Source organism: Lycium barbarum, chromosome 5, assembly GCF_019175385.1.
Source record: "Lycium barbarum isolate Lr01 chromosome 5, ASM1917538v2, whole genome shotgun sequence".
NCBI classification, from domain to species: domain Eukaryota; kingdom Viridiplantae; phylum Streptophyta; class Magnoliopsida; order Solanales; family Solanaceae; genus Lycium; species Lycium barbarum.
Window position 1 is genome coordinate 41,703,191 of NC_083341.1, and position 72,089 is coordinate 41,775,279.

Below are 72,089 nucleotides of genomic sequence, written 5' to 3' on the forward strand. Positions count from 1 at the left end.
ATGAGAAGAAGGATGGTCATTTTCCTAAATGCCCTGTAGCCTCTTGTTTATTAGCGTGGCGCGCAACACACCATAAACAAGACTCTACTAGACACGGCTCGTAGACACTTCCTAGGGCGAACTGCTCTGATACCACTTCTGTCACGACCCGACTAGGGGCCGCGACGGGTACCCGGAGCTAGTTACCGAGCACCGCTCACTCTAATACTTATCTTGCTCATTTAATACTCTTTTATCAATTTTACATACCAATTGTAGGAAAATCATATTTAATCAAAACATAAATACTTTATATACATTTGCCTCTCGGCCATCAAAATAATATACATACATATGAAAACATCTTGTGAGACCATCTAACCCACACTGCGTATCTACGAGCCTCTACTAACATAATGAATACATGGACGGAACAAGACTCCGTCATGCCCAAAATATGCATATATGAATGTACATCAAAAGAATAGTCATAAGCACCTCCGAACAATGGAGTGCCATCTATCAGCTGACAGCTACTGAGGACCTGGGCCAAGCTCTCCTCCCTGTCTACCTGTCGGCATGAACACAGCGTCCGAAGAAAGGACGTCAGTACGAACATTATACCGAGTATGAGAGGCGTACATAATGAAAGGAAACATCAGTAATATGGGAATAACATCAACATGAGACATATGGATCTGACTGATAATCATAAATGAAGCAATGCATGTTATCTTACTCATACTCATCATCATAACATGTATGCATCATATGCAAGCTGCCCGTCCATGTCGGACCGGTATGATAATCAATAATATTAGCCGGCGTCCAGGCCTCCCGCGTCCGGGGTACCATCTCATGCCGCCCACTAGTGGTGTCTGCCCACACCCGTAGGTCGTGGTGTATCCGTATCGCCGCCCGCCGAAGCGGTGTCTTCCCGGCCAACTAGGCCCGGTGTGAAATGCTCATGACATGCTCAATATAAATGCTCATAGTAATATGCTTATCATAAAATACTTATCTTACCATAATGCGTATATAAGACTCATGATCAATTTTACTCTATCGGGGTGACGTAAGGTCGTGATCCCCCGATTACATTATGGAACCATCATGGACATTCCGCCTCACCTTGAAAGAACTAGTACATAAGGTGAGTGTAGGCAAGGAATAACATCATCATCATTCTAATGTCATCATATCGCATAACTCATCTCATATAGACATTCGTAGGTATAAGCTTTTAACTTCTTAGAATGTAAGAACTCATGAAAGGAATAGGGATTCTGTCACGACCCGACTAGGGCCGTGACGAGTACCCGATACTTGTACCGAGCACCCCTTATCTGTCATATTACCTTTACCTCTTAGCCAGCCGTGTAACAGAGCCACATTTTTTTTTTTGAACATTAACATTAGCAGCGTCATTCAGAACATAGGCTAATAAACTTTGTTAGCACTTTATACAGCAACATTAACATGCCAAAACACCATATATCTAACTATACTTGACTGACTGTACATATCTGCCTACGAGCCTCTAGACATAGTACACTTATACATAGAAAGGGCCGAGTACTATCGTGCCCGAGATTATATATACACAAAATAGTACCACTGAAATAAGGCTCCGGAACGACTAGAGCGCTGTAGATTACTGCTCGCAGAGCTCCTAAGGATCAAGTCCACCTGTCTGCTGACCTGCGCGACATGGAACGCAGCGTCCACAAGAAGGGACGTCAGTACGAATAGTGTACCGAGTATGTAAGGCATAGAAAATAATACAAGCAGTAACATAGAGTACGATTAATAATATCATGGAGTCACAGGGCATATAACGAGGCGAGAAAGTAACCTGTGCATAGGAAGGCCCCTTTTCAGGTCGGCTGTCATGTACGCTTGTCCTTTCGTCTTTGAAACGTTTCTTTTCATAAGCATAGGAATTAACATTTATATATTACTTATTCTCGTGTACAGAAAACAGTACATTTCAGTGAACAGTATCTTTGATTCACATTTACAGACGCCGAATACATCGGCTCTCCCAAGCCCCCTCCCCAACGGTGTCCCAACACATTACATCATATATAGGTAGCATGCATTATATATATACAGACGCCGCGTACGGCTCTCCCATATCCCGCGTCCAGGATGGAATCCAGCTGAATCAGGTGGTGATATAACAGTGACCCTTCCCCTTTCCCCATACACATACACATATACATATACATTTGCCACAACTATACATCAAGTATACACGGCCACATACACACCACACACTACACGGCCATATCCTGAACACACAACTACATTCTATCCAAATTCATTCAACTTCCATTTTCCACATATCATTTACAACCATAACAACCAAACACTAATTAAAATAATTGAATCATGACTCCTACACACATATATATATATATGCACGGCCATATACTATATTTCTCTCCTTCATGAATTGCATCCATTTTAGCATACTACAACACATATAAACTATATATAACACATAAAACAAGATTAAAACTCACCTTTCTTCTTCAGCTTCTCACTTGGCTACAACTTGGCAACTTGTATGATTGTGAGTTTTTCTTGCTCCAACAACAACTCCACCTTGTTAAGCAACCTTCACTTGGTAGGAATTGATTTTTAAGAGAATTTTTGCAATTTTTCCCTAGGAAATCCTCTATGGCCGAATGGCCCCTTGGATTTTCTCCTTCTTTTCTTTCTTTTGTTTTCTTGAAATTTCTAGACAATTCTATGATAAAGATGACTTAGTCATCTATTTAATACCATGAATTAATTCCCCACATGGGCCTAGCCCATGCATGGCCGGTTGGGCCTCTCTTTTACTTAAAAAATATATTTCAAGCCCACTTTGTATTCTTGGCTAGTTCTAATAATTTATGAAACATTTTTCCAACTTCCAAATTTGCCCTTCGTATTCTTCCATATTCCCACGAGTCATATTGCAACTTCCCTTTTATGCCCTTAACCTTTCTCATTATTTCCACTTCAAAATTTTCATAACAACTCATATGCCAAGCAAAGTAAAAATATGGCCTTGGTTACTGTCTTCCCGCGATTGTCTTGAATTATCCGATTGCATAAAATGCGGGATATAACATCCTCCCCCCCTTTAGAACATTCGTCCTCGAATGTTAAACTTGCCTCATAGCGTAGTATAATATTTCGGGGAGGTCTCCTTTGTAAATACCTCATGTCGCTTAGCATATTCATCTTAGAAGCTTAGGTTGCCCTTTTTACGATCTTTACGGTTGAAATTCCTTCTTCGTGGCGTCCGCTGTGTCTATCCCCTCACTAGACATGTTCCCGTATATCGTCATATCAGGGATTTCTTGCCTTAGCTAGTGTGGACTCAATATCGGTCTCACCCTGTGACACCTGTACTTTTCTCCTTCATCCTCAAAGCTTTCTATTGTTATAGCTTCCCTTTTTCTGTTAGTTTAGTCCGTCTCGGCCTATATGACTCGTGTGGGGTTTCTAACCGCTTTCCACACCCCAATTTACTCTGGGCTGCCTAATTTTACACTCGTCTCTTATTTCCGCATTTACGAAATTTTCAGGATATTTCCTAGGGGGTCACCTATCATGGAATTACTCCCACCTGAGCACGCTTAACCTTGAAACTCTAATGCATTTCAGTGTCTCGGTGTTAGTATTTTTACCTCCGCTTCCCCGTACTACCTATATCACATAATGTGGGGCAAGTTGGGGTCTCGTCAATGTTCGAACGCGCTCATAGCACATATTTCTCTTTTAATGACTATTTTAGCCTTCGTGGTCACTACTATTCACCCTTTTTCTTGTGTGCACGGCTACCCTTATCCTAAATTTTCCCGCATTTCTTATATGTTCCGCAACACACGGGACGGTGCAAGATAAAGTAAAATCCAGCTCAATTTAACATCCATATATTATAGAAAGGATGCCGGAAGTGTACCTGTGGCCGCGTCGGCGGAAGGTTCAGGGTCCTGTCGTCCTGTCAGTGCATATAAGCGGTGCGGAGGACCGGCTGAACTAGGTGCCCCTCCTCTACCTCGGCCGCGGCCCGCTGGAGCCTGGGAAGTCTGTCCACGAGGGCGCACGGTCGACGATGAACCGATTGCTGATCCGGCTGGCTGAGTTCGGCCTCCTTCATCCTTTAGTGGGCAGTCACGTACAAAATGGTCAGTTCGACCACAGGCAAAACAACCACCGGTGTCTAGGTAGCACTGCCCAGAGTGGGGCCTGCCACACCGAGCACATCGTGGTGGGGGCAGCCCCGTCCTGCTAAAATCAGCTCTGTACTGGGATCCTGAAGCTCTAGTACCCTGATCTGGTCCCGAATAGGCGGAGCGGTCAAATCTTCTATCTGCAAATCGAGGTGGTCCACTGGCCACTGATTGGCCTAAATACCTAGACTGCTCTTGTGCCTGCCCCCCTCTATACTCGCTTCTAGCCCCAGAAGATCTGCCCCTTTTTCTGGGTCCCCTATCTGGATAACGCTCCTCTCTCCGTGACTGGTACTGTTCTTCCAGATTTTGGGTGTGGGCCTGGATGCGGGTAATAGTCATCCCGTCCTGGAGTGAAGCCGTCAAGCATTCCTTAACCAAATGTGGCCCTAGCCCACTCACATATCGGTGCACATGATCTCCCCTATCAGCTATCATGGCTGGGGCATACCTGGCTAACGAGTTAAAATGGAGGTTGTATTCTCGGACGCTCATATGTCACGACCCAACCCCGTAGGCCGTGACTAGTGCCCGATCTGGGCACCCAAACACATCTATCAAATGCTATCTCAAATTTTATCAAACGCATTCAAGTATATAGCAGAAGCCGACAAGGCTATGTTTCAAATTTAGATAATTTCCAGAAAAATTTCGGCAGAGTTTCCTTTGTTTTACAGACTATCCAAATCAACCCTGCGCACAGAAAATACCAACAAAGGCCACACAGGGCCAACAAAGCAACATGTAAACATATGCGGACCGGCCGCCGCGGCGAATGGGATCGCCCAAACACAACATATACACGCATCCGTACAGAAAGACCCTAACCCACAAACATGTCCACAGACCTCTAAACAGACCGACAGAACCATATGACGGGACAGGGCCCCGCCATACCCATGAACGAATATATATATATATACATGCACTAACAAATATATACCAAAGATATAAGCTCCGGAATGAGAGGAGCACTCCGAATAGCAGAAGGGGGTGTCCTAAACGGGTGTATCACCAGGTTGTGCGTCTGTACCTGCGGGCATGAAACGCAACCCCCGGAGAAGGGGGTCAGTACGAAATATGTACTGAGTATGCAAAGCAGAAGGTACAGAAATAAATCTGAGGCATAAACGAAACAGAAGTACAGAAAATAAGTACAAGTTCAAAATATCAAAATGTTTACTTCCAAAGTATAAATTATGCATAGGGCACAGGAAAATATGGTCGCCCGCCTGTCGATGGCGCCATAACACAGCATAACACCAGAAAGTTTCAAATCTCCAAATCTCCGGCACACATCACAACACAGCATAACGCCAACCACATCATAACGCCAAACATAAGTGGAACCCGGCCCTCGAGCGAGGAGCTCGGTGAACCATAAACACAGCATAACACCGGAATGTATCATAATGCGCACGACAACCGAACCGGCCCGGGAACCGGCGAACGATATCATAGGGCACGAGCGGAGTAGTGAGGAATCATATGCATAAAATCATTATCATAAATCCAAAAGATAAGTAAAATAGTCATATTCGAAATCGGAACAATGATTACAACATTTTCTTCCCAAAGTTACCGAAATTACATAAAAGGGCGTCGCGGGACCCATGGACGAGTATAGACCCGAACTGAGCCCGCCTATGAAAAACATACTCATTTTATATCATACAAACTCCTATGAAAATTTCAAAGAAATCCGAGCTTTTCTGAGGAAGTTATGGGCGTTTGAAGTTTTGGAATCGCTAAAGAATGAACTTTAAAACAAAAATCAGCTTTCATGTAATCTTTACAAATTATGGATTCCAAGAACATAAGGATCAATGTTTTTCCATGACAAGGCAAGGATGCCAAAGAACAAATGCGATTCATAAACATGCTCGGATTGTGAGAATAGAGTTTCCTCGAGGCTTATATCATAGCCTATTTTAACTAAGGCATGCCGAAGAAGGAAGATTACTTTACATACCTCAAACGCTCTCCAATACGTTCCAAACTCAAGCTAAATCCAACCTATGATTCGGGCTGCCCACGATCTATAAACAAGCCATAAAATGCCAAACATTAGCTAAAGACTTTTTGGGCATTAAATTCCAATTTCGCCCTTAATTCTACAGAAATTTGGGCAGCATTTCCCCTGTAAATAGGCTACCCCGAGAATTTAACTCGGCCATATCAATCAACGACAACAACAACAACCAACCTAACAACATTAATAATCAATCTGAAAGGTAATACAACAATAATAGCTCTCTTTTCCATCATTCATCAATTTGAGTCAATAAACTTTCATTTCCAACATAGAATTCATGGCGACGACGGCTAAACAATAAGCGATACTAATTCAATTCTTGGCACATAAGGTGACCCATTTTCGGCTAGCACACTACCATACCCACATGGATGATTCTCAAAAGTTCTTCACCTTACAATGGTCATAATATACTAATTAGGCATTAATTCATAGTTTCAATATCACATAACACACACACCCATCACACGCCCAACCCTCATACATATGGCCTCAACTTCAACATACTTTATTTCATGATATTCATCCAATTTAACATACCACAACATGAATATAACCTTCATAACACAAAAACAAGATCAAATCTTACCTTTTTCTCTTCAACTTCCAATAGGCTAGGGTTTTCCAAAAGATGAAAAATTAATAGGTTGATCGCTCCAATAATGCTTCCACTCTACTTAGGGACCCTAAAACAATGGGTTTACATCAATGAAATAATTTTGGAAGAGATAAAAAGAGGGGATGATTTATTTTTATTTTTGGCTGCTAGCCGAGAGCCTCTCCATGGGGTTTTCAGCTTTATTTTGTTTTAGTCAAGTGTTGAATGAGCTAAAGATGACTAGCAAGTCATCTTTTAATCCCCCTTTGAGTTGTACAAAAATATTGGCCCACACAATGAATTGGATCACTTAAAAGATGACACAAAATTGTGTGGGCACCACAATCCCCTCACACAACCCACATGGAATTTGTGGGTGATTTTCCACTTCCAATTATATCACTTTTGGTCCCAAATTTTTCCTAATTGTTCCATACCAATAAATTCATGCACAACCTATATCTCAAAATAAAAATCAAAGGTCAAGAATCCCGACTTTGTATCCCGAAATAGTGTTGTCCTTAGCTTATCATAAATAAATCCGGTTTATTCTACTGTGCAAAAATACGGGTTCTAACATCATATTTCCCTGTCTCAGGTTCAAGAACATATCGGCTCGAGCCCGTCGAACCTCTGGCGGTAGGAAATGTCGCAGGAACGCCTCAGTGAACTCCTGCCAAACCGGAGGGGGTGCATTTGCTCCCCTCGATGATATCCAGCTACTGTACCACAGAACTGCCACATCCCGCAGCCTGTATGAAGCCAACTCTATGGATTCGGTATCTGAAGCATGTATAATCCTCAGAGTCCTCAGCATCTCATCTATAAAGCTCTGCGGGTCTTCCTCTGGTTTTGACCCATAAAACTCTAGCGGCTTCAGGGTAATAAAGTCACGGGCTCTTGCACTTACCGCCCTATCTCCCAGGTCTACATCTTTCCGCTGAGCCTGTGCGGCAATTAACTGAGTCAATAACTGGATGGCCTCTGCCATCTGCTGGCCCGGAACTGCTGGCGGTGGAACTGGGGGTGCGGGGGCTGGAGCTGGAGCTCTTCCCTGCTCTGCCGGTGTAGGGGGAGCAGGAACAGTCTGAGGGGGAGCCTCATTATGAGATTCTTCTTCTTCTAGCTCCCGTTCAACTCTGCTGGCCGCCACCTTCTTGGCTTTCTCGGCCATCGTAGCCTTTCTCTTCGGCGGCATTACTGAAACCATAACATAGGTTTAGGAAAAGGAATATGGAAGCCTGGCAACTTAGCTCTATCGCACGATTTCAGAATGCAAAGAAGGTCACATTTCCTAAATGCCCTGTAGCCTCCTGTTTATAAGTGTGGCGCGCTACACACTCATAAACAAGACTCTACTGGACACGGCTCGTAGACAAACCCCTAGGACCGAACTGCTCTGATACCACTTCTGTCACGACCCGACTAGGGCCGTGACGAGTACCCGATACTTGTACCGAGCACCCCTTATCTGTCATATTACCTTTACCTCTTAGCAAGCCGTGTAACAGAGCCACATTTTTTTTTTGAACATTAACATTAGCAGCGTCATTCTGAACATAGGCTAATAAACTTCGTTAGCACTTTATACAACAACATTAACATGCCAAAACACCATATATCTAACTATACTTGACTGACTGTACATATCTGCCTACGAGCCTCTAGACATAGTACACTAATACATAGAAAGGGCCGAGTACTATCGTGCCCGAGATTATATATACACAAAATAGTACCACTGAAATAAGGCTCCGGAACGACTGGAGCGCTGTAGAGTACTGCTGGCAGAGCTCCTAAGGATCAAGTCCACCTGTCTGCTGACCTGCGCAGCATGGAACGCAGCGTCCATAAGAAGGGACGTCAGTATGAATAGTGTACCGAGTATGTAAGGCATAGAAAATAATACAAGCAGTAACATAGAGTACGATTAATAATATCATGGAGTCACAGGGCATATAACGAGGCGAGAAAGTAACCTGTGCATAGGAAGGCCCCTTTTCAGGCCGACTGTCATGTAGGCTTGTCCTTTCGTCTTTGAAACGTTTCTTTTCATAAGCATAGGAATTAACATTTATATATTACTTATTCTCGTGTACAGAAAACAGTAAATTTTAGTGAACAGTATCTTTGATTCACATTTACAGACGCCGAATACATCGGCTCTCCCAAGCCCCCTCCCCAACGGTGTCCCAACACATTACATCATATATAGGTAGCATGCATTATATATATATATATACATACGCCGCGTACGGCTCTCCCATATCCCGCGTCCGGGCATCCCGCGTCCAGGATGGAATCCAGCTGAATCAGGTGGTGATATAACAGTGACCCTTCCCCTTTCCCCATACACATATACATATACATTTGCTTATATATTATACATATACACGTCTCATATACAATTACTTATCTTATTTATATATACATATCCATACACATATACCTATTTTATATACATATATCATATAAGCACACAAGAGCCAAGGAAAATCATGTATCCATCGGAGTGACGTAAGGTCGGTGACCTCCGATTACGTTATGGAATGCTAGTTATAGCTTTGTCTCACCTTGAAGGAACAAGTATTTTAAGGCGAGACTATCAACGGAGAATAGTATTACAGTAACCGTCGAATGAAATCGTGGGCATCATAGATGACCGTCATAGGCTTTGGAGTCAGAGAAAATAAAGATATAACTAGGAAATATAAATACGATTCAAAAATTAGTGTATCACTTTCATGTTTACATAAGATACTTAGCTTAGTCATCTTAGTCATAGAGTCGTTCCGGTCGTACTTATCAAAGGTACATTCTCTTGTCTAACATTGTCATTATCATGATCCTCATAGAAACATTCTCGTTAGAGTAGTCATAGTACTTATCATTCAGTAACGAGATTGGGATCAAAAGTCCCCTTTGGATTTACTTCAAGTAAGTCAGCCACGACTATAGGAAAATCCGAGAGTAACGGGCCCACCTCGGGCCGGATGAGGTAGCGTATACGATTTACGTATGTTACGTGTCATAGCGTTACTTGTGAGGGTCTTAGGGTAATCGGGTCCCATTTATACAAGTTCTAAGGGCGTAGGAGGTTTTTCCAACAATTGGCACACTTTCTAGTTCAATTCTATTGAACAAAAAGTGGAAAACTTTAGGTGCGGATTCCGGGGAACCGAGTTGTCCCCGAGGCTCGTACCCAACTTATTACAACTAAGACATGCCATAGAAAGAAGGGTGAAGCCTTACATACCTCTTCCGCTCCTTTTTGCTATTCCAAATTCACGTCGCAATCTCGTCGAAATCTGCAAATTGGTCATTTTTACCCAAAACTCTCATTAGTATACTTAGAGTTGAAATCTTAAGGTAATACTTGGCTACCGAAATTTCGGCAGCACCTCCTCTGTAAATATACCATCCTCGACATTCAATTTAGTCAAATTCTCATCAAACACAATCCGGGAATTCAAACCCGGCCAAACTATCAACATGAATTCAACAATCACACTAGCGATCCATACATTACTTTCTTCCACATTTATGGACTTCACTATCATTCTACACATTCACAACATCATTCATGCAAATATAAGAATTTACTCTAACGTCAAATTAACTTCTTCGACGCTTCCACAACGATTACAACTTCGTTTTCATTATGGAACGCATAACGACAACAATCAAAACACTACATAAAATCAACCTGATTGTCCCACACAACATCACCATATTCGGCCACCATGATCAACAACACAACAACTAGAATATTAATTACAACTCGCCCATTATTCTTTCACAACTCACCAATATACACAACTATACATCAAGTATACACGGCCACAAACACACCACACACTACACGGCCATATCCTGAACACACAACTACATTCTATCCAAATTCATTCAACTTCCATTTTCCACATATCATTTACAACCATAACAACCAAACACTAATTAAAATAATTGAATCATGACTCCTACACATATATCTATATATATGCACGGCCATATACTATATTTCTCTCCTTCATGAATTTCATCCATTTTAGCATACTACAACACATATAAACCATATATAACACATAAAACAAGATTAAAACTCACCTTTCTTCTTCAACTTCTCACTTGGCTACAACTTGGCAACTTGTATGATTGTGAGTTTTTCTTGCTCCAACAACAACTCCACCTTGTTAAGCACCCTTCACTTGGTAGGAATTGATTTTTAAGAGAATTTTTGCAATTTTTCCCTAGGAAATCCTCTATGGCCGAATGGCCCCTTGGATTTTCTCCTTCTTTTCTTTCTTTTGTTTTCTTGAAATTTCTAGACAATTATATGATAAAGATGACTTAGTCATCTATTTAATACCATGAATTAATTCCCCACATGGGCCTAGCCCATGCATGGCCGGTTGGGCCTCTCTTTTACTTAAAAAAAATATTTCAAGCCCACTTTGTATTCTTGGCTAGTTCTAATAATTTATGAAACATTTTTCCAACTTCCAAATTTGCCCTTCGTATTCTTCCATATTCCCACGAGTCATATTGCAACTTCCCTTTTATTCCCTTAACCTTTCTCATTATTTCCACTTCAAAATTTTCATAACAACTCATATGCCAAGCAAAGTAAAAATATGGTCTTGGTTACTGTCTTCCCGCGATTGTCTTGAATTATCCGATTGCATAAAATGCGGGATATAACAGATTCAAACTAAAATATTCATGCCATTAGAAAGAAGGACTAGCCTCACATACCTTGGTCGTTTAGCTAAGATATCGCTCACTTGTTCTCCGTCGATATCACTTCGTTACCTTCATAAGAGAATTCGTATCACCATTAGTAAACTAACTATAAGAACGCGTCGCAAATTCTAGGAGAAGTTGGACAACGCTTCCTTCGCTCATGCCACTTTTCTTACGTTCTATATCAACTCCCAATATTCATAATATTATTCGCAATATCATGATCGACAATCGTCATTTACGTACATTTGGCAAAATCCACCATTTTCCTCCAATTTTCCTTTATTTCTACTTCTAGCTCATCCTTGCGTTTTCATGCATTTAATGCTTGTTTCATGATAAAAAATCATTTATAACGTATCAGTACTCACAACACTTCAATATTCATAGTTCGATTCCACTATCATTCATTCATGCCACTATTCACTCAATAATGACCCATTTCTATGTTCTTCTACATTTCAAGTGTCTAAGCTTTCCAATACTTCAAACTACATGGAATAATCATAAAACTTACCTTGGATGATGGTTGAACAATCCTTAAGTGGAAATACTTCAATTATCCAAAACCCTAGTTCCACCTTCTTGGGAATTTCTTGACTTAGAAGATCCTTTGATGTGTTCTTACACTTATTTTAATGAATTTAGTGGTGATGATCTTGACATTCCCTTTGATTCTCTTGAATTCTTGTGGAGGAATTATTTAGAGAGTTCTAGAATGTTCTTGAGTTGAATGGATGAATAATGAAATGAATTGAAGTCCAAGTCCCTTTTAATAATCACAAAAACTGATCTTTAATGAATTCTTGTCGGGGTGAACAGTGGTCGTAAACCACCATATACGGACCGTATTTTGATTTACGGTCCGTCCACTGTGGTCGTTTTTAAGCATTCCAAAAATAGAAAGTTTGGCTGGGGATTATGTCGATTTACGACTGCGGTTTCCGTAAACCAGTTTACGGGCCGTCCTCCAAGTCGTGTTTAACCATTTCAAAGACAGAAAGTTTTGGCTGATGGACATGGTAGTTTACGACCTGGTTTACGGTCCGTAAACTGGGTCGTATTTGACCATATTCAACATTTACAGAAAGTTGAGATTTTTGACAAGCTGGAGGACGACTGCACTATACGGTCTGTAAATCACTTTACGGGCCGTATAGTGCCATATACGACAACTGGACAGAAAATTTTCCGCGACTTTCTTATTTTCCAAAAATTCTTAATTAGCCATTCCCGACTTAATAAAACATCATTCACTCAATTTTCATCAGTCCACTCATCATACAAGTACGGAGAAATTTCTGAGGTGCAACACTCTAATTTCCCCTTAGGCCACTCCAGCTTCTCATTTGTCTTTTATGTCTAAATCTTTAGGATTTCTTGCATACCTCCCAGGGGGTCACCCATCCCAAAATTTCTCCCACCTTAGCACGCTTAACCTCGAAACTTCGATGGAATCCGGTGCCTTAATGCTGATATAATCGCGTCCACTTCCTCACATGACATTTATTACATGATCTAGAGCAAATTAAGGTCTTACAGATTCCGAGTCATTTTCGTAACACGTCTTTTCTTTTATAATTACTATTTTACCCTTTTCAATTTCCAGTGTTCGCTTTTTCACTTATATATATAACTATTCTTCGTCATAGATTCCTAGATTCCCGATGATAGCAAATGTACCTTCATCGCCGTTACTTGTGAATACTTCAGGCATCAGCCTGTTCGGATTTGTTTTCACTCATCATTCTTACATAATAGTCTCCAGCAAAACTAATTGTCGACTTCCTCTGAATTCTTCAGCAGACCTTATTCTTTCTAAACCTCGAATATTATCCATCTTAATCCTTTGGACTGCTAGTCATCATTCTCGCCATCGTTCTTCATGTCATGCCAGTTCATAACCTTTCTGAAACAATGTATCTCGCTTATTGTCTATGTACGACATTTCCTCTCCACACTTTTTCCCGTTAGGCGTACTTGACTAAATGACCTGATTTTTGAACAATTCTGGCTGAATCTTCTTTTTACAGTTCTTACTATTCAGAATCCACACAGCAAATACCAATAATGCCTCATAGGGCATACAGTCATACGACATATCCCAGTCACCCCGAGCTTCTAATTTCCAGATAACAGAACAAATACATCAAGGCTTACTTCTATAACTTTCCGTATCATTACTTACCTCCTTCCGACGTATGTAAGGCTTATATAAGGAATTCTATTTTCCTATGACTTGGTCCTATTGCACGATCTGAGACAGAAAGAAGGTCAACAATCCCTAGATGCCCTGTAGCCTCCTATTTATAAATGTGGCCGGCTTCACACCCATAAACAGGACCCTACTGGACACGACTTTGCAGACAACCCCTAGGACAAACCTGCTCTGATACCACTTTGTCACACCCTAATCTCCCTAGGGTGTGATGGGCACCCGACCCTTACTTAGGGTCGAGCGAACCCTCTGACTCTCAGTGCATACAGAATCTTTTTAGGACTTTTAAATCAAATAAAGATGAAGTACATAGTACAGTGGTTCTGAAATATTCTATTTTCATCGTTATTTTCAAATCAAACAAAATCTGAATCATGTAGAATCTATTACATAACACAGAATGACATATCGGCTGATGGAGCCGCTTACAAAACTAACATTCTATACCCACGACTCTGTCTGCAAAGTCTCTAACTTCAAACAAAACATCATAGCACATATACCTGACTCGGCAGCACTCCAGGAGCAAGTGGAGTTGCCCATCCAGCTGAAGCATCTTCCAGCAATGTCCTTTACTCATCTGGGTGTACCTGCGTGGCATGAAACACAGCCCCCGAAGAAAAGGGGGTCAGTACGGAATATGTACTGAGTATGTAAAGCATGGAATACAGAAAACAGAACCATAATCGAAACAAACAGTGCAAAAGTAAGTACATTTTCAGAATACTCAAAACACTTGTTTTCAGAATGTAAATCGTGTATACCGATGTCATGAGTCAGAAGGAGTACAAAAAATAAGTAGATCATCTAGAGTGCCAAAATGCGTACTTTCCAAACACAGACTGTGCATGCCAACAGCGTATGTCATCATATACATTTACACATAACTGATTTATATGTAGCATAATAGTGCCGAGGAACGTATGGCCCGATCCACATATATAACATATTAGTTTCGAGGAACGTTCGGCCCGATCCCCAAATGTATTTGCTGCGGAACGTGCAGCCCGATCCATATACACATATTATATTGTTGTGGCACGTGCAGAAGGTTAATACAGACGTTAAGCACGATATGCAGAATCATAAAAAAAACTTACTGGAAACACGAATCATGCATGCCAAGAATGGTATCCGGCCCCTTACGGGACCCGGGGAACGTGGCGCCACCCTGCCTTTGGCGCCACACACATCATACTCCAGAAGTTTTGCTCCGTAATCTCCGTCACACATCATAATATCACATCATAAGATCAGAATATACATATACACAAATGTGGTTCGGCGAACCATGAACACATCATAACACCGTAACACATCATACTCCGGAATACATATATGGCACCTGGCCCTCAAGCAAGGGACCCGACGAACCATGCGCACGATATATACCGGCCCAGGACTCGGCGAAGAGATCACAACACATGCACGAGCATAGTAGTGAGAAACTATATGCACATAAATAAATAACATTCAAGACTCGATGGACAAATATATTTACCGATATCTGAAGACCCAGAAACAAGTTTCGGATCAATCGGAACTAGTAAACGAAAGTTATGAGCTTTTGAAGTATAGAACCTTCTAAAAGCGTTTCAGAAGTTTTTTTTTTTTTTTTTTTGGAAATCAAAGCAATAACCATATCAAGTATCTTTCGGATATAGTTATGGATCAAGTCTAATATACCTTTGGAACCATATGTACATATCAGAATATATCCAAGACTCAATGGAACAACCGAACATGCTAGCATTTAAGGATCAAACTTTAGTCATATCACTCATCTTCCAAAGCCATTTAGAAACATATCAAACAGGACTTGGACATCATAGATACGCATCAGAACCATATGAAACAGTTTATGGAAGTCAAGAATGTTAGCCATCCTAGTGGCTCTAAGAATAGAAGTTTCTTTGGGATCATATACATACCGTATGCTTGTTTCACAAGATCATGCCAAAAGGAAGAAAAGGGTAAGCCTTATATACCTGCTCCACGTCCTATTAGCTACGCTTATTTATCCAAGCTTGCTAGTCTACATACAAAAGAATTCACATAATTATTAGATTCATTATCATTCACTTGCCTTAGTCTTTCAAATGAATTCACTTATATTCTACCGAAATTTCGGCAGCATTTCCCCTGTAAATACACCATCCCCGAGATTCCAACTCGGCCAATTCCATCAACAACAATCCGAGAATTTAACTCGGCCAAAATATCAACAACAATACCAACAATTATTCTAACAATATCCACAACAACAATTCCAATAATCATGCCAACAACATCAATAATCAATTCAAGACACATTCTAACATTAACAACCCTCATCACACAATCCAACGACATTTCGTTTATCCAATTTAATCACATATATTCAAGCTAACACCAATGACCCCACATTCAAGTATTAATCCGAAATTTTTCTAACATGATTCAAGAATGCTTCTAACAATTAGCATGACATTCCAACAACCCAATCAACATTTTTTTACTTTACCCAAAACCTTCCAAATGCGACACAACAACTACAATACCTTCTCTTCTTCCAAATTCATGAACTATACCAACAATTCTCACACTAACAACATTATTTTCCATAAGTGTAAGAACACTATATTCAATTCACATTAACTTCTAAAACAATTTTCCAACAATTACAACTTGAACTAGAATTATTAAACTTCCATTTCTCATCATAGATTCCATTACAACAACAACCAAAATACTAGATAAAATTAGCTCATCATCCCTACACGCTACAACACATATACACGGCCACACACACCCTACACATACACGGCCACCACACAACTTCCATATTTTTACAAATTTCATTTCTACATACTACAACATACCCAAACCACTCATAACATATAAAAGAAAATTAATTCTTACCTTTTTCCCTTGATTTCTCTTTTGTCTAGAATTATGAACTTGCAACAAAGAGGGGATTTCTTGCTCCAACAATTGTACCGCGTTAAAGATGACCTTAAAATTAGTAGGAATACTAGAAGAAAATAATTTTTTTTGGATCAAAATTGAAGGCTCAATTTTTCCGTGGTCATGGCCGAATAGGCCCTTATTTTTGCTCTTCTTTGAGGTTCTTGAAAGTTCTAAGGGTGGTGAATGGAAAATAAGCTCTAATTCTCATCCTTTATTTATCAAAGTTGGGCTTTCCATGTGGGCCTTGGACCACTCCATGTGGCCGGCCACTTCTTGGGCTTTTTTTTTCTTTTTTTTTCCAAGCCCACTTACTTATGTCTAATATTTGTAATTCATGAAACCATTTTCTAAATTTTCGATTTTGCCCTTAGCCTTCCTCGATATTTCCGCATCAATATTTTCCACGAGCAACGTATATATTAAATAAAATGAAAATATTGTCTTATCTCTTACTAGTCACAATTATCTCAAATTATCCGAATGTGCAAAATTACGGGATATAACAGTAAGTAGACTTGAGCCCCGGAGAATTTTGATCATAATCAAGTCCGCAAATAAAGAGCTCGTTATATAAGAAGATGAAGTCCAGAAAGGATTTAAGACTTGAAAGTGGGACGACGGTGATTGAGATAATATTTTTGTGTGTGTTAAAAGAGGTTACGGACAAGTACCCTATTGCATGATCATGATAATGAGTCTATGAAGTGTGTCAAAAATGATTTGTTATTTAAGTGAATTGAGATCAAGAAGTTAATTATGGGTGTAATTGATTAAATATTGGATGGTAGTGAAAGATAAGATATTAATTAAGAGTATTGGATAAATATTATGTGGACAAATTCATATGGGTCATTGACAAGTGGCAACTTTAACAAAAAGGTGGCATTAAATTAGTCATTAATGAATGGGGTGAGTGGCACACTTATGCCATAGGGCATCATGAAGGAAAATAACTGGTGACTAAGCATTCACATGTATTTTTGTGGCACTATATAGTGGGACTCAATTCTTATGGAAATATCTCATATATAAGTGGACCCCAATAATTGTAGGGAATGATAAGAAGGTACCTTATTAGTTGAAAATATTTCAGAATCATTGTATGGGCAGTAACCTCTTCGTGAGAAATGGATGCAATATGCCACAATTCAATTTGTTGTATTTTTCTTAATATGATATGTGCACTGCAAGAATTTCTATGAGCACCAACGTGGTTATATATGCAGCAACCATATTTTGCTGAGCAAAGGGATCAATGTGATCTATTCCTTAGTAACAACAAGGTGTAAATTTTATCAAGAACAACATACGGGTTTTGCGCACCGCTTCGATCTCATTGTTCCGTTTTTATTGCGCACCGTTGAATCCGGGCTTTCTTTGAAGTGAAGTAAGGAGGATGAAGAATATTTCTTATCATATAAGGTAAGAATTTTTGTCTCCTAGGTATATTTAAATTCATCGAGCTCATAGCTAAATTGTGAGATGAGAATTATAAAATTAAAGGGCGGGAAATCGTATAAGTTGTTGTTGTTGTGTGGACTGATTTGGAGTGTATTCTTGAGTTGTTGTGGCTGAAATTCTTTTAATATAGCTTGTGTATGTTATTGTTGATGTTGTGGTTCTTGATGTTAAGTTGATGAAGTGATAAAAGTAGGGGAGATGCTGCCCAATTCTTTATAGAAACGAGCTATCATTTGATATACATCATATACTAGTGTTCTCTAAGTTGATGGGCGTATTATCATTGTTATAGGTTGAAGTGCAAATTGAGGCGAATTCGTTTTTGAGCGCGTATTGACAATAAGAGGTATGTTAAGGCGAACTCTTCTTTCTCTTGGCATGTCCTAAAATGTTTTGAGATGCAGACGGACGTTGTTTCAAAGAACTCCACTCTTAGTAGTGAAGGATATTCATATTGTTCATCTCCGTCTGGTGTTGTTCGAGCATGATATATATATATATATATATGATTCTAAGTCTTGTATAGTTCATGGTAATAATAATAATATTCATAACATAATCGGAGGTTTAACGACCTTACGTCACTCCGAAGGAAGTTCTAAAGAATTGAAAGAGGTCTCCTAATCCGTATGTACTCTCAAAAGAGTAAGATATGAGGTGATTTACAAATATAGAGTATATATACAGGCTAGATTATAGTAGTCTAGTTACCACCGAGCTACAACTGGTTGGGTAGTGATGCACCTTCAGTTACCACCGGAATAAGCCGGTTGCGCAGACACGCGTTACCACCGGACTATAGTCAGATGGGCAAACATGTATTTACCAACGGGCTGCAGCCGATCGGGCAGTTATGACTTATGCTTTACCATCCAGCGATAACCAGATGGGCAGTTATGTAGTTACCACCGAGTGGGAAGTTACCGCTTATCAGTCGGGCAGTCAGCGTTACTACCATGAAATAGTTTGAATTATAGTATTGTACATATATCAGATTGTAGAGATATACATGTTAGTCTCTCAGCGGTAATGTTGACACCTATTTTTTTACCTCATAATACACGTATTTTAATTTTCAAAATTCCCGAGCCAAGAAGGAATAAGCATACACCTTCAAAATGTTAAAACTTTAAGGTCCCGAGAAAATTTGCAAAAGGTGACGTTTAATTATTTAAGTTATGAAATTGACATTTATGAGAAAGTGACGAGTTATTTACTTTAATTTGAAGATAAGATGTGTATCCCGCTCCATCTAACTCGGGAAAATTATTAATTAAAACAACATACGAATTACAGCTCATTTTGACTGCAATTTTCACATTTTTTAAATATTGCTCGGAACTATGTCAATATTGGGCTCGTTTTAAAGCTCGTATCTTTAAACTGCATATTAAGGATTTTATTTCATACAAATAGCATTTCACGAGGGTGTCTTAAGTTAATACGACGGTTTGAAACTATGAATTATTTTAAAAGGAGTATAATTCATTTTAAGAAGGGGGAGTTTAAGTTTTAATATCTCACTTAAACCCCCCAAACCCTTCTCTTCACAAACAAAAGAATAGCCAAATAGGCCCTTAACACTTACCCCTGTTTGGATGGTGGTTTCCCGTGGTTCATTAATGTATGGTTTTCTATGAAATCATATTTGTTTTCATTGTTCTTAACCACCCACCCCTTCACCACCCCCACCCACTACCTATTTATTTTTTAAAGTTCATATTTTATTCTTTACCTGAGTTTTATTAATATATATAAACTAATTTCTAATTAAGAGTTAATGATATTTTAGTAAACTTACAAGTTATTATACAGTACCATACAGTCAAACCAAACAATAAAAATATTATTAAACCACAACAAACGATACAATCTATCCAAACATGATATTTATTAATACAGTACAATACAATACAACGCCATTATGTCCAAACAGAGGGTTACCCACCAAACAACCTTCATCTTCTACAACAAAAACACCAAACGACCCTTCTGAATTGGAGAAAAAGAGAGTACAACAGCGAACCCAATCGATTTGATTCCAGTTTCAAACGTACGAATTCCCCCAACATATACTCCAGCTGGAAATTTCTTGCTTTCGTTGTGTACTATTTTTGCAGGGAATTATGGTTACAATGGGTACGATTCAGTACGTTTTGTTGGAATCTTTTGTTTTGAATTCAAAATTTTGATAAGGTGGGGAATTTGGGGGGAAAGAATTGAAAAATAGAAAGTCCCACCTCGTTGGGGGAAGATTTTGAGTCATTCTTTTGGTTCTATAAATAGAAACCATATCCCTTCCATTGGGAGGAAAACAAAAATGGATTTGAGACCAGAAAATTGGTTCTTATACCATTAAATGGGTTTTTCATAACCCTAAGAGTAAGAACACTCAAAAATCTGGCGAAACCGAAGAACACTCAGAAATTTGGCGAAGCTGCGAGTTTCGAGGATGTTCTCACTCAAGTATAATTTTTGGAAGTCGTTTCCGTTCGTCGGAAATCGATTCGAGTGAAAGGAAGTTCCTCATCAACCCCCGTCGCTGCTTGACAAAAAGGATAAAAGTACAAGATCTGTTTCGTTTGAATTATTAATGGAAGATGAGTTCATTTGCACTCCTAAAGAGTTGAATTGATATGGCATTAAATCCTGAAGGAGGAAGGTGTGTTTTTTTTTTTTTTTTTTTTTTTTGTTGTTGTTTAAATGGATTCAGGTTTAAAATGAGTGGTTGTAGTATGAACTTTTTTTTTAGAATTCTAACACGACTCAGGCTTGTTAATTCCTATTATATGTTAAGATTGAGTCTTCTGTTTAATCTTAACATTATCTTTCGGTGCTAAGGCATCAGAATATTTTGGAAGATTACCTTCCCTATGTTGAGTTGATTCTCCTAGAATGGTCTTAAGGTTTGGTCATATGAATTTAGTTCAATAGAATGATTTGTAATTTGGGATCACTAACCTCTAAAAATCAGATCTTTTTTCCTATTTATGGATGGTGGTTGTGTAGTCCCTATTTGAATTTCTTGGTCCTGCATATGTGGTCTGGTTAAGAATGACATTACCTCTTAATTTGTTATTCAAATTTAGCTAATTGCAGAGTGTTTAAAAGAATGATATGTCCTCCTAACTAATTGGAAATAGGTTCTTGTGGTAAGCTCTAACATATCCTAGAATAATAAATCACCAAATTTAATCTTATCTTTAAGATTCAGTTGTTTAAGGTCGAGTTTTGACTCTGTTTCAGTTAGTTAGCTACGCTCGAGAAATGTTGTTTGAAGTGTTCGTTTAAAACCAGTTTTATGATCTATGAATAAGATACCTAGAAGTAATTAAAATAGGGACATTTAGTTTAAGAACTGATGTTGCCCCTTTTAAGAAAAAATGCGATTGAGCATGTTAATGCCCTTGGATGCTGGATAGTTATTTTTACAAGAGGTACCTACTTCTAGAAAGCTAGTTCTGTTTTCATGTTCATCATCATCAGTTATGACTTTGCTACGCTATGTCCTGAATCTATTAAAAAATGCAATGATGTGTTATAGCTTCCTTGTATTTCTAATGCGAAAAGCAAGTTGTAGTGGATTACTTGGGGTCTTTGTACTCTTTGATTCTTATCCTCTGATTGTAGTAAGATTTCTTCCCCTTCTCTTTATCTTCTTACATGAATAATGAAAATGCCCCTGTCTTATAGCGATGCCTTTTTCTATCTGTTTATGGCTAGTCCTTGCAATATAGTCACATTAGTCATCTTTGGGGTTCGCTTTAAGTCACGTGTGGTACTTGAGTAGCGAGTTTGGATGAACAAGTGCTGAATCTTCCTTTACATTAGTGTCAAAGTTTGTTCTTGAGTGCTAGTTGTCCATGCTACTTGCGAAGATTGTGCTTTTCTTTTACATTTTTCTTTAACAGAAAACAGATTTTCAGGTTTTTACTTTAAGAGTTAACACCTATCTCCCCTTTTCTATGATTTCTGGAAACTTGTTCATATTATGAATTGTTAATTGATTTTTGGAAAGACTCTTTGTCATCTTAACATGTTTGTAAAATTTAAACTGATTTATGATATTCTTCAAAAGTAATAGAGCATCTTGTTTGATGTTATCTTGTTAGAATTCCTTGTGTTTACGAACACTCATTTTTTACCCCTCTTCTTATTTGCATAACTCAGGGATTTTAAAATCTAAAATGCCAACGAGATGCTGCTGAACTCGAGATGAATTACTGTTGTTCTTGGATGGGCTGACTGCTGCAGTCCTTTAAGCCAAACGCCGTACTTAATTTCAGCACTCTGCTGAGTTTGCTATTTTGTTTTTTAATAGAAAAACAATTGCTGAACTTCGAAACTCATTTTGTTGTTGATGCCTTGCTGAAATTACTTTTATTTCGTTGATATTTGCTGCAATTTGAGGTAAAGGAAATGGCTGCTGTGCTTAATTGATTGAGCCCCTGTTATGCTCAAAATACCCTCCTATAATATACTGCTTTGTTGTTTTTTGTTGTGTCTATCTTTAGATGTGTAGTTGAAATTTGAGAACCATTCTTGGGTTGTAGAAACAAAATTCTTTTACATAATTAAGCATCTGCTTTAATACTAGGATGGAATAGTGTTGGTGCATTCGGTTTGGGAACTTCTTGCGTGTTGTGTTCCAAAACTTTTCAGGACTATTTCCTTTAGTAGTCCCTTGTTTTCTTGTATTGTATCTGTTGGCTGAAAGCCAAAACAAACTTAGGGAACGGTTTAGCCTCCTCCAATAGTCCGCCATGCCTAGGGTTCCATAGGCCCTTTTGATCATGTGCGACATTGGAATAGGAGTGGTGGTAGCCCCCTTTTGTTATCTGAACCTTTTTGCAACTTGACGTTTAGCCTGATGATTCTGATCAGTCTTTAAATTTCTTTTTTTGAGTGCTGCTGCTGAATTAGGAGTAACATTGGCATACTTGAGAGCATCCTTCACTACTAGTTGTTACATTCTGAATTGTTGTTGTATCTTGGGGCTAAAAATGTCATCTTTGAGTCAATTTGCTACTGCTTTTGGATTGCAGTTGCTGCATATGTAGCAGAGTTTCTACTGCATTTAGAGTCTAATCTCTGTTGCACTTCTAAAATTGAGAAGTGATGCCTTTGCTATTTGTTGCCTCCAAAATTGCTCAATTTGGCAAGTTTGTCATAAATGGTTGATGTTATATGTTGTCATTTAGGCTGGAAAGATCTGGTGTTTCCCTTGAGCTTTTGGGGTTTACTCTTACAATGTTGAGTTTTTATTCCCAAAGAGCAAATGCTACATTTCTAAGGGAGTTGTTGCCTTTTAAGGACAATTGCCTGTTGTTTGGTGCTGCAATTTGGGGTGAACTGATGCTGAATTGTTACAGCTCTTTTAAGCTAATTGTTGTTGTGTCCTTGAGCCAAATAACTGCTGCATCTTTACCCATGTTGCTGCATCCACCGAGCAGAAAATGTTGTAATATTCTACCACATAATAGCTTATGAGAATATTTCGAGCCCTCTATGATTCTGCTATCTGTTTGGTATGTTGCTGGGCATGGACAAATACTACACTTGGTAAGATCTAACTGATGTGAATATGGTACTACACTGGGCCGATGAAAAAGTATTTAACTTGAGGCCATATTTTTAAAAGAACAGATTTCTATACTTGATGAAAATTTACTGATTTGAATAGATACTTAACTTGAGAATGCCTAGTCCGGAAAGGTTCTATCCCTCGGTGGGCAATGATGATCATAGTCTAGTTATAAAATAGGAACCAACATGCACTTGTCAAGGTAATAGAATGACTGACAGGTCGCGTAGCCATGACATGTTCAGGGGTCCTTTTTCCCATATTTGAAAGAATCATGATTCTGAACCTTTAGTAATCAAAGCTCCTACAGTTTGATGCAAAACTGAGGGGTATTATATTTATATTCATAAACGTCACCCCGTGGGGTGGCGTATCCCTTTGACTAATCATTCTCGTTTCTATCCCTGCGAGGTACATTCAATCGATATAGGATGGCAAAAGAGAAGTACTAAAAAGACGAGGCAAGGATTTGACATTTGGAGCTTTCAGATGCAGAATAAAGGAAGAACGGAATTGCAACTAAAGGTCCAAGAAGGTGAGGAGATAGGCTTATCCGATTAACCTTTCTCCACCTTCATTCTCTCCCTCCCTTTAGTTATTTTGAAAATATTTTGTTTACTTGTTTTATTTATGTATTGTTGGAACCTTTATGGATTAGAACTTAAGATTTAGACTTGCTAAAACTGATTTTTTAAGCCATGTATAAAACAAATGTGAAATACGGATTACTCTTAATGAAAAAACTTATTTTCATAATTTGACTTTGAAATGGTATCGATATATTAACTTTAAGAGTTGAATTTATGAAAGGATGAGGGACTAAGAATGGAATAAGGTAAATTTACGAGGACTATAATGGTATGCCTTAATAAAAAGGACTTTACTTTAAAAAATAATAAAAGTTTTTTAAAAGACTCTTTAAAAGGTTGGACTAATGTAGTGTTCTACCCGAATTCGCGCTTTCGAGTTCGTATCCGGGTGTTCTAGTGCGAAAACCACAAAAATGCCTTTTTAGGTAGGATTTTACTTAGCAATTTCCCAGGAGTGATTCTACATGAATGACGACCCTATATTGCGGAAATCTAAAACAAAAGCAGTTTTTATCACAAAACAATTTATATCTGCAAAGGCATACTGTTAGAACCCGTAGGTAAACCGCAATTTAGCGGATCCATAATACCGGGGTGCCTACCACCTTCTCGAGGGGATCACCAGAACCTTTGCCCATATTTTGGTTAGATTAGGATTCTTTTAAAACTTAACGGCTTTAAATGAACCCTTTTCGAACGGGTTTTCCTAATTTCCTAAAACTTAGGTGGCGATTCTAAAAAATAAAGTCCATTTAGATTACCATTACGTAGAAGTATATTTTTTCCTTTCTCCCGGTACGATTGCAAGCGTACATTCCCGAGACACTTTCCTTTTTAAATGAGGCAAGTGCAAATGTGAATCAGAAAAAATACGACACGCTACAGGTAAGTCAGACGTTACAGGTTGATTCTTATCCTTTTATTTACATTATGTTATCATTATGTTTCATTTCCGCCTTACATACTCGGTACATTATTTCGTACTGATGTTTCTTTACCTGAGGATGATGCCTTCATGCCCGCAGGCTCAGATAGGTTGCCAAGAGGATTGCACCGATAGGATTTGCCGAATACTAGCTAGTGTGGTGAGCTCCATGTCAGTCGACGTTACCAGGTCCAGATTTTTGTCTATATATAGTATGGGTAAGCCGGGGCCCTATCCCAACCATGTTACAATTAGACTCCTGTAGAGGCTTATGAACTTGTATTGTCAATTCACTATGTCATAGAGGCCTTGTCGACCCTTGCATATGTCTGTTATGGGTTATTACTGCTTACAGACACGTATATTGGCCGAGTCGGCCAGATAACTATTCACGTATGCGTTGGGATGGTCTCCTCTTGTTGAGTTAGTCTAAAGGATAGATGTTACAGCATGAGGCCTCGTCGGCCCAAATACGATATTGTGTTTACAGATTGGCCTCCTTGGCCTATTGTCCTCTGAGACACAGAGGGTACGAGGTACAGTTTGGTTTGCTCGGTCCTAGTAGGGTATCGGGTGCTAATCACGCCTCACCTAGGTTGGGGTGTGACAAAGTGGTATCAGAGCAGGTTGGTCCAAGGGAGTCTACAAGCCGTGTCTAGTAGAGTCTCATTTATAAGTGTGTTGTGCACCACATTATATAAACAGGGAGCCACATGGCATTTAGGAATCTGTTACACTTCTTTCAAATCTAAATTGTGCGCTAGAGCTAAGTTATAAGAGAATTCGGTCAGGTATACGAGGTAAGGTAATGGGCTTGCAACTTTATGAGAAGCGGAGGTGTCACGACCCAACCGGAGGGCCATGACGGGCACCCGGTGCTAACCCACCCGGAAACCTCTTATCGTACTCTCATATTCACATCTGGGTGAGCCACATGGCTTACTCATAATTTACATACATCAATAGTGCTAATCTCATTGGGCAACAATGCATTTATACCATCATCAACAACAATGCCCATATGCATATGCACAAGCCGACGGGGCTATCAAAATGATATACAAAATATGAGCCGACAAGGCTACAGGACATTTAACCATACACAATTGTCTACGAGTCTCTAAGAAGAGTATGTCATATCATATAGGCGGGACAGGGCCCCGCCATGCCTATATGTATGTACAAAAAAGAATAATACCCAAAAGTTGTAGCTTTGAATGAAATGGAGCTCCTCTATGTAGTCCCTGAAAAGAAATCTATGGATCGAGCCTGTCTTCTTGTCTACCTGCGGGCATGACACAACGTCCATAAACAAAAGGACGTCATTACGAATAATGTACTGAGTATATAAAACATAATAAACATCATAGCAGAAGCATAAGAGACAACATAAGAAATAGCATAAGATGTAGCATAAGATGGGAGAATCAGGAGGTGATAGAATCATGTGTACATCTAGTGGCCTTCATCATATCTACTTGTCTTTCATAGGGACCTTCCATTTCTAATGCTTGCTCATGTATATATACATACATATACATATTCATATTCATTTTAATACCCATTTTCGTATATATATCATACCCGACAATGAAGGTTCGGTGGTTCACATACCCGACCATGACAAGGCTCGGTGATTATACATACCTGGCCCTACCAAGGCTCAGTGTTATTCGTACCCAACTCCAGTGCTGTGCACGCGATAGATATCATACCCGGCCATATAAGCTCGGTGCCACATAATAGTCATGCATACTTAGACACGTATACATCAAAGTCCATAAGTATCATCAACATCGTTGCTATCATCGTTTTCGTTACATCTATCCGTAGAGGATCAACTATCATATAAAGGAGGTTCTAGTATCGTGAAAGTATCGAGAAATCACGAGCTTTGGTAATCTTAGAGATGGAGTCATTTGGAAGACATTATAGAACTCATGAAAGGATATATAGCAAAAGAACCATGCCTTAATGAAAGAAGGGTTAGCCTTACATACCTCTTTGTCTTTTTAACTAAATAATGTTCACTATCGAAGCTTGAGCAATCTACATTTAGAAGAATTCATACCATGGTTAAGGTTTAATGACACTCTTAAATTCAAACTAGAATAATTCATGATCTAATGGAAATTGGGAAGCATTTCCCCTATTTCTTCAACTTCCACCATATTACAAAACAACTCCCAAATATCCACAATAACGTCCACAATATCATCATCAAGTAATCACATTCCATTAAGTCTTCACAATTCATCTTTATGTTCAACTTATACCAACAACCTCACACCCATTTTAGCACATTTTCATACAATACTTCCTTATCACTATTATTGCCTTCCATAACAATATTATACCCATATCATACTAAGAATCATGACTAAAGTTAGCTTACTACTCAAAAACCTTATAAAAGTTACAATGAGCCTTCATTTTCCACTTTCTTCTTCTACCTAAGTTCTTCAACAACCAAGAATCCATGATAACATGAAATAAGCATGAAACCTAACCTTTTATCTCATGGGAATGAGCTTTGGAGCAGCTATCAACTTAGGTGAAAACCCTAGCTTCAGTACCCAAGAATCTCTTGTAGTCTACTAACCTTAGGAAGTCTTCTAACACATGAACACTTTAATTCTTGCCTCTTGATCTTTGTTTTCTCTAGGATTGGGGTGGAATATGATTGGAGAAGGCTTTTGAGCTCTCAAGACTTGTTGAAGATGAAAAATGAAATAAATGAACAAAGGTCTTCTATTTATACAAAAAGTAAAAATTCAGCCCGATGGACTTATACGGATCACTTATACAATCCGTATAATATTATACGGTCCGTATAAGTGGGCCGTATAACACCACCATGGAAAAGTCCCTTTCTGTAAAGGTCGAGTTGTACGGACCCCCCTTATACAGACCGTATAAAGTTATACAGACCGTATAAGTGGTCGTATAACTCCCAGTTGTACGAAACTTTCTCTCGTTGATTCGTTCGACTTCCAATCCTCGTGGAACCTTCTTGGCACTTACATAATACTTCATTAACCATACAATAGGCCCTATAGCAGCTCCTCAAGATATTCTAAATAAACATTAGCTCAATTATAGCGAAAACCTTTCCGAACACGACTTATATTTCACTTCCTTCAACAAACTAAATTTCACATACTCGTATGACTTCAAAATCTTATGGTATGCACCTTAAGTTATCTAATACTTCCCTTAATCTCGTAAGAACTTCATGTTCATCTTAAACTTGCATTGGTCTATTTCCAAGGAAACAAACCCAGAATTTCCGAGGTGTAACATTCTTCCCCCTTTAGGAACATTCGTCTTCGAATGTAGGTTCTTGGGGTTTTTATAAAAATTTCGCCAGAGTTTCCCTATAATATGGCACTACCATCCTGCACAGCAACCCAAAATACATCGTCTCACAGGGCTACAACAACAACATCAATAATCGTGGCCACACACGATCAGGAAAACATCAAGGAAAACACTACATACCTGAGGATAATGGCGTCTCTGCCTGGGTCTCCTCTGGGGGTGAAAATAATTGCGGGTACCTGAGCTTCATGTCCTCTTCGGCTTCCCAATTCATTTCCTCTCTATTATTATTTCTCCATAAAACTTTTCTTGAAGCTACTTCTTTGGTTCTGAGCTTCCGTACTTGCCTATCTAAAATGGCAATGGGGACTTTTTCATAAGACAATTGTTTGGTAACTTGGACATCATCTATTGATACAATTCTAGAAGGATCTCCAATGCACCTACGAAGCATCGATACATGGAAAACTGGGTGAACCGACTCCAAATCAGGAGGTAGATCTAATTCGTAAGCCACCTAGCCTCCCTTGCATATCATCTCATAAGGTCCAATTTACCGGGGTCTAAGCTTTCCCTTCTTGCCAAATCTCATGACGCCTTTCATTGGCGACACTTTCAAAAATACCCAATTTTTCATTTGGAACTCTAAGTCCCTTTGACGATTATCTGCATAGGACTTTTGACAACTCTAAGTTGTTAAGAATCGTCCTGTATGAGCTTGACTTTCTCTATAGATTGCTGGACCAAGTCTGGCCCTATCAATTTGGTCTCTCCTACTTCGAACCACCCAATTGGGGATCTACACTTTCGCCCATATAAAGCCTCATACGGGGCCATCTGGATGCTATAATGATAACTATTGTTAAAATCAAATTCAATAAGTGGTAAGTAATCATCCCAATTACCTTCAAAGTCCAGTATACATGCCCGTAGCATATCCTCAAGAGTCTGAATGATACGTTCAACTTACCCATCTGTCTGTGGGTGAAATGTCGTGCTAAGACTCACCTGAGTCCCCAAACCTTCTTGGAAAGATTTTCAAAATTTAGCTGTAAACTGAGTCCCTCTATCGGATATAATAGATACTGGAACACCGTGAAGCCCCACTATCTCTTTAACATAAAGCTTTGCATAATCTTCGGCTACATATATAGTTCTGACCGGTAAGAAATGATCTGACTTCGTGAGTCTATCAACAATCACCCATATAGAATCATACTTACGTCGAGAATGGGGTAAGCCTGTAATGAAGTCCATGTTAATTACTTCCCATTTCAAAGTTGGAATTACTATAGCTTGCAACAATCCGCCCGACTTTTGGTGCTCAATTTTCACTTGCTGACAGTTAGAACATTGAGCTATAAATCCCGCTATATCTTTCTTCATCCCATTCCATCAATATTGTCACACCCCACCCTTGGCAAGGCGTGATTGGCACCCGGCACCTTGCGAAAACCGAGCGAACCATTTTACAACTCATATCCTTTGTCTCGAATGGAAACAATAAGATCAATAGGCTAAATATGAAAATAATATCATGCATAAGTATATGTACAATAGACCCATGATGCCGACATTACTACTGTCACACTATGACTAAGCTGTACACATGAACTGTCTGCAAAGCCTCTATGAATATGACTGAAGTATACAAGTCGGGACAGGGCCCCCGACATACCCTTAAGACAATTCATATATATATATATATATAGACTCAGACTCGGCAATGCTCCAGGAAGAAATTGTCACGACCCAGCTAGGGCCACGACGGGTACCCGGGGCTAACCACCGAACACCGCTCGTTCTATTACTCGTCTTACTCATTTAATGCTCTTCTATCAATTTCATATTTAAATCATAAGAAAATCATCTTCCATTTGAAAACGTAAATAATTTCATATACATATGCCTCTCGGCCATAAAAATAATATATATACATAATAGCATCTCGTGAGACCATCTAACCCACACTGCGTATCTACGAGCCTCTACTAGAGTACTAGACATAAGGACGGGACAAGACCCCGTCATGCCCAAAATATATATGAATGTACACAAAAGAATAATCATAAGCACCTCCGGAACAAAAGAGTGCTCTCTAATCAGCTACTGGCTCCTATGAGTCTGGAGCAAAATCTCATCCCTGTCTACTTGTGGGCATGAACACAGCGTCCAAAGAAAACGGACGTTAGTATGAATATTGTACTAGGTATGAGAGGCATAAACAATAATGAACATCAATAAAATAGAGAGGCATCAATTGAGGAGCAATCTGTAACTGACTGTGAATCATACAAGAAATAAATCATGCTGTCTTACTCATACTCATCCTCATATCATGTATGCATAACTGTGTAAGTATAAGCATAAGCTGCCCGTCCATATAGGTACGGTGTGATAACAATTAACCTGCGTCTAAGCCTCCCGTGTCCGGGTATAAGCTGCCCACTATAGTGGTATGTATATCTGCCCGACCATATAGGTACGGTGTAATATCATCATCATAATATGCTCATCATCATGTACCCCTCATCATATGCTCATCACAGTATTGCTTATCATAGTACATGCATAAAGACTCATGAACAATTATACTTGGGCGGGGTGTCGTAAGGTCGTGATTCTATGCCACAATCGACGCTTTTCTGCTACCAGTTTTACTTGTTTTTAAGCAAGTCTATGTGATTTTACGCGGCTTTATGTGTTTTTCAGTAAACGGAACAGATTTGGAATTTGAAATATGACATGGCAGTTTACGGCCCGTAAACCACTTTACGGTCCGTATTTCATTTTACGATCGACTGGGCCAAAGTGCAAATCTGCAAATTTCACGTTTTCAGAACCTATAATTAGTCATTGTGGAGCATTCACGAGTATTCTGCCTCACCTTGAAGGAAGTAATATATAAGGTGAGTATGTACAATACATAATATCATCGATATTTATAGGAACATCATATCATAGACTCTTGGCTTTACGGGATATAGGGAATTCATGAAGAGGAAAGAAGGATCATACCATCAGATTCATGCCATAGAAAGAAAGGACTGGCCTCACATACCTTTTACGTTTAACTAATCTATCGTTTGCTTGTTCTCCTTCAATGCCACGTTCTACCTTCAAGAGAATTTTCATTGACATTAGCTAAACAATTACAAGAACGTGCTTACTATTTCTAGGAGAAAATTGGGCAGCATTTCCTTTGTTTATACTACTTTTCCCACATCATATATCAACTCCCAAACAACCACAACAACATTCACAATATAGCACAACAATCATCATTTATCTACATTTACCACAATTCACCATTTCCTTCCAATTTCTCCACAATTATGGTCATAGCTCATTATAGCGTTTTCTCATATATAATACTTATTCCATGTTCTAAATGTCATTTATAACATATTTACAATCTCCACATATCCATTTTCATGATTCCTTCCAACTGTACGTTCACGGGGAAATTTTTCCCGAGGTGTAACAGAAATGGAGCTCACCAATCAAAACTGGTACCTGAAGGCAGCCTACGATGAAAGATCCTCGTCTCGTCTATGTACACCTGCGGGCATGAACGTAGCGTCCACAAGAAAGGACGTCAGTACGAACAATGTACTGAGTATGTAAAGCATGAATAGTAATATGATATCAGAATGAAGATGACATAAGATAAAGTAAGTAATTATACCTCGTACTCTTCTTAAGGTCTCTATCATGTCAACTACTCGTCTATAGGAAAAACATTTCATACACATCCATACATAATATACACAAACTTGCATTCACATACATTTACTATACATACTTCTGTCATATCCGTACACGGCCCTTTCGGGACTCGGTGTTATCTTGCCCGGCCATTAAGGCGCAGTAATATATATGGCATCTTGCCCGGCCATTGAGGCACGGTGTTATCTTGCCCGGCCATATAGGCGCGGTGTTATCTTACCCGGCCATATAGGCGCGGTGTTATCTTGCCCGGCCATATAGGCGCGGTGTTATCTTGCCCGGCCATGTAGGCACGGTATTGTCTTGCCCGACCATGTAAGCACGGTACCATCTTGCTCGGCTATGTTGGCGCGGTGTTATCCCCAACTGATCAGTGGGATGCAATGCATACATACATACATACACATAAAAATACATAAATGAAATCAACATCATCATTAGCATTGCCATTGTAACTATATCATTCCTTGAAGAATTAACCATCGTATGATGAAATCGATAATGTCACGGGAGTCTCGAGAATCATGAACTTAGGTAGCACTGAAAATAGAATCGTTATCTTCGCTATATCTCACCTCGAAGGAACGAATGACATGAGGTGAGACCATCAACAATAAGTAATATCAAGAGATACATGGAATGACTCAATAATCTCATAATGCTCTCAAATCATAGCTTCATAGAAGAGAATCATCATCGTAACAATCATCATAGAAAATTTTTCATTTAACGTCATAAGAAGGTTTAAGAGTCACGAACTTCTATCTTTAGAAAACAAGGAGGTTGTAGAAACATTTATGGAATCATAACATGGGAATCATGCCTTTGAAAGAGAGGGACGAGCCTTAACATACCTTTTTGGTCGCCTTAACTTTAACTACTCAACGCTTGTCCTCCTAGGCTCGTAAATCTATATTCAAGAAAATTTATACTATTGTTAGACTCACTTTTATACGCTTGTCTTAGTCCTTCAAATAAGTCCATTTAGAATCTGCCGAAATTTGGGCAGCACCTCCCCTGTTTATATGCCTAGCCCGAAATCACAATATCAACAAAACAACAACTACAACAGCACCAACATCAACAACACCATCATCAATACCAAAATATTCCATAAAACATCCCATGCGATGTTTGTCCAATTTCTCAACCAACAACTTTATTATACAACCATTTCATCGCTCTATCTTCGTAAATAAACCAAATGTAATATTAATAAGGAGAGATTCATACCTTATTTTTGTTAAAACAGTGATATCTTCAATATCCACCTTGAATCCATCGCAAAACCGTACTAGAATCACATCTATGCGTTTATCCGAGCTTCGATTAATATTCCGCCACATGAAAATTGCTTACTTTTTGATTGCCTCACTCCCTCTTCAAATTTTTTAGAATTTTCTGGGCAAATCTGGTGAAAAAAAGGGGTTTTTACCCTTTATATAGGGGTCAAATTCGGGGGGGGGGGGGGGGGGGAGGGGTCACTGTAGCAGTACTGCACAATATCAACAAAACAACAACTACAACAGCACCAACATCAACAACACCATCATCAATACCAAAATATTCCATAAAACATCCTATGCGATGTTTGTCCAATTTCTCAACCAACAACTTTATTATACAACCATTTCATCGCTCTATCTTCGTAAATAAACCAAATGTAATATTAATAAGGAGAGATTCATACCTTATTTTTGTTAAAACAGTGATATCTTCAATATCCACCTTGAATCCATCGCAAAATCATACTAGAATCACATCTATGCGTTTATCCGAGCTTCGATTAATATTCCGCCACATGAAAATTGCTTACTTTTTGATTGCCTCACTCCCTCTTCAAATTTTTTAGATTTTTTTGGGCAAATCTGGTGAAAAAAAAGGGGTTTTTACCCTTTATATAGGGGTCAAATTCGGGGGGGGGGGGGGGGGGGTTCACTGTAGCAGTACTGTAGCAGGTCGGTTACTGTAGCAGTAACTGTAGCATGCGTTTCTGTTCTGTCAGCTGAACTTGTAACGTCTATAATTCTCTGCTCCGATATCGTATCGATGAACGGTTTGTTACGTTGGAATCTAGACTTGACGAACTTCATTTTAGGCTTTTGAAATACCTTAAAACTCTTAATATACTAGGAGATATAACCCTACAAAGTTGACCTAAAATTCTGTCCAAAATTCTATCAACTTTTTCTAAATTTTCGACAAATTTATTTTCTTCGATTTGCTTGGTCCCGGAGTTTCCCATAGCTTATTATATGAACGTAAACCGTCATGACCATAGGATTAGTTCGCATAATATTATATATCCTTGAAGGGAACTCCAGTATCCATACTTAGAATGTCCAACACTTATAAATTTTCATGTACGAAACTACGGGGTGTAACATTCTCCCCCCCCTTCAAAAACATTCGTCCTCGAATGTTAAGGTAGAGTTCTCTCTGAGGTAAATGTTCATGTTATTACCTGCATTCACTGGTAATTACTTTGCTCACTTGCTCAATTAAAACTTATTCGAATTACATAGGTTATCTTTCTTCCTTTGCTGTTTGCACTTTTATGTGATACATACTTTCAATTACAATTTCTTGTTCTCACTGATATCCCCTAACTTCATCTTCTTAGAGTTTAATTCATTCTCATTCCTTCTTTTTTGATATCCTCAAAGTAGTCATATCACAACATCCTTTGCTTTCCATAGTAGTCAAGTCAATCCTTGCGATACCTTATTTATCAATCAGTTTAACACCGGAATTTTGGCTTAACTCCTCTTGCTCTTAATTGGATATCTTGCACTTGCGCTCGCTGACGGTAGCTCTTGTACTTATATCAAACATCACAAATATCTCCTTAATGATTCCTTTCTTTCAACTTACCCTTAAAGTTTCTGATTCCTTAGTTTGGCTAATAAATTAGGAGTGAACTCTTAACTAAGGGTCTTTGTCCTGCAGCGAATTCAAATTGCTTTGTTCTTTCCTTATCTGTAACCTCCTTTCCTCCCCCCCATTATTTTACTCGTTCCACGAGGGTTCATTGTCACCAACTTGTTTCGACTAAACGCAATATCCTTTGATCATTTTCTTTGGGGTTCTCCCTTTATTTTTATTTTTTTTACCTTTGCCCGACTCTCACTTAATAAGTCTAATGCACTTATTTGTTGTTTCGGTTTATCAGTCAAACGGATCTCTTAATTCCTTAAATGCTCATCTCCTCTATTTATATCCTTGAATCCTTTTCTTGCGATCTTATCTCCGTCTACTTTCATGACTTCTCCTTGCATTTCCTTAGCTCATCTTGCTTCATAGCTCCATATTACTTTTCAATTGCCCCATTGTCGGGTGTCATAATTCCTCCAATACCTTAGTCAGTCCTTGTGCTCGTACTCAAGCTTACTTACTTCCCCTCTTAAAGGTTTTACCTTATGGTGTTGTATTTCATTGCCATTCTCGATCGATATTTATGAGGACACTTGAAATAATGATATGCCCAACTACCTGTCCAGCCGGAATAGTACTTTAGATTCTAATAACTAATGCCCGATGTGCACTTGTAGCGTCATCTTTATTTTATCATCCCATATAAACTTGTCCTATACTCTCCCTTTAATCAATCTGTAGTAATCATAGACGTATAACCATTGTTATCTCTTAAATCTTTGGTCCTCGTCCTTAGATTTTAGGAAAATTTTGACAGAGTTTCCCCTACATTTCTTACTATCCAAACCTGCACGCAGCCTAGAAAATACATGTAATGTCTCACAGGGCCAAATATATACATGGGTAACACACTTTAGCCTCACAGGGCTCCCAATATCGAACAGAAATGCAAAGATGACGAAACTTACCTTATGCGTCACAACTCGGAATAAACTTGAACTTTTATCAATCGTCCTTGTATATTTCCCTGATCACTTTCCCTTCCATTCATTGGCTATACATTTCAATAGTACTTGCAACATTCTTATCATATCTGACTTATAATCCTTTTTTCCATTACTTACCTCAGTACTGATTCCTTCAACTTCTGTCGTCTGCAATCTTACAGCTGAACTTATCATTAAATTATACATGGGTCTATTGTACATATACTTATGCATGATATTATGTTCATATTTAGCCTCTTGATCTTATTGTTGCCATTCGAGACTTAGAGGATATGAGTTGTAAGATGGTTCGCTCGGTTTCCGCAAGGTACAGGGTGCCAATCACACCTTACCTAGGGTGGGGTGTGACAAATATATAGATTTAAGATCATGATACATCTTCGTCGTTCCGGGGTGAACGGAATAACGGGAACAATGGGCTTCTCTCAATATTTGGTGGCGTAGTCCCGCAACATCAGGAACACATAACCTGCCTTGGCATTGGAGGACTCCATCTCCAGAGATCTCAAATGAGGACTTCTCCTTCTGAGGAAGTGTATTTCTGTAATGAATTAACATGGAATCTTTGTATTGACACTCTTTTACTTCAACTACTAGCGACGAGACCGCTGCATTTTGAATGATAGCTCCCATACTGCCTGAGTCCATTACTCAAACTCCTAGGCTAGCTAACTGCTGGAGCTCACGAGCTATATATCTTTTCTCTGGCTGAACATTGCATAAACTTCCCATGGATCTTCGGCTAAGAGCATTAGCCACCACATTTGCTTTCCCGGGATGATACTAGATGTCAACATCATAGTCTTTCAACAATTCCAACCATCGCCGTTGCCGTAACTTCAATTCTCATTGCTTGAAGATATACTGAAGGCTCTTATGATCTGTATAAATATCAACGTGGACGCCATACAAATAATGTCTCCACATCTTCAATGCATGAATTACTGCAGCCAATTCAAGATCATGGGTTGGATAATTTTTCTCATGTTTCCGTAACTGCCTTGAAGCATACGCAATCACCTTTCCCTGTTGCATTAACACACAGCCTAGCCCAACACCTGAAGCATCACAATAGACAACATAACCTTCCGATCCCTCTGGAAGTGTCAGGACTGGGCAGAAGTTAATCTATCCTTTAGCTCTTGGAAACTACGTTCACAGGCATCTGTCCATTGAAACTTAGCTGATTTCTGGGTCAGCTTCGTGAGTGGTGCAGAAATAGAAGAAAAAAACCTTCTACAAATATCCTGTAATAACCTGCTAAGCCCAGAAAACTATGAACCTTTGTAGGTGTTGTGGGCCTTGGCAAAATTTGCACGACCTCAATCTTTTGGGTATCTACCCGAATACCATCGGCTGATAAAAAAACCTAACCTAAATCAAATCAAGTATTCCCTGAGTAAGAATCCTAACATGCCCCAAAAAGGTCACCAAATTCAACCAAAATTCACACTTAGAAAATTTGACAAATAACTCTCGAGTTTGAAGAACTCTAAGAACAGTACGCAAGTGATCCACATGTTTAGTCTCGGACCTAGAATATACCAGGATATCGTCGATGAACACAATCACAAATAAATCTAAGAAGGGCCTGAACACAATGTTCATCAAATCCATAAACACTGCCGGTGCATTAGTTAGCCCAAATGACATTACCCGGAATTCGAAATGACCATATCTGGTTCTGAAGGCTGTCTTAGGAATATCTTTCTCCCTAACTCGCACCTGATGATACCCGAATCTCAAATCTATCTTTGAAAACCATTTGGCGCCTTGTAATTGATCAAATAAGTCGTCAATCCTTGGGAGTGGATATTTGTTCTTGATATACACTTTATTCAGTTGCCGATAGTCAATGCACATTCGCAAGGAGCCATCTTTCTTTCGCACAAACAACATGGGTGCTCCCCATAGGAAAGAACTAGGCCTAATAAAATCCTTTTCAAGCAAGTCCTTTAATTGCTCCTTCAACTTTTTCAACTCTGCGGGAGCCATCCTATAGGGAGGAATAGATATGGGTTTTGTATCCGGTAACACTTCAATAGCAAAATCTATCTCCCGTTCAGGAGGGAGGCCTGGAAGCTCTTCCAGGAATACATTCGGGAACTCATTCACCACGGGGACAGACTGAAGAGTTGGCAGTTCAGCTTCTACATCTTGAACCCGAACTGGTTGGTAAATACAACCTTTTGTGATCATTTTCCTTGCCTTTAGTTGGGGACACAGTATTTTCTTTCCATTCTTAAACTGGTTTTCCCGGAAACTGGAAGCGAACTATTTTCATTCTACAATTAACATTGGCATAGCAAGAAGCCAACCAATCCATACCTATGATAACATCGAAGTCTACCATTTTTAACTCATGTAAATCAACCATAGTACGATGGTCACAAATCACAACTACACAATTTCTATATACTCGACTAGCTATTACCAGTTCACTAACGGGTATAGATAGCTCAAAAGGTTTGATCGACTCCGATTTGACCCCAAACCGACCCGCAATATATGGAGTAACATATGACTATATGGAGCCCAGATCTATCAAAGAATACACATCATGAGAGAATACCGATATTATACCTGTAACGACATCGGGAGAAGACTCAAGATTCTGGCGTCTCGCCAATGCATACATATGGTGCCGAGGACCACTATAACTGGAACTCTCCCTCTACCTCTACCATGGCTGACTGGCGCATGTGATCTGGCCCCATAGGGCGTATAGATGATGAAGACCCAGTTGCCGACCCTGAAGGCTGGGCCCTGCCCCTGCTACCAACCGAGGGACACTCACGCATGATATGGCCTGGCCGACCGCATGCATAGCAAACCTCTGAGCCTAGTCGACACTGGCCCCAATGTAACTTCCTGCACTGGGAGCATCGTGGCACGAGTGGCCATGCCTGACCCGAATCGCCTCTGATCAGAGAATCTGAAGCCCTGAAACTCTTACTCGGCCCGGAATTAGTAGATCTATCAAAACTCTGGCCTGTAAACCGTGGAGGCAGACTAGTCATAGAATGGGCTGAATGCCTTGAAAACTACTGTCTTTGCCCGCCTCTAAACTAACTCGTCGGACCCAAAGATCTAGCCCTTTTGTTATACCCTCTATCATGCTCACGCTCACTTCTTTGCTGTTGTTGGCTTTCCTCCAAATTCTGGGCATGGGCATGAATGCGTGAAATATCCATGTTGTCCTGAAGGGACGCAGTCAAGCACCTATCCATCAAATGTGGCCCTAGGCCTCTCACAAATCGGTGCACTCGGTCACCCATATCCGCTACCTTGGCCGAAGCATACCTAGCCAAAGAATTGAAGTGGATACTATACTCTAAGGCACTCATACTTCCTTGCCTAAGATTCAAGAATTTATCAGCTCTAGCCCGCCGAACCTCTGGAGGCAAGTAAAGTCGGAGGAAGGCATCCAAAAATTCTTGCCATACCGGGGGAGGTGCATTGACTCCCCGTGAATCCATCCAAACCGTATACCAATGAACCGCGACATCCCGGAGTCTATAGGATGTTAACTCCACCGATTCAACGTCTAAAGCATGCATTAACCGAAGTGTCCCTAACATCCCATCAACAAAATTCTGAAGGTCCTCTTCCGGCTTTGACCATAAAAATTTCGGAGGGTTCAAGCTAATAAAATCATGGGCCCTCGCACTAACAGCCCTATCACCTTACCCTGTACCTTGCCACTGAGTCTGAGTGGCAAGCAACTGAGTAAGTAAATGAATATCCTCTTTTACATCTTTGCTTGAAGCATCCGGTGGAGGAGCTGGGGTTGAGGCTCCCTCATGCTCCTCAAAAATAGGCACTGAGTGAGAGGACTGAGATTGAGCCGCATTCTGGGACTCACCTTCCTCTATATCCGTTGGCGGTGCTCTTTCAGCCCGCTTTTCTGCCACCGTCTTGCCTTTTTGGGCTGCCGTAGCTTTTCTCTTTACCGGCATTTCTGAAATATAGCGAGTGGGCATTTACCACTGATCAATCAGGCAGTCAGCGCTACAACGATGAGTTAGTCAGAATTATAGTGTTGTACATATATGAGATTGTAGAGATATACATGTTAGGCTCTCAGCGGTAAGTTAGAGGTTACAAGTTGATTCTTATCCTTCTTATTTACATTATGGTTCATTTCCTCCTTACATACTCGGTACATTATTTCGTACTAATGTTTCTTTGCCTTGGGGATGCTGCGTTCCTGCCTGAAGGTTCAGATAGGTTGCCAGGAGGATCACACCGATAGGATTTGCCGAGTACCAGCCAGTGTGGTGAGTTTCATGTCATTTGGAGTTACCAGGTCCAGAGTTTTGTCTACATATAGTATGGGTAGGCCGGGGCCCTATCCCTACTATGTTACAGTTAGACTCCTGTGGAGGCTTGTGGACATGTCCTATCAGTTCAGTATGTCAGTATAGAGGCCTTGTCGGCCCTTGTATATGTCTGTTATTGGTTATTACTGCTTACAGAGACGTATACTGGCTTAGTCAGCTAGATAGCTATTCATGTATGCGTTGGGATGGTCTCATCTTATTGAGTTAGTCTAAAGTACAGATGTAACAACATGAGGCCTCGTCGGCCCAAATACGATATTATGTTTACAGGTTGGCCTCTTTGGCCTAGTTAGTCCTCTAAGACACAGAGGGTAAGAGTTACAGTTTTGTTTGCTTGGTCATTGTAGGGTGTTGGGTGCCAATCACACCTCACCTAGGTTAGGGTGTGATAGTACCAGTTGTTAACGAATTTCTACAAGTCCTTCCAGAGAATCTTCTCGGAGTTCCTCCTGATAAGGAGATAGACTTTGGTGATCTACTTTTCGGCACTGAGCCAATATCTATTCCGCCATACAGAATGGCTCCAGCAGAGTTAAAAGAGTTAAAAGGCAAGTTAAAAGATCTCCTTGATAAGGAATTTATTAGGCCTAGTGTTTTACCTTGGGGTGTGCCAGTCTTGTTTGCCCTAAAGAAAGATGGTTCTTTACGCATATGCATTGATTACCGCCAGTTGAACAAGGTCACCTTTAAGAATAGATACTCTCTTCCTAGGATAGACGATTTGGTCGACAAACTTCAAGGTTCCTAGCGTTATTCTAAGATTGACGTCAGATCAGGATACCATCAGTTAAAAGTTAAGGAAGTTGATATTCCTAAGACCACTTTTGGAACTCGTTATGGTCATTTTGGATATCTTGTCATGTAGTTTGGGCTGACAAATGCACCAGCTACTTTCGTGGACCTTATAAACAGGGTCTTCAAGCCGTATCTTGATTTATTCGTCATTGTATTTTTTGATGATATTTTTTTGTATTCTCGAAGCGAGACTGATCATGCAGCGCATCTCACAATACTATTACAGACACTTCAGGACCATGAGCTGTATGCTTAATTCTCATAGTGTGAATTTTGGCTCAAGTCAGTGGAATTTCTAGGCCATTTAATTACAGGTGATGGTGTGAAGGATGACTCTCAGAAAATTGATGCCGTAAAGAATTGGCCCAGACCCACCTCAGCTTTCGATATAAGAAGTTTCTTGGGTCTGGTAGTCTATTACAGATGTTTTGTGGAGGGATTTTCCTCTATTTATGCTCTGTTGACTAAATTGACTCAGAAAAAGGTTAAGTTTCAGCGGTCAGATGAATGCGAGCAAAGCTTTGAAGAATTGAAGAAGTGGTTAACTTCTACTCTAGTTTTGACACTACCAGAGGGAACCGAAGGGTTCGTAGTTTATTGTGATGCTTCAGGAATTGATCTCGGATGTGTCTTAATGTAGCATGGTAAGGTTGTAACTTATGCATCTCGCGTAAGATTCATGAAAAAAATTATTTGACTCATGATCTAGAATTGGCCGTCGTGGTTTTTGCACTTAAGATATGGCGTCATTATTTGTATGGAGTGCATGTTACTGTTTTCACTGATCATAAAAGCCTGTAGTATATCTTCAAGCAAAGGAAGCTGAATCTTAGGCAGAGAAGATGGCTCAAATTGCTTAAGGACTATGATGTGGATATTCTCTGTCATCCAAGGAAAGAAAATGTGGTAGCCGATGCTCTTACTCGGCGTTCCATGGGAAGTTTAGCTCACGTTGAGGAAGATACAAGAACTATGACAAAGGAAGTTCACCGTTTAGCTAATCTAGGAGTTTGACTCTTGGACTCCAAGGATGGTGGTATTGTTGTTCAGAATAGAGTTCATTCCTCCTTAGTGGTAGAAGTTAAAGAAAAGCAGTTTAGTGATCCCTACTTATTACAACTGAAAAAGGGATTCACAAGCATAAGACAATTACTCTTGAACAAGGGGGAGATAATGGTACCTTGAGGTACCGAGGCAGATTATGTGTTCCAGATGTAGATGGGCTCAGAAAGAGAATTATGTCAGAAGCTTACAATTCCAGGTATTCCATTCATCCAGGTTCCACTAAGATGTATCATGATCTTAAGGAGATTTCTTGGTGGAATGATATAAAGAAGAATGTAACAGATTTTGTGGCTAAATGTCCGAATTGTCAGCAAGTGAAAGCCAAACACCAGAGGCCTGGTGGTTTTGGCATGAATATTGATATTCTGTTTTAGAAATAGGAGATGATAAACATGGACTTCATAACAGGTCTACCTCACTCATCCCGCAGACATGACTCGATTTGGGTGATTGTGTACTGACTTACTAAGTCAGCACACTTTTTGTCAGTCAAGACCACAGATTCAGTAGAAGATTATGCCAAGTTATGCATTCAGGAGATTGTCAAATTTCATGGGACTCCTTTATCTATTATTTCAGATCGTGGTGCTCAGTTCACAACGAACTTCTAGAAATCCTTTTAGAAGGGATTGGGTACCAAGGTAAACCTTAGCACAACTTTTCATCCGTAGACAAACGGCCAGGCAGAGCGCACTATTAAGACTCTTGAGGACATATTGAGAGCATGTGTCCTAGATTTCAAAGGTAATTGGGATGACCACTTGCCTCTCATTGAATTTTCTTATAATAACAGTTACCATGCTAGTATCAAGATGACACCGTTTGAGCCTCTTTATGGGCGAAGATGTAGATCACCCATTGGTTGGTTCGAAGTTGGTGAGGCAGAATTGCTAGGGCCAGACTTGGTCTATCAGGCTATGGAGAAAGTCAAGTTGAGTCAAGAGCGTTTGAGAACGGCTCAGAGTCGTCAGAAGTCCTATAAAGATGTGAGGAGAAGAGACTTAGAGTTTCAAGTTGATGATTGGGTGTTCCTAAAAGTTTCACCTATGAAAGGTATTATGATATTTGGGAAGAAAGGGAAGCTTAGTCCTCGATATATTGGACCTTACAAGATCCTGTGAAGGATTGGTCAAGTAGCTTATGAGCTTGAGTTTCCATAAGAGTTGGCTGCTGAACATTCAGTGTTCCATGTGTATGTTAAAAAAATGTGTGGGAGACCCGTTGTTGGTTGTTCTCACTGACACCATAACGGTTAAGGATGGTTTGACCCATGAACAAATCCCCGTAGCCATTCTTAATTGTCAGGTGTGCAAGTTGAGAACTAAGGAAGTAACCTCAGTGAAGGTCGTATGGAGGAGTCAAAAAGTTAAAGACGCTACATGGTAAGCCGAAGAAGATATGAAATCCAAGTATCCGTACTTGTTTGAAGAGCAAGCAGAGGATGTTCAAGGTAAACAACCTCCATATCCATGTCATGTCCCTTACATATTTATGTCTCATGTTTCACGTTCACGTTCACGTATTCAGTACCCATGTCTCATGCTTCAGTATTCATGTTTCCATGTAACTACGTTATGTAAGTCCAACTCATGTTTCATATCATGTTTCTTTCACGATCATGTATTCAAGCCATGTGCAGTACCCATCTTAACCCTGACCCAACATTCAAGGACGAATGATCCCAATGGGGAGATATTGTAACACCTCGTACCTTTAAACTAGGCTACGTTCATGATTTGGGACTTAGAAACCAAGACGGGAATGCGGAATTGGGAAAATTCCTTCAGAACGGGAAAAGTACGGGCTACGTCAAATTGTACGGGCCGTACTTTTAGGGCGTACCTTGCCTTAGGAGAAAGTTGGAGGTTCTGGAAATTTTCATCTAAGTACGGGCAAGATTGTATGGGCCGTACAATAAAGTACAGGACGTACTATGCAAGCTGTACTTCCCCCGTTGAATATCGTTGCCACTGGAATTTGCTTCCCATGTACGACCAGAATGTTCGGGTTGTACTTTCAAGTACGGGCCGTACATGAAGGCCATACTCCACCTACTTCAGCCAGAAAGTATAAATACGTGGGTTCAGTTTTATTTTTCAATTTTAATTCCCTCATGTCCCAGGAACGAAGTTCTCCTCTCCCTACCATCAAGATACATTAAGGCAAGCTATTCCAAGATAATTCTAAAGTTTGTCCATGATTACTAAGTAAGAATTCAATGTTTTAACCAAGGGTTTTCAAGAAAACGTATTTAAAGGATTCAGGACTAAGGCTTTAGGGATTCTGCTTCAAGTACATATTATTGATACAAGTTTTGGAGCATAACCAGGTATGTAGGGTTTCTATCTACGTGTGGGAACATCGTTGTTCATCCCGACGCCACGTTCTTCCATGATTATATGAAAGTTCTGCAAAAACTAGGGTTCTAGACATGTTCATGATAAACCCTAATATCACGACCCAGCCAGAGGACCATGACGGACACCTGGTGCTAGCCTACCGAGTACCTCAAAACGTACATCTCATGGTCATGTTTGAGTGGGCCATGAAGCTGACTCAGAAATATCATAACTGGATGGGAATATATATATATATATATATATATATATATCTTCAAACTGTGCCCATATATACGGGCCGATATGGCTGTCAAACGATATAACAAAATATGGACCGAAAGGTCACAAAACAACTAATTGTACATATCTATCTACGAGCCTCTTCATGGAGTACATACCATAATAGCGACGGGACAGGACCCCGCCATGCCCATATATATAAAAAAGAATCATACCATGCTGAACTGCAACTCCGGAACAAGTGTAGTGCTCCTGTACCCATGCTGAGATGGCAGCCTAAGAATCTGTACCGTCTCCCTATATACCTGCGGGCATGAACACAACGTGCATAAACAAAATGACGTCAGTACGGACAAAGTACTGAGTATGTGATGCATGAGTGTAACATTAGAGAGACATAAGAAACTATAGGGTAAGTGAATGCAACATGTATGTCTGAACTGTCCCTGCGTGTGAATCATGTATATAATTACTGTGCATCTGAACTATCTCTGAGGTCTAATGATATGTATAAATAATGTGCATGTATGCATAAGGGTCAAACATATATATGTGTATATAACGCCTGTCAAGCCTCTGTGGGCATCCCATCGTATCGTATCTATCGTATTGTGTTGTATCAGCCTCTGTGGGCATCATGATCATCGTATCATCATATGACCAGCTGATCAGGTGGTAGTGCGTATATAATGCCGTCACCTTCTCCATACCCAATACATCTATATATGATGCATAATATACGCGCATATAGCACCTGAGGGGTCATAGGTCTGCATATATATATATATATGCAGACCTATGACCCCTCAGGTGCTATATGCGCGTATATTATGCATCATATATAGATGTATTGGGTATGGAGAAGGTGACGACATTATATATATATGCATAAACATGATAGGAGTACAAGTGACTCTAAAGACCAAACTGGATCTAAGTAAGACTTTCTGAGGATAACAATATGGAAAATGAATCAAATGGATCATTCCTACCTCTAAGAATAAAGTCATTATGGATAACGTTACGTATACGTTTGATTCATAAGGATCGTGCCAAAAAAAAGGAATGGGATAGCCTTAACATACCTCGTTGTCTCCTTAATACTCAACGCCTATGCTCTCGAGTTTGCAAATCTACATTCTAGTTGATTCATACTAAGCTTAAGTCGTTGAAACGCTTATATGGTCAAACTAAACTAATAAATGAGTTGACGAAAATCGGGCTGCATTTCCTTTATCTCTTATAGTTCCACCAATCTTCTAAACAACACTCAAACATCTATAACAATGTCAACAATTCCATAGTCAAGATATTATATTCAAATTACACTCAAATCATTCCAAAAAAATTCTTTAAAAATCCATTCATAGTCAACAATTACCACACAATACTTTATGACCTTCCCTACCATGATTCCTTTCACCTTTATGACTTTCTAACCTCTAAATCAACTCAATATAAGTAATAAAGGGAAGAACATTTTTGACACCTAATTTTCACCTCATGAGATGCGTATTTTAATTTTCAAATTTCCCGAGTCAAAGACGGAGTAAGGACACTTCCTTTCAATTTTAAAATTTTAAAAATCCCGAGAAAATTGCAAAAATGACTTTTAATCATTATTTCCTGAAAAAACTGACAAATATGAGAAATAAGAGTTATTCGCTTTCATCCCGATCCGTCAAGTCTGGGAAAATTGTTGATTTAAACAATGTATTAATTACGACTCATTTTTACCACATTTTTGTCATTTTTAAATATCCCTCAGAACTATGGCAATATTAGGCTTGTTTTAAAGCTAATATTTTTAATTTTCGAGTTTTGAATTTTAATTTTCCAAAATAATTATTTTACTTTGTAAAATGAGTATTTTTAATATATGATTTAAATTAATGAGGGGTTTCTATTTATTATTTTTAAACTAAGGGGGGGGGGGGGGGGGGGTTGTTAATGTTTTAAAAAAAAAGGGAGTGTGAAGTTTTAAAACAAACTTCACACCCCCTCGTTTCACCCGACCCCTTTCCCCTCTTTCTCAGGCGATTTATTTTCTACCATAGGGTTCCGCCATCGATGGCCAATCCATGACTGTTCTTCGTGGGATTTTTGAGGGGTTTTGTTCCTTGTCACAGTGTTCTCACCATTTTCAGGTTTAATTTCATATAATCTTCGCCAGTTGGTCTCGAATTTGAATTATTTTGGGGATGTTGCTCGTGTTTCTCCTGTGCATAGTTTCCATGGGCAGGGCCTTGAGCCCTTAGCCAACTTATGCACTATGTAAATTAAATGAGGGACTTAGGATAATTTCCTAAAGATTCCTTCTGATTTGCGTACCATTGTTGGGGGATTCTATGTTGTTTGGTACGATTTTAGTACTATTGCATCGTTAGAATATAATAATTTTTTTATTGATGACAAGGCGTACTATCCTAGTATTTTTTTAATTTATTTGTATTTTTTCGGGTACAATTAGTTAGATTGTTAGCTGGATTACGTGATTTGTGTGAAATTTTGTTGGATAAGGTACAATAGGTACAAATTTGCTGAGAATGTTGTTGTCCTTAACTTAAATTCGAATTTGTTATAGAATTGGGGGGAAATTTGATTTCATTTCGGGTCATTTTTGTCCTTAGGGTTGTGATTATCATGCTATAAATAGAATATGATTGTGACATTTTATGGGTCTGATTTTTTTAATAAAAAATTCTCTCTTAAAATAGCTAGGGTTCGATTGTCACATTGATCTTCCTATCCTACTGTTATATTACTACTATATTGCCTAAAAATATACTATTATTACACTATTTTACTGATATCATACATAAACACTGTTATTACTTTTAAAAATTCAAGAACAAAGGGGCTGTTTAAGGTTTTTTGGGTGTTGGTGTTTGAAGTTTGTGATTCAACCCCTCCTTTTGATCTTTTGGTTGCCCTATAAAAAGGTAACATCACTATTCTCCTATTTTATTTTTAGCACTTATATGAGCTTGAATAACTGTCCTATTGTTTAATTATGTGTTTTGAGACTTTGGTTGGTTGATTTGATCACATTTTTATCTTAGTCTAGTTGGTAATATAGTTTTGATAGTGTTTTAGGTTCTATAATGGCATTGAGTTGATCTGAATCATGTTTGAGGTTCTCTTTATTTTTTTTTGGATTTCTGGAAGCTAAAAGATAAGACATGATTAATTGCATTGTGAATTTGGTCTTGTTGTAGTAGGTTGTTTCAGATTCTAGTTCTATTATGTTGGTTTTTGTTAGAACTTGGTACTGTTTTATTTGAAATTTAGGCACTTAGCTTTGTTTTCACTAATTTCTGCTCATTAGGTTATGAAGATGATCCAGCCTTATTTATCTTAGACTAAATCAGTTTTTTTTTTTTTAGTTGCTTTGTGGCATTGTTCTTGAATCTAAGTGATTTCAAAAAAATCTAATATATGGCTTCCAACTTGGTTTCACTATAAAGAACTTGAATTTTTTCAGAAATTTGCCAAGCTTAAGTCTATAGAAATTGAAACTGATCTTATGCCTCTTATTGTTCACTTTAAGCAATCTAATATTTTTAAAGGTAGTTTGAATTCCCCAAACCTTCTTGTTGAAGTAGAGTTTTGAAATCTTGGAACTTATTCCTAAACCTATGTGTGTTGATTAATTGAAACTGTCTAAAAAGGAAAAGAAATGAACTGTTTTTTCCTAAACTATTTAGTATAAGCATTAGTTTGTAGTGGCTTGTCTCCCCTTCTTCACTGGTCTCTCACCTAGTTCATTATGAAAACTGTTCATGTCTCTGTTTTAAATTTGAGTGTAAATTTCATGTGTTCTTGTTGTTAAGATAAGTAGGAGTACAAAAGGGTTAAAACTGAATATAGAGAGTTAAAAAAAGAAAAGAAAAATAGACTTAGTAACAACTTAAGTTCCTTTTCTTTCTTCTGTTTGTTTGACTTCTTTAAGACTTGACCATTAGCTAAATTTCTCTGTGAATTGATTAGGCTCATAAGTGTTTCTATGTGAGTTTTCCTATTATCTATCACTTACTACGACTCTATTTGACATATGTTTGCACCTAAGATAGATTTATACTCTCTTTGATTATTGTGAACCTGTCTGATTTAGTCTTAATCACTCTTTGTAACTTAATAAGACCCCTGTGTGACTCCTACTCCTTGTTTTGGATTCCTGTGCGTAAATTCTGAATAATTCTTAGTATAAATCTTCATTTAAGGACCCTGTTAATGCTCTATGAGCATGGATATGTACTAAGATAATCCTAAGTGACTATTTGTGACCTTGGCAACTTAAGAATGGACTAAAATCAGGACTTAGAGGCCTGGAAAATAGCAACAAATCTGTGATATTACCTAAACTTGTTTAAATTAACATTGGTTTAGAAGAAACAACTTTAGACCTCCTGCTTGATTCTGTAACACTTTGTTATGACATGAATGAAACTAAAAATGATTCTTTGCCATTTAGTTAACTTAAGAATAATCTAAGGATGAATTTCTGGAAGCCATTTAACAATAGCTGCTTTGCTTAAAGATTAGACTAGTCACATGTTTTGTTTGCTTATTTGCCTTATCTTGTCATTTCTGAACTTTGCTAAGCATAAGAAGATGAAAATGATCTTTCCTAAATCTGTTTCATGAAATTGAGACTATCTAGGTGGAGAATTGGTTAAAACATGAAATCTGTAGGATTTGCAGGATATTTTGATCTTAGAAGAGTCTAATTGTCTTGGATTTTGTGTGCATTTGTTGGCTTCATTTCTGGGAACTGGAAAAAGAATAAGGTAAGGAAGTTACAAAGAACTTGGCTTTTACCTCAAAATTGAAATAAGAGGGACTGGGGGACAGTTTATAGGTTGATCTTGTATCTGAATTTCTGATACTTCCTCGTACTCTATTTATTTGTAGTTTTCCATGAAAATTGCTCTTTGTAGCTTATATTAATATAAGACCATATTCCTGAGGTTTCTTGTATAACATAGATCACATAGGGGCTAAGGGTGAATGGACTGGAAATAAAGACTAAACTGCTTTAAAAATCCAAGTATAGCACCTGCTTATTTATACTTATTCTTGCTACTCAATTATGAGTTTTTGAAATTCATATATGGGATTCCTTGCTCCAGTTTACTTGTTTGAATCAAGTCATGCCTAACACACCACCTTGTAACCTAAGTCAGCAGCATGAACATTTCTTGATTACCTTTTTAACACTGAGCTATTTCTGTGCATTATCCTTTACTAATATGCAAAAATGGCTTTGGACCTTGAAACCTGTTTCTGTACCTTCCTTGATCTGTAGTGGGTTGTTTAAAGATGATCTCCTAGCATTTGTATAAAGCTCTCTATTAACTAAAATGAACTCTTGATGGGATAATTTAGTACTATGTCTCTTTTAACTATTGATTTCGTCTAAAATTTAAGAACTAGAACTCTGAGTGTGAGAGTTATAGCCTTTACCCTGTTCCTTTTCCCTTCTCTCTCCTTTACTTCTTAATCTTGTGCTACCTTACTCCTTTATCCTCCCCCCCCCCCCCCCCCCCCCCCCCCATTGTTGATGTTACCTGTTTATCACCTAAAGAGTGTTATGTCTCATTTGGTTATACCATGGCTGTTTCTGAGAATTGACACTTGATAAACCTTGCATTACCAACCTCTTTACTGTCGAAGCTGCTTGATATCTTAGCTTTTGCATCAGTTGAACTTTCCTGTGACTTTCTTGTCCTAAGTATATTGATAATTAGTTTTGAAGTTGCACATTATAGAACCTTTGCGTGCTTGTTTAGCCTGGATTGGCTGTTGAATACTTAACTTTGAGATGCTGGGGATTTCTGGGAAAAACATGAAGCTTTTATGTGATTTGTGTGTGTTGTTTTAAAGCTGAAGTCAAATGAGTATATGGTATATAGCAAGTGTATATGGAGGGTATGCCCTTCAAAGGGTTTTGCTCTGCATCTTAGCAAGTATACCAGTGGTATATCATGCATACAACAGCTTTGACACTTAGATGATTTGAGAAGAAAATTGAGTAGTATACTAATAGTATACCATGTATATCACAGCTTGAAAACTTAGAAAAATTTGAGAAAATGGAGTAGTATACCGGTGGTATATCATGTATATTACCCCTTGACACTTCGAAATATTTAGCTTGGGTTTGTTATTTGGGCCAGTCATCTGCATTTCTATATTTGACCTATCATTACTACTATTTAGAGCCTATTTTTGTATCTAGGTCATTTGGGTTGTTGGATGCTGTCGATTATTGTTAATGGGCTAGGATCGATCACTTAAATTCATTTTGGTTTTGTAATAATTATTGTAGTCTTAATATTGTACTTAGTTTGATTTATGAATGAGTACTAATACTATTTATACCTATTTGTGTTCTTGTCCACCCAAACCCGTTGGTGGGTCCCAACGGGGCCCACTAACGTATCTTGATCGAGTCTACCAACTTGGAGCAAAAATGGAGCGTACTTTTGGACCCGAGGATTACCCTAACTACATAACACATTCTTATTGGGCTTGGTCGGCCCAATTCCTTATCTCTTTATTTATGAATTTCATATTCAGAGTTTGAGCATCTATTTTATTTATTGGAACCTTTAAAAGTTATGCTATAATTTAAGAGTTGCCAAAACTTGACTTTCAAAATATTACAAATTGACTTGAATAAAAAGGATATGACTCACACAACTCTCCTAAAATTAATACCATTTCGCAAACTTGGACAAAAATTGATCGATTTATTTTTATATATATGAGGACTGAAATGATTATTTTAAGAACTTGTGGACTATATGGACTAATTTAAGACTATATGGACTAATTTAAGACTTGTGGACTGATTTGGACTTTCAAAAACTTGGACTATCTAAAAAAATAATAATTGGTTTAAATTTGATAAAAAAATAAATATAGTTGACAAATGGACACTAATAGTATGCCTTAAACTATGTTCTAAACATAACTAAAAACTCTTTAAAAAACTTAAAAGGGTGGGCTTATGTGGTGTTCTACCTAGGTTAAAGGCCTTCGGGAGTTAACCTAGGTGTTCTAGTCCGAAACCCAAACGCCCAATTTTGGGCAAAACTTTCCCACTTTCGTTTCTTGAAATGTGATAGATTTTTTATGAATGACTAAACTCTTTGTCGCGGGAGTATAAGCCAAAACAATTTTTCCACTATAAATAATTTGTCTACAAAGGCATACTATTAGAACCCGTAGGTCAACCATATTTTATGAATCCTTAATACCGGAGTGCCTAACACCTTCCCTGGCGGATCACCAGAACCCTTACACATACTTTGGTTAGATTAGGTTTCTTTTAAAATTTAGCCATTTTAAATGAACCCTTTTCAAATTTATTTTCCTAATTTCCTAAAAATTAGGTGGCTTTATAAAAATACTTTGGTTTGTTTCATAAAGATCATCCAAAAAAGAAGGAAGGGTTATCTTTACATACCTTGTCGCTTACTTACTCATCCCATGTCTCATTTCTTGAACCTGCAGATCTATATCCCAAAGCTATATGCTCAAATTAGTCCGTAGGAATTAGCTTTAAACTCATATTAACTTAACAAAATGATTTAATGAATCCGTTGTATAATTCGTTCTAATCAAACTTCATATCATTTCCAAATTACAAACAAAGACATCAACAACGTCATCAGATAAATTCCATGGAAACAGAACAATAACTCATTTCATAACTCTATAGAATTTGGCCCACATTTCACTAATCTCATACAATCTACAAATAATACCAAATATGCCAATAATTAAATTAGGATACTCTTTCAAACCAATCCTTAATTACTTAGAAATCTAACGATATTCGGGCAGCATCTTCCCTAAAACATAATAATCCTCGTGATTCCAACTTAGCCAAAATATTAATCATTATACCAACAACAACAATACCAATAATTTCATATCAAACTAAAAGTAAATCCATTCGTAAATCAGCTCCAAAACAGCCTAATATACATTCCTATACCGATGCTTGTATACACATCTTTATTTTCGTATATACATAATATAACAACAACCAAAACAACAACAACTGCAGCCAATCCAATTATAATCCAGCCCACAAAACAATTTGTAACAACCACCAAACAGTCCGTATGATAACAACGAAAATTTATCCGATTTCCGATATAGTTTTCGTAATTCTTTCATCTAACAACGTAGATATGACTCGGATAACTCAAATACATTTATGAGAGAGGATTTCTTACCTTAAATAGAAATATGTTGCTGCTCTTGAAAAATGAATCACGTTGTCACTTAACTTTAGAACTTTCCAAGTTGCTGATTACAAAACTAATCACGTTCTTTGGTTTTTTTTTTTGCTTCAATGGTAAACTTCATCTTTTTCTCCCTTTGAAAATGTAGATTCACGTTCTGCCCCCCATCAATGGAAATAGGAAATATAGTTGATTGTGGAGTTATAAGAACGAAATTGAGGTAACAATGAAGCTTACTGCTGGTACATTTTCTTTTCTTTGGACATGAAGGAGTATTTTGCAATGTGAATTCAAGTGTATCCTTCATCTATAAGTAATGAAGACTTGGCTCCAAATTAGCCACAACATATACTAATTAGTCATATGCTGGTCACTTACAAAAGTTACACGTGGAAAGTGGCTCCATGATTAATATTATCCACTAATTTCATAATTAAAGTCTAATCCCCCACTAAACTTATCCAACAATTAAATCCCTTGTCTCCGATTGTATTCCAGCATTTAACCAATATTCGGATAATTAACTTAATTAATCATTAATCCCCACTTAATAATCTAATCATGATTAATTAATCCCTAATCTTCACTAATATTTCCATACTAATTGTAATTAATTAGCAAATCGTGCACTTATTAAAATCGGGATTGAAAAGTCCTTGGACTTATGTTGATTAGCTTGCGAATAATCCAACGTACAAAAATACGGGATATATCATCCTTCCCCCCTTTAGAACATTCGTCCTTGAATGTTAAACTAGTTCTGCACTCCCAGTACTTCCTTAAATGTTCTTTTATTGAATTATGCTTTCCACATAACTCTTTCGTTGGTCGATTCCCTTCAATTTATTACAACGCATTCCAGCTCCCTAAGTAACCATTTCTTCTTGCTCTTGCCTCTCAAGGTGATAATTCCACGTCGTTGTCTTTACTCTCCTCTTCATTTCGCAGTTGGTTGACGGTTGTATTGTGAACTCTTCTGCTGAAATCTTACTCTCTCCCTGGCGCACTTAGTCTTAACTCGACTCTTTCTTTTTCTATAAGTTACTCCCTTAAGATGTATCGTTCACTTCATCTTACCTCTAACGTGTAGATGTCCCTCGTCGATTTATTAGACTTTACTATCCCTGGAGTATTTCATGCCTCTAGTAACGTGTAGACCCTTCGCAGACTCTACGAATAAAACGAAATTTTCCAAGGTGTTACATTATTTTACTTCAATAACCTTATATTACTCTGCTGTTCCAATCCATATTCTGGAATCGTCGGCCTCATGTATCACTCCTCGACTTCTTTAAAAGACTTTAACTGTCACTCTACTTTTTAGCTCTTAATCTCAATCCTTAGAGTTGGCTATCAAGTAGCACTAGAGTCCCTCATATAATAACTTTACATAGCTGATCTGTGATCTGACTATCATTTACTAGTATAATTCTGAAAGAATTTTTGATCTGACATATAAATTCACCGTCTTCTAGTAACCAGCTCGTTCTGATCGTCTTGCTTAAACCACTTCACAATTTCCCTTAACCCAACTTGTAACACTTTAGGCACATTACCTCGTGTCGTTTTTTTATCTTTAATTCAAACTCTTCTATTGCCTCTTTACTCAGATTTTGCTCTTAGTTCTCCTATCACGCACCAGAATATGTGTAAGTGATCGAATGAGCCCAAGAGATATCTTAGCGTCATCTCAGTAGTCTTCATGCTTTACCTTGCATCCTCCTCTCGTATCTTACGATTGGTATCGAGATAAATATTCAGCTCAACTATGGCCATGTCCTATTTTCCCTCAGTACAAATTTTATCTCGGTAATTTGGCTATACCACTTTTACATCTTTCCTTAATGCGCCCGAAATATAGTAACCACATTGTTATTACCGAATCCTCACTCTTCTTATCAAGTACTCACTTGGTCTCATTCTTATCATACAAATATTCGTAAGTTGTATAACTATTCTTGTACAACTTGTATAAAGTATGTCCAATCTTAGTCATAATCTTTCCTTCTCCTGGTTCATTCTGCTTCACATATCTCATCCGTACTAAAACTCGCTCGTAGCCTTATCTTGTCATACTCCTTTCCCTTTCTTTGTTCACCCATTTGATTTTCTCATATCCTACTATAGGAGATTTTCTATCCCTCTCCTTTGCTACTTATAAGTCGCCATATCATTAGTGCACAACTCTACTGCCAAATCTTAGCCTCTAATCTAGTATAGCATTGCTATCCCTTATAACAGCTCTTAAGTTACTCGTTACCATTCTCTTATCGTACTCTTTCTTTTTATAAGACCCACTTCCTAATGTCTTATCATTCAAGGTCTTTACGAATGATTCTCAACACCGTCTCAAATATCATCCTGACTTCTATCCGTTTATTGCTGGCTTTCAGATCTTACTAACTTGTTTTGGCAAGGGATCTTACTTGAAGTTTAAATATCCATATCAAATATATTGCAGTGTCAATTGTTTCCATTTTACACTTGCTTTTATCACACCCGCTTCCCCCCTTTAGGGTGTACTTATACCATTATCTGTTTATACTCCGCTCTACGTCCCTATTTCTAATCTCAAATTCATCTGATCCCCCCCTTTTTTTTTTCAACTCACTTGGCATACTATACCATATCCATATCTTTTCTTTATAATTTATGACTTTGATTATCCACGTACGAAACCTTAACAAAATCGTGAAGCGACGAGAACCTTTCCATATATAGTATAAAATCTCATCTGACCATCTGTACTCGAGTAATGCAACCCATGTAGCAACTCATCCAAGGCCGCATTCCACTTTCTCCAATCAGTAATTAATTAGTACTTATAGTCGTTCCAAATTCTAAATTAGGTAGCACTTATATCCTGGTGATAAATGTCCAAAATTTTCTTGTAACATTATATTTACCCCAACCTATACATAATCAGAAAGCACACTATACAGGTAGCTTTTCCATATCCCTCGATACATTTCCTTCCACTCCATACTGTCTCATGATTTTATGCTCCTCATGAATAGTTATTGTACCCCATGTCGTTAGATGGTAGTGGACTCTTTCCTCTCCTTGTAACGCGTAGAACACCTTACTAGCAATAGCCACCTTCTTTAATCGCTAAATTCGTATATCCCTCTTAACCATCCAGTCATGAAGCTAGTCATGAAGATGTACAGGGTACATGAACTCCTGGACACCGCTCTTGGACTTTAGTCTTTGTGTTACAATGCCCGTCTATCATGGTCCATTGCAGATTTCCCCAGGGTATAAAAGTACTGTAGTCATATGGGCTTACCTTAGACCAAGTGTTTCTACTCTCATCCTTTTCTTATAGTCAATTTCAAGCCTTATCCTTGGTGTCGACTTTATTGTTTCCAGCTTGATAATTCCTTTATCTTAGACTTTTCTTGCACCATTATTATAAATCCTTTGTCATGATCGTTACCTTGATTAACCCCTGCGGTAATAATTTCGTAGCAATATAACTAATTCAACACCAATACACCATAGTCCATCAACTACAACAATACAATTACTTAGTTATAACTACACCTTTAAATTTGTAGCTATATATTTCCCATTTATTTTATACTCGTACTCAATTAATTACGTCTAGCTTCCTTTAATATTCCCTTACCATTTCCCCTGTCTATGTCCATCTTTTATTCCGTACACGAGGAGTCTCATGCTACCTCTGTACCCTTCAGAAAACACTACTTCTGCATAATCCCTTTCTCATTTTCAAAACGTATTCTGTTCATCCCTGTTTGTCCTTATCATCCCAATCCCTTTTCTGGCACTCATTCTACCTCGTTGCTCATCTTGCTATAGTTTGGTCTTTCACAGTTCCGTCACTTATATTACTCGTGTTCTCAGCTATACATGTCATAACCTATTACTGCATTGTTATCTCGCTTTCTTCTTATTTCCTTCTTTCAATTAACTCCTTCTTCACTTGTGCTCGCTATCATTTCCGTTATCGCATAATCTTTATTCTAAACTTTCCCTACAAAACTTGATAAGCCTTTCTTATTCATTCTATAGCTTGCTTTTCCGTTTCACACTGACCACGTCATATCTTTTAGTTACTTCCTCCCTTGGCTTTACTCATTTCCATAACAATCCTTATTATATTCACATAATATCCTGTTCGTAATCAATCCTATAGTGTAACACTTCTTAACCTTATTCACGATTCTTACTGTGGTTTAGTTACACTCTATGGAGTAGGCGTACTTAACCTTTTCCCCTTTCTGATCAATCTTATCCTTAATACCTCACAAGCTGTCTTATCAATACATTCATATTCGTCGCAATTATTCCTCCTCCGTACTCTTGTCTCAATCATACCATTACTCCTTTTAACTGTAGACTCGTCGTAATTTATCCCTGCTTATCAATTCAGTCGATACCTCAATATACGCTCTATTGAGATTTACCACCCTTTTCTAAGTCATCTTTTAGTATTACAAGCCTTTCCAAATTATCCTAGCATTTTTTTTTATTTTACCATATCGATATCGACCTCATGATTACTATTACCATCAATTCAACAGTTAACTTATTCCTCGAAGTTAGCTGTACTCACCACTTAGTCAAATCTTATCATCACTATTGACACGACCTTTCAAAAATATTACGAACTTATATCTCATTCTCTTTTTATTTCTAGGAAAATTTTGGCAGAGTTTCCTTTGTATTTCTTACTATCTCAAAACTTGCACGCAGGAAATACAAACAATGCCTTACAGGGCCAGCATATATATTATCTCGTATCATAGCCGCACAGGGCTCCCCATATCAATAACAGTGTGAAAGTGACGAACTTACCTCGTATGTCCAACTCAAACTGTACCTGTTACACTTTCCTGTTTATTTTCCCTTCCAATCTTTAACTGCAGGTTGCAATCATACCTGCAACATTCACACTATATCTGACATATATCCTGCTTACCGTTACTGATTCCTTCAGCTTCTTCTATGCTCACCTTATAACTGAACTTATCAACAATATATATGCATTCAATCCATTTTCTTACTATACTTTACAATAACTTACCTTGATGATGGCCAGTCGCCATTCTGCATATACAATTTATGATAAAATAACCTCAATGAAATATTAGCCTTTGTAACTCCCAGTAGCATTATTTACCTTCTCTTGTCGACACCATTCTCCTGTTGAAATCAAAGGTCAGTATATAAGGGATATCATTTCCTATCTCTTGGCTCTATCGCACGATCTAGAGTAAGAAGGAAAGGTAACATCCTAAATGTCCTGTAGCTTCCTGTTTATAGATGTGGTGCACAACACACCGATAAACAAGACTTTACTAGACACGGTTTGTAGACACTCCGAGGATGAACTGCTCTGATACTACTTTTGTCACGACCCAACCCCATGGGCCATGACTAGTGCCCGAACTGGACACTCGTATACATACCTGCTAAATATAACTAAACTGAAACTAAGGACTGTATGGAAACATGTAAAAGCAACCGAAAGATTCATAATGCCATATATCATAATAACCTGTCTCCTGAGGAGTCACAGCTAACATAATATGCAAGCCGACAAGGCTGCCACTATATACGGGAATATCCAAAACAAATCATATCGACATAGCTGGCCATAACCCATATACAACCCACATATGTCTACAGACCTCTAAGAGTATCATAGTAAAATATGACGGGACAGGGCCCCGCCGTACCCTCGGATATGTATAAGTCTACATCAAAGATCTGTACCAAAATAATCTAGGTTCCGGAACAATGGAGCTCTCCAAAACAGCTGAGTAGAAGTCCTAAGCTGGAGGATCACCAAACCGAGTGTCTGTACCTGCGGGCATGAAACGCAGCCCCCGAAGAAAGGGGATTAGTACGAGATATGTACTGAGTATATAAAGCATGAAATACAATAAAGAGGGTCATGACTGAAATAGAGATTACAGGAGACAAGTATGACAATCAGAGATACCAATACACTTGCCTTATGAAATGTAAATCATGCATATCAATATCATATATCATACCCGGCCCATTATGGGACTCGGTGAATAAAGTCATCATATACCATCCTTGGCACCATAATCACGTCATCATATCATCGTATCATCATATCATCATATGTATATATATATATATATATATATATATATATATATATATATATATATATATATATATATATATATATATATATACCGTATCCCGGCCCTCTAGTGAGGGACTCGGTGAACAATGCAATGAAACTGTGCACGAGAACGTACCCCGGCCCTAGACTCGGTGAAAGATATATTGAGGCATGCACGAGCAGAGTAGTGAGCAACCATATGCAAACTAAGTCATATCTGAGACTCAATAGAATAATCAAAATGAACTATCATTTGAAAATCAAGACAACAGTCATATCAAGTACCCTTCGAATGTCACTATGGATTATATCAAAATAGGACGCCTGGAATCACAGACACGTATCAAGAAATAATAAAATAAGTTCTGGGAATCAAGAACATTAGCTATCCTAGTGTCTCTAAGAATAGGAGCTTCTTTGGAGTCATATATACGTCGTCTGTTTGTTTCATAAAGATCTTGCCAAAAAGAAGGAAGGGTTAGCTTTACATACCTTGTCGCTTACTTACTCATCCCACGTCTCATTTCTTGAACCTACAAGTCTATATCCCAAAGCGATATGCTCAACTCAGTCTGTAGGAATTAGCTTTAAACTCATATTAACTTAACAAAATGATTTAATGAATCCCCTGTATAATTCGTTCTAACCAAACTTCATATCATTTCCAAATTACAAACAAAGACTTCAACAACGTCATCACATAATTTCCATGGAAACAGAACAATAACTCATTTCATAACTCTATAGAATTTGGCCCACATCTCACTAATCTCATACAATCTACAAATAATACCAAATATGCCAATAATTAAATTAGGATACTCTTTCAAACCAATCCTTAATTACTTAGAAATCTAACCATATTCGAGCAGCATCTTCCCTAAAACATAATAATCCTCGTGATTCCAACTTAGCCAAAATATCAATCATTATACCAACAACAACAATACCAATAATTTCATATCAAACTAAAAGTAAATCCATTCTTAAATCACCTCCAAAACAGCCCAACATACATTCCTATACCGATGCTTGTATACACTTCTTTATTTTCGTATATACATAGTATAACAACAACCAAAACAACAACAACTGCAGCCAATCCCATTATAATCCAGCCCACAAAACAATTCGTAACCACCACCAAACAGTCCGTATGATAACAACAAAAATTTATCCGATTTCCGATATAGTTTTCATAATTCTTTCATCTAACAATGTAGATATGACTCGGATAACTCAAATACATTTAGGAGAGAGGATTTCTTACCTTAAATAGAAATACGTTGCTGCTCTTGAAAAATGAATCACGTTGTCACTTAACTTTAGAACTTTCCAAGTTGTTGATTACAAAACTAATCACATTCTTTTTTTTTTTTTGCTTCAATGGTAAACTTCATCTTTTTCTCCCTTTGAAAATGTAGATTCACGTTCTGCCCCCCATTAATGGAAATAGGAAATATAGTTGATTGTGGAGTTATAAGAACGAAATTGAGGTAACAATGGAGCTTACTGCTGGTACGTTTTTTTTTCTTTGGACATGAAGGAGTATTTTGCAATGTGAATTCAAGTGTATCCTTCATCTATAAGTAATGAAGACTTGGCTCCAAATTAGCCACAACATATACTAATTAGTCATATGCTGGTCACTTACAAAAGTTACACGTGGAAAGTGGCTCCATTATTAATATTATCCACTAATTTCATAATTAAAGTCTAATCCCCCACTAAACTTATCCAACAATTAAATCCCTTGTCTCCGATTTTATTCAAGCATTTAACCAATATCCGGATAATTAACTTAATTAATCATTAATCCCCACTTAATAATCTAATCATGATTAATTAATCCCTAATCTCCACTAATATTTCCATACTAATTGTAATTAATTAGCAAATCGTGCACTTATTAAAATCGGGATTGAAAAGTCCTTGAACTTATGTCGATTAGCTTGCGAATAATCCAACGTACAAAAATACGGGATATAACAACTGCCCTGCTGCACACTCAGTTTCTTTTAATTCATTCAACCTCTAATCTTTCCGATACTTATTAGACATAACTTAAACTCTTATACACATAGAGTGAATATGTAGAATCTCTTATGACCTTGACAAAAAACTTCACTTTCTAAATCCACGTCGACTAACTCAAGGCGAAACTCAACGTATAAAGTATGGGGTATAACATCTCCCCCCCCCCCCCTTCGGAACATTCGTCCGCGAATGTTAAACTCCTAGAGGTCTTATAAAAATTTTGGTAGAGTGTCCCCTATAACTATACCACTACTAACCTGTCACAACAACCCAAATTATACAATGCCACACAGGGCCACAACAAACAATAACAATAATGGCCTCACACTACCAAATATCATAAGAAATGAAACATTACGCACCTGAAGACAATGGTGTGTCTGTCTAAACCTCCTCTGGGAGCGCAAAACAAGTGCGGATATCTGGACCTCATATCTTCTTCAGGTTCCCAAGTCATTTCCTCAACATTCCTATTCCTTCAAAGAACCTTAACTGATGCTACATCTTTATTCCTCCATCTTCGAGCTTGTCTGTCTATAATGGCAATGGGAACTTCTTGTCACGACCCATTTTGGCATAAGCCGTGTGGGTACCTACCTTTCCCACCTCAATAAACGAACCCTTAACCCAACGATAAATAAAGACATCAGTAATTAGCTCGAGCAACGGAATAGAAATAATAATAATACCCCTAGGGTCTAATCTGAGTAATACAAGAGCATCTAAAAGGAAAATAATACAAGTCTGGAATAATAATACATAAAGTGCCTATGTCTCTGAATAGAAATAGGACATAATGATAGAGAAGTCTTCAAGGCAGCGAACGACCATGCTCACCCTGGAAACTCGAGATTAATGCTGAAGTGACTATCAAGCACGTGTAACGGAAGCAGATCCAACTTGATACTCTGCATTCATAAAGGAATTTAGCAAATGCAGGTCAGTACAAAACAACAGTACTGGTAGGCATCATCGGCCGACTAAGCATAGCTAACACAATTCAGATAATAAAGAAGATAGACGGATAAACTAACAAGTATAAATCAATGTAACCGAATCCAAGTACACGTCATCGCCAAAATAGAGCATCTAATCCCAAATGTGCCAAGTCTGATCATATCAAGTACGAATCCAACATCACAAGTACAACACCAAAACATCTCAAAGTAAACCATGGTGCAATGCAATGCAATAATGTATGGATGCAATGCAATGCCATGTAAATGTTGTATGCACATGTACTCCGGACAGAAATATTGACATCTCGGTAGCACAACCTAGTGTGACTCGCAAAGTCTAATTGCCACCCATCCCGGATCTTTGCCCAACAGACAGACAGGACCCCTGATCTTTGCCCACGTGGGGTTTTCACAGGCACCATTCTGGGGGACCTGCAGAGTCCATGCACTCACTCAATCAATGATTCCAAAACTAACATCGAATATCGGCCTCTCACATCACTCAAGTAAAAATTGAGCTCAGCTCATCACGGTGTTTCATCAAGTATCAACAGTATCTCAACAGTATATCTTGAATAATGAGAGTGCCTGCAATGCATGTATCCACAATAATCATGCTCAATATCACAAGTATCAACAATGGGTACGCTAACAATATATGGGAATCACAAGTACCAGCAGTGGGTACGCCAACAATATATCCGAATCACAAGTACCGGCGGTGGGTACGCCAACAATATCATAATCAAGATGGAACAACAAATGCCAATATCTTCTAATAACACGTGGCATCAATCTAACACAATAGAACAATCAATCGACACACAACGGGATGGCTTGTCCCAAACACACAATAGGGCCAACCTAATACAATATCCATCCCAAATTCATACCCGAAAGTTCACATGCTTTCTCCGACGATATAATCTAAATATATATTTCGCTATGCGATGTCTCAAAGGGTAAGCCATAGCCTACCTGGATAGCTTAATAGCAACATCAATAAATCATTTTTTCGCATTCCCTTTCCGTCGAGCCTCAATATCAAAAAAGTCTAGGCATAATCGAATTCTATATTAGAAATCATGAAGAATGATACTAATATTGCCATCATTCAATTTAGGTCAAGTCTAAACTTAGAATGTGGGGAAAATGAGCCCACATGGTCAAAACGGGAAATTCGGACGTAAAATATTAAATTAAGCACTAGGTGATCATAACCCAACCACTAATTGCTAAATTAACTCATAGACCCATTTCGAATTTGAAGCAAAACCCCCAATTTGGGTATAAACCCTAACTCTTTGATTCCGAAATTCAACATTAAAAATAGAAGATATATGATTAATAAACTTGGATTCATCAAAAACTGGCATAAACCTCATCAATTTCACCACTTATAAGCCTAGAGAAAATGTTCATCAAAACTCACTTTCATCTTTCATTACTAAGATATTATTAAAGGAAAGGGGGAATCTATGATGAGAAGGATTAATGGAATAGAAGAGTAATAACAAGATTTACCTCCAAGAGGATTCCCACAATATCTCTAAGAACAGTTCCCCATAGCTCTAATTTTGAAATGGAATAAAATGAGGGTCTAAAGGCTTTTAACACTTCATTAATTATACACACTGCTCGTCACCCATTTTGGCAACACTGGGACCGCCCCAGCGGAGCCGCTTCAGCGGTCCAGTCTAAATGGCTTGGATCACTCCAGCGACAGGCTTATTGCTCCAGCTGTGCCGCTACCGCGGTGCTGGTGCCGCCAAAGCGGGCACCAGACACCAGATTACTCACCCAAGTTTCATATTTCAATCCGATTTTCGGACTAATATTCGAGGCCATCTGCTCACATACCATACATATAGACACACATAAAAACACGCTACAAACACGCTCGTGGCCTTGGAATTCCCAACGGAGGTTTCGTTGACCGAGTCAACCCCCGATATCTTAATTCGAATTTCCCAACCCAAGTCCCAAAATGCATTCGAGTGCGTTGGGAACCTAACAAAATATACACACAAGTTCTAAACGACCATCCGGACCCCACGAAATCGACAGATTCCCCGAAAAAGATTTGTTTACCCAAAAGTCAACTTTGGGTCAACTCTTTTTCACTTTAAGCCTATATTTCACAATAGTTGCTCGAATCCGGTCTAGACACCTCGGGAACCATGCCAACAGTCCCCTCGGGTAAAAAATAAGCTAGTCAAGGCTCGAGAAAGGGCGAACATATGAAAAGACTATAATGACCAAACGGGTCGTTATATCATATACCAATTGAACCATCGCTCGTCGTCGAGCGAATAATAGAAAGAAGCGATAAAAATACCTGAATCAGTGAACAACTAAGGATATCGGCTACGCATGTCGAACTCGGTCTCCCAAGTAGCCTCCTCAATAGGACGGTGCTTCCATTGCACTTTCATAGAAGCAATCTCCTTCGAACTCAACTTTTGAACCTGCCTATCCAAGTTCGCGATAGGATCCTCCTCATAAGTCAAATTCCCATCAAGTGATACAGAATCCCGACGAACAATGTAAGTACTATCGGCATGGTACTTCTTCAGCATCGAAATATGAAAAAATGGATGAACTCCCGTTAAGCCTGGCGGCAATGCCAACTCATAAGGCACATTTCCCATACGAGCAACAATCTCAAATGGGCCAATATACCTGGGGCTCAACTTGACCCTTTTACCAAACCTCGTAACACCCTTCATGGGTGAAACCTTCAATAGAACTTGGTCACCAACAACAAACTCTAAATCCCAGACCTTCCTGTCCGCATGCATCTTTTGCCGACTTTGAGTTGCCAAAAGCTTGGCCTGAATAACTCTCACTCTATCAAAAGACTGTCTCAACAAATTTGTACTCCAAGATCGAGCCTCGAACCCATCAAGATAGCCAACCGGAGATCTACATCTCCAACCATACAAAGCCTCAAAAGGCGCCATACCAATGCTCGAATGATAACTGTTATTGTACGCAAACTCTACAAATAGTAAGTGTTGATCCTAATGACCACCAAAATCAATAACACACACTCTCAACATATCCTCGAGCACCTGAATGGTCTGCTCGGACTGGCCATCGATCTGGGGATGAAAAGTTGTGCTGAGATCCAACGGGGTACCTAACTCTTCATGAAACGCCCTTCAGAATCAGGAAGTGAAGATAGTACCTCGATCAAATACAACAGAAATAGGAACCCCATCCAACCTCACAATATCCCGAATGTACATCGTGGCTAACTTCTCTGTAGTATAGGAAACCTGAACTGGAAGAAAGTGAGCAGACTTAGTCAACCAATCAACTATCACCCAAATAGAGTCAAACTTGCCTAGGGTCTTCGGAAGGCCCACAACAAATCCATGGTAATCCTCTCCCACTTCCACTCGGAAATGGACATCCTCTGAAGTACACCACCGGGTCACTGGTGCTCATACTTTACCTGCTGACAATTACCACACTTAGCCATGAAATCAACTATATCTCTCTTCATCCGATGCCACAAATAGTGCTGTCTCAAATTACGGTACATCTTAGACGCCCCCGGATGAATGGAATAGCGAGGGCTATGAGCCTCAGTTAAGATCAACTGAATAAAATCACCAACACGAGGAACGCATACGTGTCCTTTAATCCTCAAAATGCCCTCAGAATCAATTACGGCGTCCTTGGCCTCACCTCTCAAACCTCTATCTCGAATCTTGCTCAACTGAGCATCCTCAAATTGATGAGTCCTTATCCGATCCAATAAAAATGACCTCGCCTCTATACAAGCCAAAATCCTACCTGGGGCTGAAATATCAAGGCGAATGAAACTGTTGGCCAGAGTCTAAACCTCCATGGCCAACGGATGTTCGGAAACAATCAATCGAGCTAAACTCCCCATACTCACTGCCTTGCGACTCAAGGCATCAGGCACCACCTTCGCCTTCTCGGGATGATACAGAATAGAGATGTCATAGTCCTTCAGGAGCTCCATCCATCGGTGCTGCCTGGAATTAAGATCTCTCTGGGTAAACACATGCTGAAGACTACGACGATCGATGAAAACCTCACAATGAACACCGTACAAATAATTACTCCAAATCTTCAACGCGAAGACCACGGCCAAGCTATCACCCTACCTCCTACATCAACACAGTACCTACACCCACACGAGAGGCATCACAATATATCGCAAAATGCTTACCCTCCGTGGATAATGGTAAGATCGGGGCTGTCGTCAAGAGAAGCTTGAGCTTTTGAAAGCTCTCCTCACAATCATCTGACCACTGAAAAGGAACATCCTTCTGAGTCAATCTGGTCAAAGATGAAGCAATAGCAGCAAAAACCCTTCACGAAGCAACAACAATAGCTAGCCAAACTCACGAAACTACGAATCTCAGTAACAATAGTGGGCCTCGCCCAACCCCTCACGGCCTCAATCTTCTGTGGGATAACCATAATCCCATCCTTAGACACAACATGGCCCAAGAATGCTACAGACTCCAACCAGAACTCACACTTAGAAAACTTAGCAAACAGGCCATGCTTCTTCAACAACCCAAGAACAGAACGAAGATGACTCTCATGCTCCTCTATACTCTTGGAATATACCAAGATATCATCAATAAATACAATCACGAAAGAATCAAGGAATGGACTAATGATACCATTCATTAATGTCATAAATGCAGTCGGGCTTGCTGGGTATGAATAGACTCGAGGTGCGGAGATGCAACGGTCGTATCACGAACATGAGCCAAATAAGCCAAAACACCCCTTACTTACTAACTTCTTTGCCCGAAGAAAGGAAATGATCTTCTTGGGAGCGGGACTAGGAGTATCCCTCCACTCAAGCCTAGGAATGCTCGGCATGGCTAAAGTAACTGTCTTGGCGTGACAGTCCAAGATCGCGTGATAAGGAGAAAGCCAAGACATCCCCAATATAATATCAAAGTCCACCATATCGAGAATCATCAAATCTACCCAAGTGTCATACCCCATAAAAGTAACCAAACAAGACCGGTAGACTCGATCAATAATCGCAGAATATCTGACGGAGTAGACACATGAACAAGTATACCTATGCTACCACAAGGCAAACCCCAACTAATGATATGAAATATAGATACATACGAATAGGTAGATCTAGGATCAAATAACACAGATGCTGCTCTATGACGGACATAAATGGTACCTAAAATCACAGTATTTGAGGCCTCTGCCACGGGCCTACCCGAAAATAAGTAACAATTGGCTCCACCACGCCCAGTCTAAGATCCCCCTCTCGCACTCTGGGAACCACCTCTAGCTGACTGTGAACTACCTTTAGAACCATGGGACCCACCGCAGCCTGACTGAGCATCGCCCCTCTGAGAAGCCCACCTCAACCACCAGATGATATAGGAGCCCTCTACAGCTGATAATCCCGCCTGGGTCGGGGACATCTCCTAGCAACATGCCCAACCTCTCCATAAGAAAAACAGGTACGAGGAGATGAATGCTGATACACAGAAGCTGAAGACCCGGATGAAGCAGCCCTTTCCATTAGTTTGGAGAATGAACTCTCATGAGCTCTCTGCAGGCTCACGGGGGGAAGCCTATAACGCTGAATGCACAGGACAACCGGAATATGGCTGATGTGGCCTTGAAAATTGTTCGGTGCCTCACGAACTAGAACCACCATAACTACCAGTCTGACGTGGCCTCTTGTCACCACCACCAAAAGCACGGGCCTTAGCGCTCTCAACCATAAAAGCATGCTCGATAATGGACTAGAACGAAGCCCTCATAGACTTCATCTGAAGACAAGGAATCTGTACAGAGCCCACTGGTCCCCCAATAAAACGCCTGATCCTATCAGCCTTAGTAGGGATCAACAGAGTGGAATAATGGGCCAGATATAGAAAATGGGTCACCTAAGACTCCAAAGACATGCCCCTCTACTCAATATGTAAAAATTCCTCCCTACGTTCCTCTCTCAAAGACTGGGGCACATACTTTGTAAGGAAGTCCCGGTAGAACTGAATCCAAGTCAGGAGAGGGGAACCCTCAGGTCTGCAAGCCACAAAATACCTCCACCAAGTCTTCGCGTCGCTGCGAAACAGGTAGGACACATGGTCAACCCCGTAGGTCTCTACAATCCCCATACGGTGCAGCAACTCATGCATATCAAGAATAAATTCATAAGCATCCTCAAACGAAGTACCAGAAAACCTCAGCGGCTCTAACTTCCTAAATCTCCCAACAAGGTACTGATCAGACGCAGTCATAACAACGCCCTCCATGGTCCTAATATCATCACCAGGACCAAGTATCCCATCAATGCGAGGAGCCATAGCTGCAGTGGGATATGATACCCATGTAGGTCCCTGCTCAGGGGTCTGCGCCCCAACCCTAGTCTTTGAACCCTAACCAGGAGTAGCAACACTGCCTGCCGCCCGCTGGGCATCAAGATGAGGTAAGACCCTGGCCATAGTATCATGCATGGCATGACCAGAAGTTACATTGGGTTGTGTCTGTGCTGGAGCCACATCCTCGGGATCAGGAGACGGAGATCTCTCTCGGTGCTGTCCTACCGCAGGAGCCCTACCCCTGGCTGGGGCATCCCTGCGGCCTCTCACTCTGCTACTCCCTCTAGCTATTACTAACCCTCGGGTGCCAGCCGTAGCTGCGGGCTCTGGCACCAGACCTCGGGCCATAGTAGCTCGAGTCCTCACCATCTGTGAAAGAATAGATGAGAGTCAAATACCAATTTGATCCTTCCAGATACCAATTAGAATGAAGTAGCATGAAAGAAGGAAAGAAAGTGAAATTTCCTAAATGTCCTATAGCCTCTCGCAGATAAGCACGGAGCTTATCGTACCGATCCACGAGACTCTACTGGACACGCTCTTGTATTATAGACCGAGTAACCTAGGGCTCTTATACCAACTTGTCAAGACCCATTTTGACATAAGCCCCGCGGGCACTTACCTTTTCCACCTCGGTAAGCGAACCCTTAACCCAATGATAAACAAAGACATCAGGAATCATCTCGAGCAACGGAATAGAAATAACTAAGTAAGTCTCATGATATATATATATATATATATATATATATATATATATATATATATATATATATATATATATAATAATAATAATAATAATAATAATAACACCCCCAGGGCCTAGTCTGAGTAATACAAGAGCATCTAAAAGGGAAATAATACAAGTCTGAAATATATAAAGTGCCTATGTCTCTGAATAGAAATAGGATATAATGATAGAGAATTCTTCAAGGCAGCGAATGACCATGCTCACCCTGGAAACTCGAGAATAATGCTAAAGCGACTATCAGCCACATGTAACGGAAGTAGATCCAACCTGATACTCTGCATTCATAAAGGAATGCAGCAAGTGCAGGTCAGTACAAAACAACAGTACTGGTAGGCATCATCGGCCGACTAAGCATAGCTAACACAATTCAGATAATAAAGCAGATAGATAGATAAATAAACAAGTATAAATCAATGTAATCGAATCCAAGTACACTTCATCACCTAAGTAGAGCATCTAATCCAAAATGTGCCAAGTTTGAATATATCAAGTCCGAATCCAACATCACAAGTACAACACCAAAACATCTCATAGTAAAGCATGGTGCAATATAGTGTAATAATGTATGGATGTAAAGCAATGCCATGCAAATACTTTGTACACATGTACTCCGGACGGAAATATCGACATATTAGTAGCACAACCCAGTGTGACTCACGAAGTCTAAGTGCCACCCGTCCCAGATCTTTGCCCAACAAACAGACGGGGCCCCGAATCTTTGCCCACGGGGGTTCTCACCGGCACAACTCTGGGGGACCGGTAGAGTCCATGCACTCACTTAATCAACGATTCCGAAACTAACATCGAATATTGGCCTCTCACGTCACTCAAGGAAAAATTGAGCCTAGCTCATCACAGTGTTCATCAAGTATCAACAGTATCTCAATAGTGTATCATGAATAATGAGAGTGTGTGCAATGCATATATCTACAATAATCATCCTCAATATCATAAGTACTAACAATGGGTACTCCAACAATATATCGTAATCACAAGTACCAGCAGTGGGTATGCCAACAATGTATCCGAATCACAAGTACCAGCGGCGGGTATGCCAACAATATCATAATCAAGATGGAACAACAAATGCAAATATCTTCTAACAACACTTGGCATAAAGCCAACAAAATAGAACAATCAATCAACACACAACGTGATGGCTAGTCCCAAACACGTAATAAGGCCCAACCTAAGACAATATCCTGTTACACCCAGAAAAATTTTGCGTTACCAAGACTGTAGACGGCTTAGTATGAACTCAAGGGACAGTAAAGTTATACAAGGATTAGGGATAAATATTATATTATATGAGTATAAGAATAACATATATATGACATTTGAAGACCGTATGGTGTAAATCACTTAATACGTTACTTGATGAATAGCCCTCTCAACAGTATGTTAAGGTGGGGCCCACATGTCGGGGTTTTATAAAGGACATATGAAAATTTATATGAGTAGTATATAGGAAGTTGAGAAAGTCTTAAGAAGGACCCTTATGCAAAATATGGGCATAAGCCCTCCAGAAGGATGATATAAGGATACATTTTCGGATGATCTGACTTGAGGAGGCCAAAACGCCACTATAAGTTAGGAATTTGGAAACACACCAAAAATTAAAGCTTTAGATAATTGAAATAGGTTTCCAACCATAGGTTTGGGTCCCTCATACAATATTGGGATCAAGAGTTATGACCTTTTTACTGAACGAACGCGCAGGCAGTAAAATAAGCCTGTGCGAACGCGCCAAGAGGCAGCGCGAACACATTGAGCAAATTTTAAGTCGGTTTAGGCATATTTTGGAACTCTATATAAGGGGGGATTACCCCTATTTCTTCATCCAAACACCACAGAAAAATCCCTAAATATTCTGAAAATTCCCCACAAGTTCAAAACCCCAAATTTTAGCCAAATCAAGTTTAAACTCCGGATTTAGGTTCCGACAGCGTATAGTTGTGATTATAATATCATATGGCGGTGAATTTAGGCCGGAATTCAAGGTGAATATTGAATATATCACGGTTTTAGCGGGAGTAAGGTATGAATCTTCCTTTGTTGGTATTGATTTAGGTTTAATTACGGAGATAAAGTTATTATATAGTTGTATAGCGAATTTGTTGGTTGAAAAATTGGATAAACATCGTGTGGGATGTTTTACAGAATATTTTGGTATTGAGGATGATGTTATTGGTGTTGTTGTTGTTGTTGTTGTTGTTGTTGTTGTTGTGTTGGTTGTTGAAATTATGATTTCGGGCAAGGGATATAAATAGGGGAGATGTTGTCCGAACTTTGGCAGGATCTAAAGGAGTTTGGTTTAAGGACTTGAGATAGGCATATAACGATAAGTCTAATGGTAGTATAATTTCTCTTGAATGTAGATTTGCAAGTTCGGGAGAATAAGCGTTAATTCGTAGGAGATCAATCAGGTATGTTAAGGTTATCCTTTCTTTCATTTTGGCATGATCTATGATAAGTATGAATCGTAACGATATCCATAATGAATCCACTCCTAGATGTAGGAGCTCATGTCCTTATGTTTATATGGGTGTTGTCCATATCCTGAGTTCCTTGACC

The 72,089-nt window shown here is 38.9% G+C and overlaps 3 long non-coding RNA genes across 4 annotated transcripts; 1 reads left to right on the forward strand and 2 right to left on the reverse strand.

Annotated features, from left to right (window-relative positions):
* Positions 1–20,078: 20,078 nt before the first annotated feature.
* Positions 20,079–25,848, forward strand: LOC132640820 (uncharacterized). 2 transcript variants are annotated; one of them, XR_009582402.1, is made up of 3 exons: positions 20,122–20,877; positions 22,386–24,334; positions 25,415–25,848. It is a non-coding gene; the product is annotated as an uncharacterized LOC132640820 (long non-coding RNA). The 2 variants fall into 2 exon arrangements; XR_009582401.1 differs by lacking the exon at positions 25,415–25,848 and having other exon boundaries at positions 20,079–20,877; positions 22,386–24,555.
* A 19,216-nt stretch (positions 25,849–45,064) lies between these two features.
* On the reverse strand, positions 45,065–53,577 carry LOC132642446 (uncharacterized). Its single transcript, XR_009583165.1, has 3 exons — positions 53,280–53,577; positions 52,502–52,550; positions 45,065–45,332 (listed from the first exon to the last, which is right to left on the reverse strand). It is a non-coding gene; the product is annotated as an uncharacterized LOC132642446 (long non-coding RNA).
* A 5,210-nt stretch (positions 53,578–58,787) lies between these two features.
* On the reverse strand, positions 58,788–60,991 carry LOC132642447 (uncharacterized). The gene is made up of 2 exons (XR_009583166.1): positions 60,689–60,991; positions 58,788–59,124 (listed from the first exon to the last, which is right to left on the reverse strand). It is a non-coding gene; the product is annotated as an uncharacterized LOC132642447 (long non-coding RNA).
* Positions 60,992–72,089: the final 11,098 nt, after the last annotated feature.